We start from the raw sequence: 61,703 nt of genomic DNA, 5'->3' as shown, positions 1-61,703 counted from the left end.
AAAATTTTTCAAAATTTTGTATGGACAATTGTCTACGCAGGGGGAGGGGGGGGGGTTAATAATCATAAAAACTGTCTACGTAGTTTATGAACAGCCCCTTATGTGTGATCACATGGAAATCATGTGGAATTTAACATGGAAATTCGTCAATAAAAATGTGTGGAATTCTATTAGTGTGCGCATGCGCTTAAATGACCCGAGTGAACAATCAACAAAAATCAGAAAAAACTGCGCAAATTTGGATCGAACAGCTTCGCTTCAATGCGAAAGCAAGTTCGTTTGACAATGAAAGACGAAATGAACACGAATCAAGCCAAAAAACAAACAGCATGAAAACTGATCCAAAGCGGTTCTGTTGATGTTGAAGAGGATCTGCTCGAAGTGAAGACAGAATGACTTTCAATTGAAAGTGATGGTTGACACCTTTGTCGTCGCTTGACGATTTTCGATTGAAAGTGACTTTGTTGGGCCCTGCGTCACGTTTTCCTGTGGAAAACCTAAAAAATCCGCCGGAAAATGAGGAAAATTGACCAAAATTTGACTCATTCTAGGAGTAGTACCAATACACTAAGAGAATCCAATCTTTACTTTTCTCATATTCGGGAATTTTTTCCTGGAAAAACATTAGGCAAATTTACCCATCGCTGAGTTCCTACGCTTTTGGCGATTTATGAATAAACTGAACTCAAATTTGGGTTGATCTCATTGACCGTGTGTGGCTTCCGAACTTCTCCCAAGATTTGGGAATAATTTGAGAAAATCGTCGGAATTAAAGAGCCTGAATTTATAAAGAGGTGAAATCTTATCCATTTGACAGGTCTTCTGCTCGATTGGAATGACTTTTCCTATGACTTTGACAGATAACCGATTGTTCCAATTTTGACATGTCGTCTCTTTATAAATTCAGGCTCTTTAGTCGGAATGTGATGATAAACTAAATCATCATTCTGAAGTTATTAGTAGCTTGTAGAAATGAAGGGCCTCAGATAGCTTACTCAGCGAAGGCACGGCATCACCAAGCGCAGGAGGCGGCGGGTTCGATTCTCGGTCCGGTCAAGGAAATCTTTCGGATTGGAAATTTTCTCGACTACCTTGGACAGAGAGTATCATTGTGCTTGCCACACAATGCTCTCCATTAATAACTGTGAAAGTGCATCTAGAAAATTAAGTTGAGAATCAGCAAAACGCTCGCTACAGAGTGTAAAAGCCTAGAAGAATAAAATGCGAAGAACAAAACTTGAACAATGTAAAACAAGCAGCAACCACCACCGATTGATGACTATGATGAGTTGTAAACCAGTTTCTCGAACAGCGCACCATTCAAGAAGTCAAAGGAATCGTTCGTCACAAATCACCACCACCCCAACCCAATCAGTGCTAATTAATTCAATTACTTAGCCCTGCCCTCTGTTGATAATAATGGCAAACGTATTCATATGGGACAATACCGCTCACGACGACGGACGCTGGCTGAAAGTTCACTCGCTAAGGAACTGGGCTGACAGCAAACAGTAATAATTCACTATCACCTGCTTTTGGGAACTTTCCTCTTGTTAAATGTTTATTTGTTTTTAAGTAGATTTGTGACTTTGTATTGTTCCCCCGGAAATGGCGGTTGTAAAACAATATCAATTTGTATTAATCCTTCCGCTTTTACGGGTTAAAAATTTAGAACTAAGCCAAGGCTTCACTGAAGCGTGAATTCATAAAAAAAAGAACAGACTATTACTAATTGAAGTTTTACTACCCCGTGCATAATTAAGAACGAAACCCCCGCACCGTCGTCAAGGAGATAAGAAACCCGTTCGTACAAATTTAGGCTAAGGTAGAATCTGGAGCAACCAATTTTTTCGTGTTTCAAATTTCCCTAAACTGTTGGTACTTACCCTCTACTGAGAAGCTGATCCGAAGCACCTTCAACAGTCACTCACCTCCTGTAAGAAGAAAAAGAAAGGTTATCAGTTAGTAGTACCAGTAGTAGTACAACAACCAGATTCGACCTCCTTCTGTGCGAACCGCGAGTACGAGGTTAACAATCAATCATAAAGCTATTACTGATAAGGATGTGCGAAAATTTCGAGCAGCTTTCATTACTACCGTTTTACAACCGGTTAACAGCGCCGTCGCCGAGGTTCAAGTTTAAGCACTTCCCGAAATTGTAGAACCCAACCTTTCTTTGATTTAGGTTTTTTTTTCTTTATTAGAATGTTGGACACGACAAAATCGGGACTGTTTACACCATGTCTCTGTTTGTCACTGTGGATCACCGCGGTAGGCTTTGGATTTTGAATTGTATTTCCCCAATTTGTGGTAACATTTCATCGTGAACTGCTGGAAACCGACGGCGTAGTCGCGTCTTATCGGTCAATGAAAAGAACACATCGTAGTATTTTTTGTTGTTGCTTGCACTCTTTAGAACAAGAACGGCGGCGATCCTTAGTAGGCCCAAAGCGGGCGGTTCTTGGAACTGCGTTCTTGAACGACGATCGTAACGACTTGGGTGGGTGACAACAAGTTGAAGGGAAAAAGAATCTACGCTTGCGTTGTTGTCTTGTTTTTCTTTTTCAGTATATCAAATTAATAGGGAGAAATGGAAAAGTGAATTCATTTCATTTTCACTTCCATATAAATAGGTAGCCGGGTCGCTGAGTTAGTAATCAGTTCCCACCTGGTGTTCGCTCAGTGACGATCAAGTTCAGTCAATACTGTTACTAAATACGTCAAGTAAAAGTAGCAAAGTGAAAATAGTGATGTCGCGAAACGCATTGTTGGTGCTAGTGGCCACGTGGCTGGTGCTGGCGGTGGAATCGAATGTGATCCTACGGGATGAGAACGCGGTGGACGGTGATGACGGTGAAATCGATCTGTCCCATCTGGGGCTGGAGATTTACGGTGAACCGAATGAGGAAGTTGGAAAGTTGGTCAACAGTTACGATCCGGACAAGGATGGAGTGAATCCGGAGGAGCTGGGTTCGTACGTCGGCGGTGATATGCTGATCAATAGGCCGGCCGGCCGGAATGGATTGGCGGACAAGAGTTCGCGCTGGCCCGGTGGTGTAGTGCCTTTCGAGATCAATGGAAACTTCCGTGAGTGTTGAGTTTTGTATAGATCAAATGTTAATATGGGAACTTAACTGTTCGTTTATCAAACCATAGCCGTCCAGATTTTTACTAGTCTTAACGCATTTTAGAGAATAATTCTAGATAGAGCTGGAATTAGGACCTAACAGCACACAATGACTTCTGTAGAAGATTTATAAGAATTCAAGGCGTTCCCACGCAAACCAACATAACCAACGGGTAGGGCAAGACTTCCCCTACCTAATGGTGATATTGATTTGCGTGGGCGCGCCTTGAGTTTCTAGAAATCATTGTTTACAAAAGCTGTTACGCCCTAATTCCAACTCTATTTAGAATTGTTATGTGCATCTAAACCGATTTTCTATTGTTGTTTGGGATTCGTTGTTCAGAGATGTATTCTTCTTCTTATTTGGTTGTTACGTTTCAACTAGAGCTTCACGCATGTCCTCAACAGTTTTTAATTGAATTGTCATTTTTGCATTGGCAAAATTCTGTAGGAAATCAAAACATTTCCAATCTGAAAAATTGCTCCTAGTCTTGTTTTAAAGCTCTGCATCTTTACTACCTGAGGTAAGGGAAGTCTCAGATCAAAGCAGTTTAGTCCTATTCTGCGCGACGTGTGAGTTGAGGTGACAGTGAAGTGATGGTGTAGTGACAATTGCCACCTCGGGTGAAGTGATTCTCCATCTGATTTGCACGGAGAGTCGCCTCTAAAGGGCGAACACGAAATTATTGCGACACCGAAAATATCATGCCAATTTTCTTATAATGTTTAGAATCAAACCAAAATTTTAGGGTAGTTTTATACATATATTTACTTCAAAAATCAAAAGAAAAGTTAATCGATGGAACCTTGAGTGTAAAATTGAACGCATTTTCGCTTGATGCCCTCCATCAAAGTCTTTACAGTGTCATCCGGTACCAGTTTCACAGTTTTTTTTCCATTTTCTTAACATGTCCTTCTCGTCTTTGACTGTCTTCTTGCTCTTCCGAAGTTCCCGCTTCATTATTGCCCAGTACTGCTCCACCGGGCGCAGCTCCGGACAGTTTGGCGGATTCATGTCCTTTGGAACAAAATGGACAGAATTGGCCTCATACCACTCCAGGACACTTTTAGAATAGTGGCATGATGCCAAATCTGGCCAAAATAGCGGAGCTTCGTCGTGCTGCTGCAAGAACGGCAAAAGGCGCTTCTCGAGGCACTCAGATTTGTAGATCTCGCCATTTACTGTGCCCTTTGTCACGAAAGGCTCACTCCTCAGTCCGCAAGAGCAGATGGCCTGCCAAATGAGATATTTGGAGGCGAACTTCGACATTTTCTTCTTCTTAAATTTGTCGTCCACATCGAACTTGCTCTTGCCGGTGAAAAACTCCAACCCCGGAATTTGCTTAAAATCGGCTTTTATATACGTTTCGTCGTCCATCACACAGCAGCCATATTTTGTCAGCATCTTCTCGTAGAGCTTCCGTGCCCGAGTTTTAGCCGTCGATTGTTGCCGCTCATCGCGGTTTGGGAAGTTCTGTACCTTGTATGTATGTAGTCCAGCTCTCTTCTTTGCATTCTGGACGTAGCTCTGCGACATGCCGATCTTTTTAGTCAAATCACGGCTTGAGACGTTGGGATTTTCTTTAATCATCCGCTTCACCTTTCCCTCCGTCTTTTTGTTTCTCAGGTCCCGGTTTTCTTCCAGCTCCTTTGCCGTGGTCCAACGTCAACCGCTCCTGGAACCGCTTCAATGACGGTTGAATGGTGAATGTTCAATATTTTTCCCAACTGCCGGTGTGACAGGTCAGGAAATTCCAGGTTTTTGGAAAGAATTTGTTCTCTCAACTCGCGTTGGTTCACCTCCATTTTCGTTGAATCGAAAAACACGACTTCGAGTTTGACAGCATGTACACAATACACATCAATGAGAAAGTGTGCAAAATTTGGTTGATTTTTACCCAATGGTAAAAAAGTTATGCCCTGTTGAATGTGTCGCAATAATTTCGTGTTCGCCCTTTATGTCAATCATACAAGGAACAATAGGCAGCTTGCTGGTGCTAGAAGCAAAAATGTTGTAAACATTGCTGAACAAGCGAATGACGATGTCACGGCAGCACAACATTCCATACTGCGAATGGCAGACGTGTCGTCACAGAAAACAGCTGTTACGTGTAAAAAGATAAACATTGCGATGAAATACAAACACCACTAAACATTTCCACATTTCACTAATACCAATAAGCCGGTTGGGCCAGACCTTGTATAGAGCTTTTTGACGTTTAATCGGCGCACACTACTGCACCGTTTAAATCGAACGAGTGCGAGCAAGAGGGAAACAGATTAGTGGGAAAACAAACTGTGCATTCATCCATGTGTGCTAGATAGAGAAAGACGATTAAACGTCAAAAAGGTCTATAATTGACATCGGAGTCGCCTCACCCTAGGTGACAATTTTCACTGCACAAGTGACGATGGAAATGGTTTCAGCGCTTATGGTGACATCTGTCGGAAATTACGCATTAACTGCTTTCCATCATTAGTTATTAACAGAGGATAGTGATGATGATGGTGATAGTGGTCTACACTCATTGTAGCACGGAAACTAATCGGATAGCTGTGGGCTCTCCTCACTATTGAACTTTTTTTTAACTAGTTCGTTTATTTACTAGGCTCAGTCGTGTGTGACACTTTGTAGAGCCAAAATCAGTAATGCTTGAATTTACATTTTAAACAGCAGTAGTTCTAGGTTAGTATTGGGTACCAATTACTCGTGGCGGGCTCGAGGTTAATGGATAACAATTTCGATTTCGGCAAATCGCTGTATGAAGGGCCAAAAACGAATGGATGGATTGATCGGCAATTCGCCTACTCATCTCTTTGGGAATTAAGAATCTCCTTCTAACAACTTGATCAGTCAATTGGTCGGAAAACGAGCCCCAATGAATGGGAAGAAGATCCCGCCCTTTATCCACGAAATGTTAGCAACAGCGAGTTGATATTTTCACTCTCCCCATCCAAATCGCTTCAATTGGGTGCCCTGGTGGTCCCTCCTCAGTTGTTTTCACAGACTACACAAAGGCCTCCCTTAGCTCAGTCGGTAAAAGCGCAACTACAAAGCAAGATCATGCTGGGGGTGGCTGTGTTTGATTCCCGGTCCGATCTAGGCATTTTTCGGGTTGGAAAATTTCGCGACTTCCCCTGGGCATAGAGTATGACTGTACATGCCACACAATTATGCTAATGCAGAAATGGTACAGACCTAACAGCCGGTGTCAATACCATCAAAATCTGTCAGGCAAACCAGCTCCTGTCATTTCGTAAAACGGACTATTCCACTGAACAAAGAAGTAAAATTTCATCCTGTGTCAGGATTTTTCAATCATGAACCAGCAATCAGAGGTAATGGCCTAGTAATGTGAAGCTTCAGTGTATTTTCCAGGTGATGTAATTTAGGCAACTCTCCCTGAAATGGCGAAAAAAAAAATACAACTGAAAACAGGCTGCCGCTCAACCGCACCACGTTTTTCCAAAATATGGAAAAAAAACGCGTTTTAGTACAATGCCGCAACGCGTTTATTGTGGGTTGTCAAACGGATTTCAGTGTAAAGAGATTAGTGACGTTTAACGCATGCACCCTAGCGGGTGTTGTTTATTATTTTCCTCTGGCTAAACTAAACATTGAATGAAATTAGATCTGTCACAATGAGTTTGACAGCGATTTGTTATGTATTTTCCTTTATTTCACTAACACGCTCTCACATATCGTACCAATACAACCGAACGTTTAAATCTCTAATGGAAAATTTGCGCTTACCGCTATGCCGCTATGCTGCTAACATTGTGTTCAGTCCTTAACAAGGACTATATGCAAGGGGTAATCAACTCTGCACACTGTGCCGAAACACAGCATGGCGCAGCTATTCGGCTCTTTAGGACAAACGTTGATAAGTGGGATACAATCGACATAATATAAAACGACATCACTGACTTCTTTGTTTACTCCATTGGGGTTCACATTGGGTTCGGATTCCAGAAAAATGCTTGAGTTTTGCCTGAACCTGTCTGCACTAAGTGTTTATCTCATCCGATTCGTCGCGAAAATCCCAGCGGCTTGAGGTTTCGTCCAGAATAGCTTTCCAACCGACAGAGTTCTTCCACACCATGATCGGTCGAGAGGGTCGATACGACAGTCGAGATGGTCAAAATGGGTGTCCTCCAGCAACGGTTGGTCAAATGCCTCTGAACGACGACAATATTGTGCCAGTTGCGGAGGATTTTCGTTTTGTTTTACAAGGTTGTTATGCAGAACGAACGATAAAAAAAAAACCACATCATAGGGCCTGTGGGTGATGGGTTTTGTATTTCGGCCAAGTTGGAATCCCGGTCTTGCCAAGGGTCTTCCGGCATGAAAATTGTATCGTTTTCTCCTAAGTTTTTCCTTAGGTATCCTTGCCAGTCATTGGTTTCAATTGGTATGGACTTCGATACGGAAATCCACAGGACTTTATAGGGATGTCCAAACAAGTCCCAGTTGGGTGATGTCGATACGTATTAACCCCAAATATTCCATCAGATCTGTATAGGACAGAATAGGATTGATAGGAACAGATCAATGCAATCAGAAATTACATTTTATTCCGTGAGTACACCCCATCATCACCGATCTCTTCTGATGCGCTAGTTCGTCTCAAAAGGATCCGGTGCGAGGGGTGGCCTACCAATCAATCAATTATAAGGCCTTGCTCAATCTGGAAAGTGCATGACGCATGACGACACTTAGTAAATTGCTGTTCAGCAAGATCCCATGGGAGTGCAGATGAACAACAACAACCACAGGGTATAGTTGAACTGCAGATGCGAAGTTTATCTGGATCGTGCACCATTTCCGAGGTACGACAGATATGAAGTGGGTGGACATTTGATGGCTTTCACTGGTGGTTGGCCATTGGTTTTGATTTGTGGTACCTAGTGGAAAGTGAACTTGATAGGCTTGAACGTGTGTAATTGGGTGACATTATAATCTACGATACGACAGGCTTGGGTGGGAGTAAACTTCCGTCCGTTCGAGTTCTGGGTTTGATTTTGTCGGGGATCATTTTACTGGCAGCTGGTGAAAATTTCGTCCACCGTTCCGTTTCCGTAAAGGTTGTATTGCTTCCAGTTTCTCTTCCACTGCCCAATCCGCTCTCATTCTAATGAGAATGAAGCTTAATATTTGCCATGATCATGAATTAGATAACTGGAAAATGTAAACATAATCACAACAGTCTAACTTCAGAGTTGCCAAACTCATGGGATATTGACACCTTGATTGATACACTTCGGCCTACTTCGGAATGATCGGCACAACGGTTGGCACAGCTTTCGGCACTGCCAAAACTCTTGACACAGATTAAGGTGTGCGGAGTTGAATACCCCTGTATGTGTTTTTTTTTAAAGTGATTAGTGAAAAATCCTGTTCAAGTTGTTAGGACTAGGGTCCTGTGGTAGATCTTATACCAATAACGCACCACGAAAAGGTGATCTACCAGCGTTACTGGTTTTTCCGTACAGCAGATAACATACCGTTACGTACCTCTTTTTAGTAGGTCTAGTTCAGAAGACTTGTGGGCAATGAATCCAAACACATAAAGCAACCAGCGATAAAGACAAAACGCTTGCTTGCTACTACCACCGACAAACCGACATGAAACTTAAACTTAAACTGAGGATATAGCTTGATCGGAATCGAGAAAAGACATAACTAAAAGTTCCCATTCAAAGTGTTTTTATGTTACTTCATACGCGATGTTTGCTATCTCCAGAGTTGGTTGGAAATGCTATCTAACGTCAAGCTTTAGTGTGATAATGGTCTTAAAAGAGGGTAGGTAGATAGTTCCGGATTACACCCCGTTCACATTACAGCCTATATCACGTAATATAAGCTGTCTTGTAATGAGCACTCATACATAGGATTTCCAGTGAAAACTAGATGTATGAGTGCTCATTGCAAGACAGCGTATATCACGTGATATACGCTGTAATGTGAACGGGGTATTAGGCAAAGAAGTGTGCGTTGGACTTGCACTGTCGCATTAATGGACCTTCGCTCATTTTCAACTTCTATTCAATTTTCATACTGTCGTACTCTATCGGAACTATCTACCTACCCTCTTCTAAGACCATTCTCTAGCTAATAAACGGTGTGAATTATCACACTAATACCAACAATCAATACGAAAATATCGATTTGAAATTGGCTCACTACTTGACTAGCCTATTGGTCCCAAGTAAATGATTAACGTATCCCATTCTAGTCGGAATTCTAGTACTACACTATATTTGTTTTGATTCTCTATGAAAGTTTGACAGATAATATGAGGGGTTCGTTGTTTTTCCCATGTTTCGAGGGGTGCATCGATTAGCTTGGGACCGAAGATAGTACCAGAGCTGAGCCAAAAAGTTGAGCAAGTTTCTTCGGGACGTTCTGGTCTTAGAGTTACCTCTATGCTAATACCAACAATCAATACGAAACTAACGATTTTAAATTGGCTCACCACTTTAGTAGCCTATTGGTCCCAAGCAAACGATTAACGTACCCTATTCTAGTTGAAATTTTATTACTACACTATGTTTGTTTTGATTCGCTATGAAAGTTTGACAGATAACATCAGGGGTGTGTGGATTCATGCAGAACATGCAGGGGTGAGTGAAATAGCTTGGGACTGCTTGGGACCGTTGTTCTGGTACTGAGTGAGCCAAAAATAATAATGATTTTCTTCGGGACCCAGTGGTCTTAGAGTTACCTCTATGCTAATACCCTGGACAGACTATGGCTTTATCATGTAATATAGGCTGTCTTGCAATGAGCACTTATACATTGGATTTCTAGTGAAAACTAGATGTATGAGTGTTCATTGCAAGACAGCTATATTACATGATATAAGTCATAGTCTGTCCGGGGTATAAAGCTTCATGTTAGATAGCATTTCCAACCATCTCCAAAAAATTCCCATTAACACACGGGTATCATCTTCGGCGTTACTTCGTGAAACAGCTTGTCAATTTGGTCGTTTCCTTCTACAGGTCCGAGCGAGCTATATTTCAAAATCAGTTTTTCATGACAAAAGGGAAGAAGATTATATCATTATTTTGAGATAGTTTTGATTCCTTGCTTGTGGGTCATGTTCACAGGACTTTTACGACAATTCAACGAACTTGAGGCCATAGGTCTCCTGGATTAATTCTAGAGGTATTGTGGGTTAGCTCCCAGGAGTTGAAGGTGAACTGTAGAAAACCTGTGAATTAATGCAATAGAACCCTTGGGACAACTCCAAGACACTGATGCAAGGGGAAGGCATTCAACAGCAGACGATCTATAGCATAGGTCTAGTTTGCATGACTTTAACCACAAAATCCTTTGACGTCGACTAGAGAAGGCATGAAGGGCGAACGACCAAGTTTGACGTTCAACTTAGGGGCGATCCATTTATTATGTCACGCTAAATTGAGGAAAAATTAAAGCCACTCTCCCCCCTTTCGTCACATTTTTCCTTTACCTAATGCATTGCTTGTCACAAAATCATAATCAATATATGCATTACCTCTTAAAAGACTAGGTAATCACCTCCAGTGACCCCTTGGGTCAAGTCCAGGGACTAAATATATGCACAAATATGTCGCCTGAAAACTTTCGATAAGGACTGTTGTTCTAAAATACTGACTTAAAAACGGGTGTGCACCCCACCCCACCCCCTTCTCCTTCCAACAGGGGCCAACGAGATGCAGATGATCGAGGCCGCCATCAATGAATATCACAAGAACACCTGCATCAAATTCGTTGCGCACATGGGCGAGCGGGATTACATTTCGATTGAGAGCAGCAGTACCGGATGTTGGTCCAGCGTGGGACGAATCGGCGGCAAACAGGAAGTCAACCTGCAGATGCCCGGTTGCACCACCAAGGTCGGTACGATCGTCCACGAGCTGATGCACGCACTCGGCTTCCTGCACGAACAGAACCGATCCGAGCGGGACGATTGGGTGCGCATCCAGTCGCAGAACATCCAGCGGGGAACGGAAAACAACTTCTCCAAGGCCAAGACCGGCACTACGGACGGATTTGGGGTGCAGTACGACTACGGAAGCGTGATGCACTACTCGGAAAAGGCGTTCTCGTCCAACGGGCAGCCTACTATTGTGGCGAAGGTGAGCAGGAAGGGGGTTTTGTTTGTTTGGTTTGGAGGTTATGAAGTGGTTTCGTTTGTGTTCGTGTGTACTAAACTATAAAAGCGCGTGTATGTGTGAATGTTTACGGTTTTGGTGTTACTCTCTCTTGTCTCTACAGAAATCCTTCTCCGGTGTGATGGGACAGCGGGACGGTTTTAGCAAGTTTGACCTGCGCAAGATCAATCTCATGTACAACTGCAAGTAACATCGGGGACACTCTCTTTGGTGGCAGACAGTATTAGACACCCTGGTACAGGAAGATCAAACGGACACATCAACTACCTCAACATTTACACTGTGTTTTTTAAAGTTTCATGTAGTAGAATAAATTCCATTTGGTATTGAGTGCAAATAAGAGTTTTGGGTAGCCCCTGGCGTTGTGTCAATGTTGTACTATAACCTCAATTTGTGTGTATGTTACACTGTTCACTATTCACTTCACAGAAATCCGGTGGCAACAAGATGGGTCAGCGGAATGGGTTCTCCAAGGGGGACATAAATAAGCTCAACGGAATGTACGGCTGTAAGGGAGGTGGCAGTAGCTCCAGTATATCGGTAGCACCGAAGCCACAGCGACCGGTCAGACCGGCTAGACCGAACAAACGTCCTGGAAACGGCCCAACCGGAGCTCAGGTTGTTGGATTCATCGGAAACCTTATTGGGGCTGCCTTCGGTGACAACGAAAACAATGCCACATCCAATGCAGCCGCAGAAGAATAGAACACTCATCACGAATAATTCACTCGAAAGCCGTTGTGAACAAAATGGAACCTGTTGCCTCATTTACTTCATCCTAGCCCATTAAGAACCCGAACAAAACAAAATTAATAAACTCACTGCCGTTGCTAAACCCACTGTTTTATTGTTCTTCCGACTTCTTGCAGCGTTCCACCAATGGTGCAAAAATGGGTCAGCGAGAGGGTTTCTCGCCTAGCGACATCGAGAAGCTTAAGCGGATGTATCGTTGTTCGGATGGATCCACCGCCGGTACGAGCCCTCCGATAGCGCTACCGTTTCCGATTCCGACTTTCGGAAATGCCGGGGGACTGCCTGGTGGTCCGGTCGTCTATCCAAGTGGAGCGTACTATCCCACCGGTTATTATCCGAATGGGATGATCGGAGGATATCCCGTCTATGGCGGCTATGGAGGACCGCAAACCTATCCGGGAGGGTATCCGTATGGGCCGGTAGGATATCCGGGACCTGGATATCCTGGCCCGTATGGATATGGACACGATGAGAAGAAGCAAAATGAGGATTGAATAAAGGGAATTCTGTGAAGAAAGTATTGACGGCTGTTTCATTTATTCGAATAGCCATAAAACAAGCGTTCCATAACGAGTGCTCTAGATTACGAATACCGAAGGTCACTCTACTCAGACGATGTTTTTGAGAAGAAAAATACGGATCTTTGCACATTGTTGATTAAAGTGGGATCCCTGGTGATTCAAATTCAATTGTAAAATTTGACGTTTGCAAACGAGTCACCACATCGGCGCCGGTGGTGTAGTGGTCTGGGTTCAATCTCAGTCGGCGCCGCCGGGGTGTTCTGAGGCATAACATCTCTGAGCACGGCTTCCTTAGGAATGGTTAGGTTAGGTTATCTTTATTAGCGAGACTTTCAGGCAGAGGTTGGTTCATATCTTGACGAATATTTGGGAATCCAGAAGGGGTCCCCCCTAGTGACAGAGTTTGAAATTGCGGTGGGGAGCCAGAAGGGTCCCCCTAGTTATAGTGTTAATGAGGTGGGGACCCACTAATTAAGACAGTCCAGAAGAGACCTCCCTGGTAACAGAATATTTGTTTATCAGAGTTGGCTGTCGAGGTGCTGTCGTAGTTAGTAGATGTTCCTGGTTTGGTGCATTTGGTCGGCTCATTGTTATGGTGGTTTATTCAGAGTCCACACTGGAGGAAGCATTGCAGACGTTTTTGCAAGTTTACAGGTCAACACCAACGGCTGACCTAGGTGAAAAGTCTCCTGCAGAAATAATGTTCGGACGACCGGTCCGCACAGTTTCGTCAATGCTACTACCGCAGCACAACCGAAAGCAGATGAGCAAAACCAGCGTTTCAACAAGAAGCATGGAGCGATTTCGAGGCAGTTCGTTCCGGGTGATGCTGTATATGCTCAAGTCCATCAAGCAAATTCCTGGAAATGGCAGGCTGCCACAGTAATCGAGCGTGCCAGAAAAGTCAACTACAACGTTTTCCTGGAGGATAATCAGCGGCTCATCCGTTCTCATGCCAAGCAACGTGCGGTCGAATCTGGTCCAGATCCTAGTCCAAGCCAAGGTCCTAGTCTGTTATCGGTATTCTTCGACGGTACTATCCGTTCCAGCAACGACGTACCATCCGTTCCAGCAACTATACCGGCTGCAGTGCCCGACGAACTTGGTCCAGTTGATGAAGAGCTTGGAAGTGATGAGACGGAGTATTTTTCGGATGATAGTGAGGCAGACAATCCACCACAGTAAGATCCAGTACCAGTTCCGCCAGCAACAAGGGAACGCCGGCAGACTCGTTTACCAGCTAGATTCGAGGAGTACTGGATGAATTAAGAAGGGAGATGTTCCATCCAAGTAATCACGATGTTCCATTCAAGTAATCGCAGCAACCTACAGCTGCGACCGAGATGGAAAAATTAGTCATTCGAAGTGTAGATGTCAACCTGAATAAACGTATAGTTAGAAGCACTCAAACTTTCGCACACTCAAGAATAAAGAAAGTTTTCCTCGGTTCGATTCTGGAATTTCATGAACTTGTGAGCTTCCAGAAAAATCCTCGTCGCCAGCTGAAGTGTTCTTCTCAAAGAATAAAGAAGGTTTGAGTGCTTCTAACTATACGTTTATTCAGGTTGACATCTACACTTCGAATGACTAATTTTTCCACCTCGGTCGCAGCTGTAGGTTGCTGCGATTACTTGAATGGAACATCGTGATTACTTGGATGGAACAGTTATAGAGGTTGGTCCTGGTTCGATGCAGTGGGTCGTTTATGGTTGGTTCTTGCCAGTGAGTTAGGTCAGATGTTCTTATACATGTTGGCGTCCTTGATGAAACATATAACAGTTGCTTCGGTTGAAGGGTCATTGGCCAAAGCGTTTCTAATGTTCGTCGGGATCCCATAAAGATCCCTAATTCCCTGGAAACCTGGGAAATTCACTAAGAGGTGCTCTACCGTCATCGTTGTGTTGCAAATATCACAGTGTTTTCGGAACGAAGTCGCACTTCCCATATTGTGGGTTGTCCGAATATGTCCTGAGCGGAGACTAGAAAGAATCAGTTGGTCAAGACGGTTTGGGGAATCTTGCCACTTGGTGGTGGTTTTGATTTTACGGAGGAACGGTTCCCCTTTGGTGGCCCACTCCTGGGCTCAAGCATTCCGAAGTTTGAACTTCATCCAAGTCTTGATATCAGGTCCTGGAACGGTTTTAGTAGCGAGCCTTCCAGATCGGCCCGTAGCCGCAAGATGGTCTGCTTCACAATTCCCCCGGGTGTCGCAATGCCCGAGGATCCATAGGAAGGTAGTGTTCGACGGAGCTTCCAGTTGGATCCCTTGGATCCAACGATGTCTGGGATTCCAACACTTGCAGAGTCCGAAAGGATACAGAGCGGTTTGCTGGCGTGGAAGATTGCCGCACTTTCCGCATAGAACACAGAGCACTGGTCCAGGAGTCAGCGGGATCTGCAATTCCAAGGCCGACTCCTCCCAAGGTCTTAGAGCCATCCGTATATCTGTGCTCGGAGTATTTCCTACGAAGCAGTTCAGTCACGTATGCGTGCATTTCTCGCGAGTTGTTACCAGCCTGGAATCGTCTAGCAACCGGGAGGTCAACGTGAAGGCTTGGTTCTGCCCATCCTCTGGTTCCGGTCTAATGTAGTCTCGACACTGGGGGGAGCTCCTGATGGGCCAGGTTTCTTAGAGCTCTGTTCCCCTCTCTGAGGAGAGAGACTTCTTCGTTTCCGACAGTCTTCTCCAAATAGCTTATTGTTCTGCTTACCAGGGCAACTTGATACCGGAAAGGCAAAACACCGAATTCAACACATGCCGAGTCCGCAGGAGTGGACGGTAGGAGCCCAGCTGCAATACGGATGGCTTGAATATATATGTGGGACCTAGCCGCGCAATGAAAAGGTCACTAGCCGTACAGAAAATCTCAATTCCGTGGAAGATTTTACTGTTGACGATGGCTTTTGCTACCCTAAGCATAATGTTCCCGTTGTTACTACGATGAGGGCTGGAAAGTTTCCGCAACAAGCTAAGTCTTATGCGGCCGCTGTTCCGTACATTGTTAAAATGAGGAGCGAAGCTTAACGTCCGGTCCAAGAGCACCCCAAGTATTGTGACCGTCTTCCGGAAAGGTATTGTGGTCCCATTACACTTAATGGCTGATTGTAATGGACGGTGTGAGGGTCGGTAGATGTGAGAGCACGAATCCCACCTGGGACGCCGATCTTTGTGTGGCCGATACAGCTGCCTGAAGTTTCCTATGTAGGGATTTGAAGGTACGGCCAATTGCCAAAAGAATTACGTCGTCTGCATAAGCGAAACCTTAGGAAGGGAAGTAAAGCCGTTGGTCCCCGGTTCATGAGTTGATGGGTTGATAGGTAGGGTCCAGGTGTGGGAGCTGCCTCCCTGGCGTCGGTAGCATTGGTGCTTAGTACGGAAAACAAGATCGACGGACAACAAATCAAGGAACATAGGTGAACCCAAAAATTAGAAGCGTATTTTCCTAGCACAGACATCAACATCAAAGTCCAGAACCCAAATTTCCTCTTCTCATTGCACTCACAAAATCAGTAATTAAAACCGTAAAAAAGGTCATTTTCGGATGATTGAACCTGAGTCCTTCATATTAGATTTTTTTTTAAACATCATAAAACAAAATGGATTCCCTTCCACAACGCCTCACCGAGTTCGGTCGCAAATTGCCACGAAGGCGGTAATCCGCAACTTCCAGCGTGTCACACAAGACAGGCACAAATAAAATAAACGTGAATCTAAAATCCTACTTCGATCGATATAAATACTTTGATGAAATCCGTCGTTTTTCCTTTATGTAAAAAAAAAATATCGCACCAATATGAATCAACGGGAAAATGTGTGACTTGCGGCAGTGCCTTCGACGCTTCGCGTTGGCAACCCCGCCATTTCCAGGGAATCCATCTTTGATTTACAATTCTACTGTTTTACTTTTATTCTGATCGACATTTGTTGCTGTTGTTGTTGTTGATACTTTTTTTTCTGTTTACAATAATATTTCTGCTTCTATTTTATAATCACTTACATTTTAACTACACCGTTCTCACTCAAACGTGATTGATTCACGTGTACCACGTTCTCTCGTTCTCAAACGCTCCTCTAGCACAGACGGCGATGACGATTTCTATAAAACTAAATATAAACACGAACTGCAAATTAAGCTCTAGAATAGTACTCTGATTTTTTGTGTGTGTGTGTGTTTACTCGCAGTAGAGATCAGCTGCTTCCACCCTCCACTGCTGATTTGTATAAAAAAAAATGAAAAAAATATCCTAGCGAGGGGAGGGGGCGAGCGAACTCACTCAATCCTAACAACGCTCATTCGAAAAAAAAATGCTTCGCTCACTCGTCTCGATCGATCTAGCTTTCTATCATTGAATAATATTACACTACAAAGAACATTCACTTGATTTGTTTATACTGCTCATTTTTTTTCATTGTTTACTAGGATCGTGTTCTGATGCCTTTCGCTTCTTTTTCTCGGCTGAAAAGAAGGCGTGTGGAACGTCTTCTCAATCCGAATTTCTCATTTTCTATCTCATGTTTGTGTGGCCTACCATCTAGTAATAATCATACATACATATATATAAGCAATTATATCTAGTAAAAATAGAAATAAAGAAAAAAAAAAACTTATCACAAAAGCTTCACAAATAATTATTTTAACTAAGGAAAAATAAAATAAAGTTTGTTTCTTGCTTTCTTCCGTTCTGTGGAGCTCTACCTCTTTTTTTTTTTGTTTGTCCACTATTCGCATTTTGCCTGGGAAAAAGCTTTTCGCTTTCCGCACCGCAGTTCTCAACATTTGTTTTTGTTTTGTATTTTTAAGTAGATTTAAGTTTCGCTTACCTTTTCCGCAACCGGAATCAACCGGATGCATCCGGGAGCGGATCTTGATCTTGCGTAGTTCTTAACTTGTTTGTTTGGGGGAAATCTGCGGGTCACTGTTTTTTTTTTTCTTTACATCAGCCTACTTGGATGATGTGCTTGGCTTGTGTTAAAGTGATAGAGTGAGAGAGAGAGGTTGACTCGATTGTTGTTTTGAAATGAACTGTCAGCTTGTCGCGTCGTAAGGCACACTGAGCTTCATCCACTGTGCTGCTGCTGCTGCTGCACTCTCTGTCTACTATGATTTTGGATTTTATCGTTTTTTTGTTTTCCTTTTTTGGTAGATTGTAAAAGTACGATCTTTGTTTTGTTTTGTTTTTTTTTTTGGGAAGAAACACAGATTTAAGGTAGAATGTGGGTAACACGATTGGGTTTTCGTTTCTTTAGCCGTTCGATGGAAGCACGATTCACACGAAAAGGGTGAAATTTTGTAAGTATAAGGAGGTTTTGGGTTTCGCTCCCGCTTATTGGTTAGGTTTTCTTTGAGCAAGAAGCATGCTTTGGGCTACACTTTTTGACGGGAGGGTAGAGTGTGCATTTTGGCATTTTACTCGTCGTCCTTTTTGTCCGGTTTGAGGTCAACCATTTCGTGCACTTGTTTGGCTGAGTATCTGTTGATCGAGAGGAGGAAAATGGTTAAGCTGAGCTTGAGGTGAAACATGAACTAACTTACCCTAACAGAGTTTGAAGATCACATACAAAACGATAGACGTAACGCTTGCCGGCAGTTTTGTGGATAATATTCTTATCGTAGTAGTACCGGAGGCCTCGGCTTAGCTTCTCGTAGTTCATTTTTGGCTTGTTTTTCCGGACGCCCCACCGGCGTGCCACCTGTTGATGCGAACAACATTGGTTAGAGGTTCCGTTTTTATGAGTAAGGCAACGGCTTGAGTAACTTACCTCATCCGGATCGGTCAGCTTGAACTCCCACTCATCGCCGGTCCAGGAGATGAAGTTCTGGCAGGTCTTGTCGGTTAGGAGTTCCAGCAGGAACTGCCACAGCTGAATGGGTCCGGAACCGGTGAAACATGGCGCGCCACCTTGCGCTCCGTAGCTTCCGAGCATCGTCTTATCGAAGCCCATCGTGGTTCCCATGTAGGCCGGATGTTGGAAGTCCAACAGCGACGGATGTCCTCCCGGGTGACCCGGATGTTGACCGGGGTGGTGCAGCTGGCTCCAGGGGTCCATGTGACCTCCGAGACCGGTGCTGTCGTTGTTGTTGTTTCCCGATCCCTGTGGCGAGGTCGTATTGCTCGGTACGGTCTGGAACGGTGGCGTGTCGTAGGGCGAACTGTACTCCGGGTATGCGTCGTGGTGCGGGTGGTGGTGCTGGTGGTGATGATGGTGGTGGCTGTTTTGGGATCCGGCGCCAGCGCCAGGCCCAGCTCCACCTCCACCGCCACCGTGAGCATGTGGCTGGTGGTACCGGCCGCCTCGACTCGTATACGGGCCGGTTTTGTAGTGCGGGGCCATGTACTTCTGCTCCATCTGGATGGCGGAATAGAACTCCGGACTGTTCTCCAGATAGCCGTGGGAGGGCGTTTGGGTTTCCGGCTGCGGTAGCGAGTGGTACTGGTCCTGATCGTCGTAGTGACCCGGGACGACGCCGAAGTTCTGCGAGGGGCGGTAAGAAGAAAGCATGGTTAGTCAATGTAATGGATTTAAGGCATGGTTGATTTTTGCCACAGATGTCGCTAGCAGGGATGCCAGATATACAGACATGTCTGTTTTTATACAGACATTTGATGATGCATACAGATTTCATACAGAGGACTTATATTATACAGACATTGGTAAAAAGTTACAGATTTATACAGGCATTAATATCGATCAACATCAATAAAGGATTTCAGTACAGAATTTACTTGCTTAAAACATGCTTTTTTTCAGCAAATATTTGCCAAAAATTCAGGACTGTTCCGACTACTCGGATGTCCCGAGTGAGACTTCGCAGATTTAACTCGAATTTGAATTTCAGATTTAGGGTCTGATGTGAATTTGGTACGGCTTAGTTCCAATAAGCCTGAATTCAACAAAGTTTCAGTTTTAATCATTTGAAGACTTCATTGCAATCATTTCAACTACACATTTTCAAATTGTAAATCTCCACTAACCTCGAGACAACCGCGAGTACTCGGTCCAGTTCATTTAACTTTAAATTTAAGACAGTAATAATGTATAACGCAAAGGATAACTCGGCACTGTAAAGTTTATTCGATTGAGCCTGTACAAATAAATGAATTATAAAAAAAAAAAACTACGCATTTTCAAATAGACATACCTAAGTGCTTTTGTAAAAAAATATATCTGTCATCAATTTCTCATGAGTCATAGATTCTTCTTCAACCATTTTTCTCAGTACTACTTTTATGCAGTTCAATGGTCTTATGATCTACACATAAATTTATCGATCTTATTTACGAAGATAACATGATTCCCAAGTAACCACCAAGTCCGTTAATAACCCGATGAGGGCCCATTTTTGCAATATAAAGCTGATATACGGCTTTCATTTTGTTTTATGGACGCCTGTTTTTTAGAATGAGAGCACAGAAGCAATATTTTGTAGCTCCCAGAACAAATTTGAGTATTTGTAACCCTTCATAACTCTGAAACCTCAACGACCTCTCAGAACTTCCACGACCTTATCAGTTCCCTGAATACACTCCGAAGATCTATGAACCTCTCTGAAGTTCACTGAACCAATCAGAAGTTCTTCAAGTTTAGCAGCTTCTTCATTTCATTAGATTCCTGAATCTCTCTGAGAAGTTCAGCGAATTTCATAACAGTTCAGAGAGCTTCATAGAAGTTTAGGGAAATCTAGCATAGTTATTAATTGAGAGGTTTCGATACCTTACCATTTTTGTATTAGTATAATTGTATGACAAGTACAATCATACTCCATGCTCAGGGAAGGTCGAGCAATTTTCCAATTTGTGTATAATTCCTAAAACGGACCGGAAATTGAACCCAGCCACCTCCAGCATGGTTTTGATTTGTAGCTGCGCCTTTACCGACTGAGTTAAGGGACGATTATTAGTTTAGGAAATCTAAAAAAGACTCAGTGGTCACCTTTAAGATATTTGGTTGAATTTCAGATGAGATTAGTGAACTCTACAGAAGTCTGCCAGCCAAATAATGGAGAAACTTCTTAAATTTCAAGTACGATCAATGGACTTACGAGACATTCAGAGAAATTCGAACGCATACTCATTGCAATGAAGGAAGTATCAAGAATACTCAGGGAACACCTCAGACAAGTTTGGGAGGAATTCAGAGAAGCTTAACAACCTTAGAAAGGCTATTCGGAGAGGTTCAAAGAAACTTCAAGGATGCTTATGGTAATATTAGAGAAGTTCAAGTAGTTCTGAGTTTTTCAAAAAAGTTTAGAGAATTTCAAAAAAAGTTTAGAAAATCTTGAAATTTGTTTAGAAACCTTTATTAAGATCTAAACAAATTAAGGAAATTTAGGGAACTACAGTACTTTAAAGACGTCCAGGCAACCTATAAAAATCATGGAACTTCAAAAATTCTTTAAAATAATAAAAGAAGTTAAGGGAATCAGATGGAGGTATGGGACAATTTATGAAAGCCCAGAAATTTTTTAAAAGGTTCAAGATAGGCTCACAAAACATCCAATACCCTTTGACATATTTCTGGTTGAACATTTCTAGTAACCAAATTTGCTGCAAACCTATGAATTATTGTTCGAGTGGATTTGGAGAGGATTGGTTTCATGTAACAACCCTGAAAATGACAGCAATTGACCAACGCAGGTTTCAGTTTATAGTGCCTCTCTCATTGGATGTGAACGTAATGTAATTATCACGAAATTACGAAAAACATGTTACGCGAAATATGCATTTGAAACCTTGCTCAGAAATGACTTTCACATATTCCACACAACTCCCTCTCTTATCGCTACTCTCGGTATTCAAAATTTATGAGAATGCAGACATTTTATTAGCATTCATACAGACAATTTGCAAAACCATCTGGCATCCCTGGTCGCTAGTAAAAAAAAAAACTACCACGATTTATTTTCTATGCAGAAAACCGGAAAATGTTTTAACGAAATATGAACCTTTTTTTGAAAAAAAAAAAATTGTACATGTGCTGGGTCAATTTCTTACGCAACACCCCTACCAAATGTTTTCGCTCCCAGAATCGATATTTTTGGCGAAGGTGGCGCCATGCCTGACTGACTGCACCATTGGTTGATTAAAATTTAAGATCAAGCACTCACCGGCAGCTCGTCGATGTTGATAAAACTGTTCGGTTCGTGCTCTTCCTTCATTTGCGGGTGACTTCCGCCGCTTCCGGAGGACGCCGTCGATGGGGTATTCGCACTATTGCTGCTAGGATAGTTGGAACTATTCGCACTACTGCTGTTGTTGTTGTTGCCACTATTGTTACTGTTGGCATTCCTCACGGCCGCCGCCATCGATGACAGATAGGAGGACATACTGCTGCTGTTGTTGTTGTTGTTGTTGTTACTATTGCTACTACTATTACCACTAGAGGAGGTTGAGTTTGTGCTGCTACTATTGTTGTTACTGCCACCGGAGCCTCCTCCGCCTCCGCCTCCTCCTCCCCCGCCTCCCGCTCCGCTTCCGGATTGGTTGGAGGATTGGATCAGCGGAGGTGGGGAACTATTACTACGATCGTGGAGGGATGTGTAACCTGTAAAAAAAAGAGAGAGAGAGAGAAAGGAGAAAGTGAGTATGAATCTCTAAACATTCGGCATCGTGACTTCCTTCCGGACACGTGCCCGTCGTGCTGCACTGCAGCACGGGTGTAAACATTGCTTGTTTAAGACATATTTTGAGGTTATGATCTATGTTTATTTGTGCTGTGCACCAGCGCTCTGTGGCGAGAGGAAATGCAGGAAAATATGACCACGTACGTAGTCATATACGACGACGGTTTCAATTAAAGCCATTAAAAGAATGGGAAGGGAATGCATCTATTTCCGTTTCCGATCCGACACTTCTTCGTCGCACGAGCCGCGAGCATCACTCATTTTCATATTCTTCTTCTGCTGATCCAAGAAGGCGCGCGTGCACGCGTTTTGTCTTCGGGATTGTTTACAGCATAGGAGCCGTTGCACCGCTGCACGACGGGGGACTGCTCCATCACGTAGAATTATGCCGTTGGCCACGGACTCTGCCGAAGATGATGATGATTGGTGTTTATGTTTATGCACACACTTGTCTACACACGAACTAAGGTGTGTTGTAGCAAAAAGCGCGTGTGTTGTACCAGCGAGCGGAAAGAAAAGGAAAACGCTAATGATCGCTTGGACGGACGGGAAGAACAATAACATGTTAAATTATCATATTTTGAATGACGTCAATCGAAGCTGGTGTGCGCTGCCACCGTAGACAGGTCTATGGCTAGATGTGGAAGTGACGAGCAGCATAGGTGCTACGGCGGGATCATCGTAGCAGGCATGCAGCAGCTGTCACGTCACATAATTGTTGCCATTGCTGCTTCTTTCCAAGGCGCCCTACTTGAGAGTTCGTTCATTCATAAAATGTTTTCATTGTTTACTTTCGATGAATGAAAACGTCAAATGGGAAGAGTGAGTGATGAACTAATATTTGATGTTTTTTTTTTCTTTTCCACTCAAGATTGATGTGTGCATAAAAAAGGCTTTTCTAAAGCATAGGATTAGGGTTTCCAGTACAAGTTTTGCTTGCTCACTCACAACCTACGCGAAGTCAAAATTTTAGCTCCCCAGAGGTCTTAAATCTTGACATACACTCGTTCAAAATTGCGAGGTGACCGAATGAAATGACAACCCTAGAGAGATCGAAGGTTTTCCCGGACATTTTCTGAGCACAACAGGTACAACGGGGCACTCTTGAAGATCCATTCATTCATAAAATAACTGTTTACTCTCGGCCCTTCCCCGCTCTCAAGCAACAAAGCCACGCGGGAAAAGAGCGCATAACCTACAAACAGGAAGACACCAAAAGCGATGGACCAATATTTGACAATTTCTTCCTGGTTTGTTTATCTGTGTCAAACACGACTCGGGCCGGAGCATGACGGCATACAAAAGAACGCCAAACGCCGCGCTTTGATTTCGGTTTGTTTTGGGATCGAAAAGTCATTCTTCCTCTAAGACTATCTACCACCACTTCTTGGATAAACATCGTAAAATAATGGACCTTGCCCGGCCGACCGACCGGTTGTCGTTGCCGTCATTGGGGTCGTCTCGTACCGGACACGAACGGATGAATGAATGAATGAATGGATGCGGGAAATCGGAGCAAAACTTTAAACGATACCTACATAGAGGGTGGGTTGGTCGGCGGCATCAACAAAGCACGCTGGCCGCAACAAAGGAACCATCAAGGCATACACGATTTTTGATCTTTTTATAGCATACATTTTATGTACGGTTAGGTACACGGTTCGATCAAAGGAGGCTTCCGGGGATTCGCGCATCGAGAAAATTTCGGGGGCTGAAATGGAGAAATGCGTGGCACTGGCAGAGGATTCATCTCCCTCGGCACAGCATCACCATCGTCGGTCGGACGGGAATTCGGGGGGAGACCAAAGTAGGCGTGGTGTATGAGCCTTCTAATCTCTCCTCGGTCGGTCGGTCGGTCGGTTCGTGAGTATATTTTCCCATACATTTGAAGAGGGAGAAACGCGCGTGCGAGAAACATTAGAAAGGGACGGTTCGAGATCTCTCGCGCATACTCAGATCGTGTGTGTGTGGTGTACATTCGCCGCTCACTCACTTGCTCGCTCGCTTGCTCGCGAGCCATTGAAGGTGCGATTTGATGATTCGATTTTAGATTTTCGACCAATCAGGCGGCGCACCGCCGGATTATTAACGATTCGGGCGAGAGGGGCGCCAGCAAATCTCTTTGTCTTACTCGCTCTCGGGTGCCGGCGGAGACGAAAAAGAAAAAGTAGAAATAAATCAAGGCACACTGAGATCGGCTTGATTGAGCACTCGCGCGCGCGCGATGTTTTTTCAACCCTGGCATACTAGATTTCGGCGTGAAATAGCAAAGGTTTGAATTTTTTATTTTCGCCTAAAAAGATCCTGAGAAAGGAAGCCCAGATGGCAAGCGGTGGCGTCTTCTTTTTCTTTACCCGTTTATTAATGACCATTGACTGCTTGACTGGCTACCAACAGCGATAAAACTTCTAGAGACCGCGACAATGTTGCCTGCCCACTCAGATCATTCAAGTCATCATAATTAGTGTTAATCTACACGCTTTGACATACTCGCAGCACTTGCAGAAAAACTCGTCTAGCCGGCAACACTCGCACACTCACATCGCAGCCTACTACGTACTGGGGCAGGGTTTCGTTACTCAACGTTGCTAGAATTGCACAGCAGCGTGCGTTGATTCGAAAGAAAGTCACTGGACTGTAAACTCACACGCACCTTCTTCCTCTCGTCACCCACCTCACCACAGCAACCGGTGTGTGCTCAACAACAACTTAACAAGTGCTCTAGTTTTCCGAGTTTTCCCCTTCGTTCTCATTCATTCGAACGGACGCAACAAACGGCGCGGTGGCCGGCCAGATGTTTATAGAAGAGCCTTCTTTTGGGCCTTATGTCGAGTATAGCTATCGTAAATTATATCGAGCAAAAGACGGCGCATTTTCGCTCTACTCTTCCTTTGAGCCAGGGCCCAGAGGAGGCATTTCACCATTCTCGTGTGGGCACTCACTGTGCGATCGCAGTAGCTGGTCGGCGGAATGCTTCAGGACGAGATAAGCTGCCATCAACGCTGAGTTGCGCATAATGACACTGCACAGCAATTGATAATCATTTGCATTTGCGGTGGGTGTTTGTGTGTGTGTGTGTGTAACCGAGGGGTGCGACGATTGGGTTGTTTATGTTGATTGTTGGCGTGGGAATAACATTTTATGCGGGAAGGAATTTGCAAAATTTGTACGAGCATAAATTGGTTAGGATTGCTTTTATTTGGTTCATCAAAATAACTCGCAGTGGGGTTCTTTAATTTTGAAAAACATACCGCATTTTTAAACATCATCTGAAAATATCGCGTGAGATCTGTCATTGAAAATTGCATTTTTTAGCCCTGGTACTAAATGTAATTGAAAACTGAATTTGAAGTAAAATTGAAAAGAATTTAAAATATATCCTTAAGGAAAACTCGAAAAAATTCAGAAGTTAATTCCAAGCGAATTCCGGAAGATTTCTGGTGAGAGCTTTCAATAAAGAAAAATTTGGAATTTTAATAAAGATTCCAATGAAATGCTTAGGAGAGTTTCAAGGGAATTCCAAGGAACTACGAGTAGGGAAATTGCTGGTAAGTTTACGGAGAATTCCGTCATGTGACGAGGCTTGGTAGCTCAGTGGTTACCGTTTCTGCTTACTGAGCAGAAGGTCGGGAGTTCAATCCCAGGCCCATCCCGCTCTTTTCAATTTTTCGCTCTGCCTTATTCGATCCCCACTAGATTTTAATTAAAACAAATTCCGCTTTAACCGATCGCATCATTTACCACAGTGAATCCTAGTCTAAACACCTCGACCTCACATCTAAACCCACCTCACTAACACAACTATATTCCTCCCGTGAAAGCCGTGGAGATGCAGAGGTGTGATGTATTCGGTCTCTAGTAACAACGGACATCACACTAAGCATCCTTCCATCCCCAAAAAGACCGCGAGGACTTGGCCGGCGCTGTGATTGATCTATAAATAGATTAAATTAGTGGCCTTGTACATTGAAGAAGCACGAAAGCTAATCATGCAAACCATCTTTGTGGTTCTCTGTGCAGGTGCATTAGTTCTGATCAATCACGAGGATTAAGAGGTTGTATCCAAGTCGTGATGGTTCAGTAATGCTGAGCTATTAGGGTGTTCAACACGGATGAGGCTGGCGAGAGCTGTATGTTGTTTGGAACGAGGGTAACGCGCTTGGCATAGATGGCCTACAGCAACTAGCGAAGAGCTACTGAATTCGATCAGTAGCGGTGCGGCTTCTTCCTCCTTCTTCGCTGAATGCTGCAGTTCGCTGCTTGCGGGCAGCCTTTCGTTGTGTACTGGAGAACAATGTTCAACGCCACGCGCCGGAAGTACTGCTGCTGCTGTTAATGACGACCGACCGCACACCATCACACACGGTGATTGAATAAGAACCGTTTGGCGAGACTGGTTGGAATTCGATTTTGAAATCTGTGTTAGGGAAAGCGCTTTTTGCAGGCAATCGGTGATTATTTTGGTCACCATCGCAACAGTGTTCCTTTTAGCAGATTCGTGGAAAAATTTCCAATCGATTGGCTCGTTTAGAATTGAAATTCGTCCGCTATTGACAGAGTTATAAGTGGTCAAAACCTGACCACTTTTCGTAACGCGGTCAATTTAGTGTTTTTTTTTAATTGCACCCCCCAATATGTTGTCGAAAGACGTAATTCTACGTCAAAAAAACTAATACATGTAAGTGATGGAGCTTTTTGTACTGAACAATGTTTGTTCTACGGATACTTTTGTTATTAAGTTAAGTTAAGTCAAGCAAATGAAAATATCAAAAAATATGTCGATATATTCAGAAAAGGTGGCTGCCTCCTGAAAAACAACAAACAATTAGTCAGCTTACAAATTAAGTATAGCATATTGAGGAATTTACAGATTCGTTATCTGCATTAAAAATGGAACCATCATCAATTTTGGTGCACTGGAACGGTTCGGTTCCATTTGCCGAAATAACCATCTCAGCGCCCCTTGGCGATACTTTAGAGTGACTAGTTTATCAAGTTGAAAGTCTATGGGATTGAAAAAAAAAATATCATTGTCTTCAGAAAACGAAACTTTTTCAGACGATGTACGATAAACGATTTTTTTAAAGGGCCCAATTCGGGTTATTCTAGTCTAGTCTAGTCTAGTCTAGTCTACACATACACAGCCAGTACTTGAAAGAATCCTGGAAAATGATACATCTATCATTTTTCTTGTCATTATTAATGCCTGCTGCACATCAAGGATGTGAAACAAACAATAAAGCGGCCAGGCCTACTGTGTAGCGTTTAGTTAATTTTTGTGGAAGTGAATGTTTACCATGTCTACTTAATAAGTATAGACAGTGGTTAACATTTAATCCACAGGTAATCAAAGAGCGGGGACATACCGTACCAACCGCTCCGTATGCAGGATTTGAAAATAGGCTATATAAATCGTTGGGAGTGACAGAGCTAAGAAAGTTAATGTACACTCCTTGGTTGTCCGATCTCCTGGGATGGAACACAGGTATTTACCCCTTGTGTTCGAGCGTACAGTCCTCCCTCCGTACAAGCGTGGACGGCACCGCCAACCCACTGCCATCCCTCAATCGATCCAGCCGACCTCAGTCGAAGGATAACAGAGAGCGGTGTGCGGACGTAACCTATACGGAGGGAATGCTGTATTCGCCTAGGTTATAGCGCCCTTGCTCGCTACCATTTTCTTCTAGCGGTTGGGACCTGAGCACTAACTCTTGTCCTAGCCCTATATGGCATATGGTTATAGCGCCATTACTCGCTTTCTGAAAAGAGAAGAAGGGAAGGGAAGGAGAGGAAAAGGACTTGGGAAAAGGAAATGCGGAATTCCTTTCCTCATTAGTATTTGTATCGTCAACTTTTATGAAAACTATATAAATCATTTTTCCTTGGTCAGAGGTATTATTACGACATTTGAATAAGATTGGGACTAGCAATCATCCTCAATGTGTAAAAACTGGTGATCTTAAATTAGGCAGTACCAGCGCCGGCCGCGCCCGAACACAGGTCAAGAAAGGAATGGGAAGGATTGTGTTGACATGACACTCGCTTTGATGGAAGCCGAGAACACCTCTGCACTTCCACGAGGAATCACTGGGATGTTGGATAAGAGGGTTAGGTTTGCAGCAGAGTTCGTTTTGGTAAACGATAAGCTGAATTGATGTCCTAACGATCATATAACGCGAAGGAGCTTGGGACTAAACCCACGGTCTTCTGCTCAGTAAGCAAAAGCGTTTGCCACTAGGCAGACGAGCACCTTTTTAATCACCGAGTTGCTGTTATTACCATGTAGTCATATTAACAAATAAAACGATTGACGAATCTTGAATGTGGATGGGCCTGAGATTAGACTCATGATGTTCTGCTCAGTAAGCAAAAACGGTTGCTCTAAGGCCACCGAGCCCCTCATATCACATAATACCGTTGCTCAAATTTATGTATCCATTCAAACCCGGAACCAACGACAACAACGAGTTTCGCAAAATACACGATACACAAGCGATTTTACCATAAATCTCTTTGATATGTAAGGGCCTGGGACCGCGTTTTTCTGCTCAGTAAGCAGGCCACTGTAACCGACGATCTTTCAAATCCGAAAACTAAAAACTACGAAAAAGTACTTAGGCCTTCATTAAGTTCCACTTTCACGCGACGTTTAATGACAGGGTCCTATCCAGGATTACATCTGAAAAATCCAAATCTGGCCAACGCCCACCTAAACCTGTTCTAATCCACCTGAAATGACTAACGAATGGAAGACTTTGACTACCCAGCCATGCAATAGTCTCATTCCGTGCCTTATGGCATCTTGATGATTCTATTGCGCTCATCTTTTGGCACCACCCAGGGGAGACTTGGTCCTGTACCCAATGCTTAACTTATCTCCATTCCACTCAGCTACTCGCAATTTCTTGTGATATAGTGGGCGGAATATTATTATATGAGACAATTCAATGCAGACGTCTTTCCAAATTTGGCAGATCGACAGGTAATCAGTGAGTTACCACGATAGTTGCTATTCAACAACTCGACAACGTCCCATCGTCAACGCCTGCTATGAGAATTTTCCATTGCAGACGCCAACGAAATGATGTCATCGAGCTATCGATCAACTACCCTGGTTATCGCCTGGTACCTTATAGCACGATGCTAGGAGGCGAACCGGAAGAATCGATGAGCTACCTCTCCCCCTTAAAGGGCCCAATTCGGGTTATTATACATAATCTGAAAAAGCTTCGTTTTCTGAGAACGACGATATTTTTTCCGATCCCATACACTGAGAATCAAAATTTAAAGCAAAATAATAACTTCACTGTTTGACACTAAACTAACAGGTTGACAGCTCGCTCCCATACAAAGTACCACCAAGGGAAATTTGAACTGTAAATGACTACAGCTATACAAAAGACAACTAGTGCCTGTGTTTCGAATGGACCTTCTAATGATAATCCAGGATCAATTAGTGATGTGTGAAGGGAAGACTTTGAACAGTAGCCGCTGTAAAAGTAGCATCTATGAGCAAGAGTAGGAGGAGGACGATGGTGAGATGGTTTGGGATTGAGAAGGACGATCAGGGCACCCAATTGAAGCGATTTGGATGGGGAGAGTGAAATTGTTTGCTCCCTGTTGTTAACGTTTCGTGGATATAGGGCGAGCTCTTCTCCACACTAATTGAGACAACCTTCTGAAATTCGAATCAAGCTTCAGTCAAGTTTGTATGAAGTTTAACACTAGAACGTCGGAGATTTTTCATCCCCCCAGATATTCCATATAAACCGGATCATCCAACAGTTACAGAAATTAAAAAAAAACTACAAGGGACTATGGGGTTGTTCGCAATGGGGACGTAGGAAATACGTGTTCTTATATAATAAATCTTATTTGTTAACTTCAGCAGGAGCTTGTGTTTTGTGTAGAAATAGGAATTTGAGCGGGTTCGCTCTGATTGTACTCTTTAGTATGACACGCTCGACAGAGATGGCCCACAGCGACTCACGAAGAGCTACTGATTCCGATCAATAGCTGTGCGGCTTCTTCCATCTTCTATGGATGCTCATGTGGGCTGCATCTCGCTGCTTGCAGGCAGCCTTTCGTTGTGTACTGGAGAACACCGTTTGGTGAGACCGGATGGAATTCAACTTTGAAAACTGTGTTAGGGAAATCGCTTTTCGCAGTCAATCGGTGATAATTTGAACTATCATAGCAACAGTTGCACATTCGTGCAATTTTCAATAGCGACATTTTGAAAAATGATAAAACCTTAAATTTAACAGATGCGTAGAAATATTTCTGATCGATTGGTGATAAAATTATTGAAATTGGTCCAGGGGCAGCTAAGTTATTGACGTTTGAAATCTATCGTAATTTGGTTACATGTTCCATGTTCGGTTTTCACAAAGTGTATCCCCATATAGAAATCACAGACTTAGTCCTACGTCAAAAGGTTCCGGAACCCAAAAACTTCTGAACCATCATAAACTCTTAAAATTTCTGCCAACACCCCAAATTCTTGAAACTCCAGGGACTCTAATCAATCCAGAAGTTGTTATTTCCGGATGTTTTTCAACAGCAAAGTTTGACCAGTCACCCTGACTGAAATTCATTTTGAAATTCCCGTTTTTTTTCCGGCGCAAATGTTAAAAAATTCCCGGTTGCTCATACTCAGCCAGAAACGAAAGTGTTCAATAAATTTGGGATTTAAGAAGATTGGATCACCTAGATTCAGAAAAAATCTGGTTAGGTTAGGAAAATATTTAAAACCTTGGGCCTTTGAAAAAAAAAATCAAGGTTACAAATTTCAGCTTGATAAAATTGGAAATTTTGGGTAAATTTAAAAGGTATTTTTAACTCAAAGGAAATGCCTCGGGCAGGCATGGAAAATCATTTGCATTCATTTAGTGCATTCATTTACATTCATTTGCCCCTAACTTTTTTCATCAACAGAATTCCGCAAAATGATGTATGGAGCTTTTGTAGGTTTTGTTATTAGGTACAACTTTTGTTAAAAACCCAAATCCGTATCTCCTATGCATGACGAGCCAGAGCAGACAGAATTCACTACTGTTTTTCAGTGAATGTATTTTACATTCACTGAAAAACAGTAACGAGTTCTGCCCACTCTAATTCGTGATGCATAAGAGATACAGATTTGAGTTACTGGCAAAAGTTTTAGTTAATAACAAAACTACAAAGGTCCATAGATCATTTTGCGGAATTCTGTTGATGAATAAAGTTAGGGGCAAATGAATGTAAATGAATGCATGAAATGAATGTAAATGATTTTCCATGCCTGGCCTAGGGAGATTCGGACGGAGGCGAACCAGCCCAAGGCTGAAAACCTCCTTAATAAAGAAAACCTAACTTAACCTAACCTAGGGAGATTCCCTAAAAATCATGGGAGAAATTCTAAGGAAGCTATAGCCAGAATTCCACATTCTGAGATATAATTTTGAGATAAGAAATTCTAAGATGAATTCCAAGGTATTTCTGGGAAGAAGCAATGAAGTTCTGAAATGAATTCATAGGTGATTCTGAAGCGACCGGTATTTGAATTGTGAGGATAATAAGTACCAGGTTTCAAGAAGAATCAAAAGAAAATTATAAACAGAATTTCGAGGATGTTTTGACGATAATTTCAAACGAATATAGATTTTGGCAAAAAGAAAACTTAAATTTTGGGTTATTTAGCATTTTTTTTTAAGTTGTTCAACAAGATTCACTTAAGGAGGATTAATTCGTATTGTAAAGCTATTCTAGATTTTGGCAAAAAAGATGTAGCTGTTAAGTTGCAGAGGAATTTTAAGAAGGATTCCATTAAATTCTTAGGGAATTTAAAAACAACTTCAAGAGCTCCTGGTAAAGCTAGGAAACGTCTAGATCTGTCAAGAATTTTTGCCTAAGCATCATAACAAGTTGTATAGAGTGTTTACAGCATGCTCAAATCTAAATCAAGGCCTACAAGACCTGAATAAAAACTAAACTTTGACTGAGTCTCTCCGACACCAAGGTACTCGAAGTTTCGGAAGTATTTGTCGTTGAAGATTTCGAGAATATCTGAAAATCACAGTTGTTAGAAGCCTACCCGAGAGCCCTAGGAATCCTAGGTGTGACCTGAAGTTATGCACGATCTGTTCTGAACATTCGAGAATTTTGTAGAGTTCGGAAGTTTTTATAAAACACTAGCTGAGAGTGCCTTGCTCGGGATTCAATATTAGCTTGAGTTTATGCGCCAATTAAAAAAAGCATGCTATATTGTACGTAGCCCCCTCCCCTTTATCTAAGGGGCTACCCCCTATGACCTCCACATGCCAGATTTGGTTCCATTTGCTTGATTAGTTCTCGAGTTATGCAGAAATTTCTGTTTCATTTGTATGGGAGCCCCTCTTTACAGAGGAGGGAGGCGTCTCGAACCATCATAAGAACCTTTCCCTGCCCCAAAAACCCCTGCATACAAATTTTCACGCCGATCTGTTCAGTAGCTTCCGAGTCTATAAGGGTCAGACAGACAGACAGACAGACAGACAGACAGACAGACAGACAGACAGACAGACAGACAGACAGACAGACAGACAGACAGACAGACAGACAGACAGACAGACAGACAGACAGACAGACAGACAGACAGACAGACAGACAGACAGACAGACAGACAGACAGACAGACAGACAGACAGACAGACAGACAGACAGACAGACAGACAGACAGACAGACAGACAGACAGACAGACAGACAGACAGACAGACAGACAGACAGACAGACAGACAGACAGACAGACAGACAGACAGACAGACAGACAGACAGACAGACAGACAGACAGACAGACAGACAGACAGACAGACAGACAGACAGACAGACAGACAGACAGACAGACAGACAGACAGACAGACAGACAGACAGACAGACAGACAGACAGACAGACAGACAGACAGACAGACAGACAGACAGACAGACAGACAGACAGACAGACAGACAGACAGACAGACAGACAGACAGACAGACAGACAGACAGACAGACAGACAGACAGACAGACAGACAGACAGACAGACAGACAGACAGACAGACAGACAGACAGACAGACAGACAGACAGACTCGAAAAACTTTCGGAACTGGTAGAACTAGACGAATTCCAAACACATTTGGTACTCCCTGAACTGCAGCAACTCACGACCCTCTCCACAAACTTTCTGGAAACGGATATTTTCCGGAATTTGAAACCCACAAAACTCGTGAAACGTTCCTAATATGATTCTTCGGTACCTTCAGAACTTTGAATTTTAAGTTCGCATTCAAAAAACTCCAGGGGACAGCCCTATGGAGTTGTACGCAATGGTGACGTAGGACTACGAGGACTTATATAATAAATCTTATTTGTTAACTGCAGCAGGAGCTTGTGTTTTGTGTAGGAATAGGAATTTGAGCGGGGTTCTCTCTGTTTGTACTCTTTAGTATCACGCGCTCGACAGAGATGGCCCACAGCGGCTCACGAAGAGCTACTGATTCCGATCAATAGCGGTGCGGTTTCTTCCTCCTTCTATGGATGCTCAAGTGGGCTGCAGCTCGCTGGAGAGAACAACAGGACACCACCACGCACGGTGATTGGAACTGAATCCAATCAGCGGTTGAGGGGAGCCTTGATAGCTAACTGCTTGCGGGGAGCCTTTCGTTGTGTACTGAATTTTTTTGTCTTTATTAGAGAGATTTTCCGCCGTTGGCTAGTTCATCTCTATGAGTTGTGTACTGGAGAACAACCCCACTCACCACGCGGTGATTGAATAAGCACCGTTTGGTGAGACCGGATGGAATTCAACTTTGACATTTGTGTTAGGGAGATCGCTTTTCGCAGGCAATTGGTGATAATTTTAACGATCATAGCAACAGTTGCACATTCGTGCAATTTTCAATAGTGACATCTTGAAAAATGATAATGTCTTAAATTTAACAGATGCGTAGAAATATTTCTGATCGATTGGTGATAAAATTATTGAAATTGATCCAGGGGCAGCTGAGTTATTAACGTTCAAAATCTTTCATAATTTTGTTACATGTTCCATTTTTGGTTTTCACAAAGTGTACCCCCATATAGAAATCACAGACGTAGTCCTACGTCAAAAAGGAAACTCCAGGGTCTAGACTAAGGGGATCCAGCATTTCCGGCAGTTCTTGGAGTGTGCAAAGGCTTTGAAGACTCCATGATTCCAAAAAATCTGAAAATCGTAGCTCCCGGAAAAAAAAAAATAAAGTTTTGGAGTCCCGGGAATTCCAAGAGTTGGGGCTATGAGACGAAGTTTTAAAAACTCACTGGATTTTTGAATGTTTTTGGAATCAGGAAAGTTCTTGAAAATTCATTTTTGCATCCTGCAATTCTGTCGATTTCCAGAATTTTCGGAGTTCTGGGTGATAGGGAAGTTGCATAGTGGGTCAAATGGACAATTTTTACGAGCATCTGCAATCGCATGAAATCACCGATCTCATACAATTTATTGGAGATCATTTCTACTGGAACTCGGGAAACAGTCATTTATGATAGTTACCGTGGCGTGCATATTAAAAACGGCCTAAACGTCCCTCAGCTAGTGGAATGGAGGGAAGCGAAGTGGAACATTGTGAAACCGGAACGCAGAATCAAAACAAAACAGCAAACAAGGCTAACAGATACACGCTTTTTGGTAACTTCCGAAGTTCAAATTAAAAATGATCCCCGTTAATGAATGAAGTTCAAAATGTTTAAGTGTGTCTTTTGATACAATTCTGAAGGAACTTCCGGAAGAAGTTGGAGAAATCTTCTAAAAGCTGCTGGAAGAAACTTTCGCGAGTAACCCCCCCCCCCCCTCCTAAGGAAATTGCAACCAGCTTTCGCGGAAAGCCAAAAGAAACTTCCAGGAGAAGTTGAAGTCAGAGGACAAATCAGAAGAAACCGGAAGAAGATGAAGATCAAAAAAGCATCCTGGAGAAGTAAAAAAAATCTTGCAGAAAACGGAAAATAATCCAGAGAAGTCAAAAGACCATTCAATGTTTCACGGATCATTCTCCAGAAAAACTTAAACAAATATGCTCGTAGTATAATAAGTTTTTCTGGAGAACGATCCGTGAAACATTGAATGGTTTTTTGACTTCTCTGGATTATTTTCCGTTTTCTCCAAGATTTTTTGACTTCTCCAGGATGCATTTTTGATCTTCAATTTCCTCCGGTTTCTTATGATAAAGATCAAAAAAGCATCCTGGAGAAGTCAAAAATTTTTGGAGGTGACGGAAAATAATCCAGAGAAGTCAAAAGACTATTCAATGTTTCACGGATCGTTCTCCAGAAAAGCTTATACAAATATGCTCGTAGTATAATAAGTTTTTCTGGAGAACGATCCGTGAAACATTGAATGGTCTTTTGACTTTTCTGAATTATTTTCCGTTTTCTACAAGATTTTTTGACTTCTCCAGGATGCTTTTTTGATCTATATCTTATTCCGGTTTCTTCTGATGAAGATCAAAAGAGCATCCTGGAGAAGTCAAAAAATCTTGGAGAAAACGGAAAATAATCCAGAGAACTCAAAAGACCATTCAATGTTTCACGGATCGTTCTCCAGAAAAACTTAAAAAAAAATGCTCGTAGCATAATAAGTTTTTCTGGAGAACGATCCGTGAAACATTGAATGGTCTTTAGACTTCTCTGGATTATTTTCCGTTTTTTCCAAGATTTTTTGACTTTTACAGGATGCATTTTTGATCTTCAATTTCCTCCGGTTTCTTCTGATTTTTTCCCCTGAAGTTTCTTTCAACTTCTCCTGGAAGTTTCTTTTGGCTTTATGCGAAAGCTGGTTGCAATTTCCTTAGGAGGGGGGTACTCGCGAAAGTTTCTTCTAGCAGCTTTTAGAAGATTTCTCCAACTTCTTCCGGAAGTTCCTTCAAAATTGTATCAAAAGATGCTGCTGAATTCTGATAGCAGGTTCCCTCGAATTCTATCAGGAGTCCTTCATACTTCCCCCGAAAGTTTATTCCGATTTCCTGTCAGTTTTCTCTTGAAGATTTATCAGTATTCATCCGGAACTTTCTTCGGACTACTCTGGAATTATTAAGGAACTTCCCGGTCTGTAATAGAGAGACGTGATTTTTTTTTTATAATTTTAGGAATGATTTCTGGAATGTCCCGGATAGACAACACTAGGTGGGAATCTAGATTATTTCTGAATCCGGGAACTTTCCATCGTTCAAAAGCTTCCAATACTCCAGGAACTGATGGGATTCCGGAAACACACAAAACTTCTTCGATGAGATTCTGACTTTTTGGCAAGTTCAATGAGCTGTTGATGCTTTACTAGCATCACCGGAAGTATCCAGAATTACTCCAGACTTTCAAAAGCGTTCAATACTTTCGGGAGATTTTGTAGAGTTACTTGAGTTTCTGGAGCCAAGTTTCCAAAAAGTTCCAGTAATTGCTGAAGTAATGAAAGCTTTGAGAGTTTCTAGAGTTTTCACGATGCTAAAATATCACCCAGTTTTTAACATTCGGTGTTGCAGTAGGTTTGGAATTTGGATTTCCGACCAATTTTGTTGTGTTCGATGTTGGAAGTACGGACATTTCTAACAAAACAAATTTCCCGTAATTTCGAACCAGAATTCTTTAGGAACTATTCTCAGATTCAGATTATCATTGACTTTTTACCAGAATTCACTTGTAGTTTGTTTCAGGACGTCTTTGCAGTTTATGTAAGAATTTCCTTGGAAATTTATCAGAATTTCTATGGAATACTCATCGTACTCTGTCGCCAAATTTTCTCAAATTCTGTTGAGATTCTCGTTAACATTCTCATTGAAATCCCCATAGAATTCTCCTCAGAAGGTCTACTACTATTATCCATTAGTAATTATCCTCTGCACTTCGTAAGTAATCTTACCCTCCTCGAAGTGCTGCCAAAAAATATGATAATCTCGATAGAATTCCTTTGGAAGTATCCTCAGATTGAGATCTCATTGCAGATCTTGACAAAATTATCTTGGAGTTGTGGTCAGTATTAGTTGTCGTTAAATGTCTCTTTACAATCATCTTGGAATTCTCCTTAGAACAGTTTCCAAGTAGTTTTGCTCATAACTGTCACTTATTTAAAATAGTTCCAGTGTAGCATCCACTAGCCCCCCCATCCTCACCATATCCAAGTAATGCCACACCCCGGAATCCTCGCTCGCTATCACACGCACGATTAATCGATCAATTTCGATCGTCGTCGACTTGTCGCCATCTGCCTCGAATCAGGAACCAAATCCACCGCACTAAACTAAACTACCACGCTCAACTAAGCACATAATTACACATAATGCACACCTTTTCCCCTAGCAGTTCCTTGCCTACTAATATCACCGACCATTACGCACACTGCTGATGACAGTTGACAATCTATCATCACGAAGATTGGACTCCTCGGACGACAACCGGACTGATCCCCGACTAGACTCCGACTACCCAGGCCCCCAGCAGCCGAGGAGAGAAGTGACAACGCCAGGAATCCCTCGAACGGGCAATTTGGTATTAATTTTAATTTTAATATAATAATAACTGTTTATGCGCGCACGACTTCGATCTCGATGCGTCGCCGTCGTCTTGGCGACCAACGTTGGCACGGCCAACTGCGACGCGTCTTGCTGCTGCTGCTGCTGCTGCTGCAGAAGTAGTTGCAAGGGTTGAGTAATCTGTAATTATCGATTTTATCGGGTCGTTTTTTTCCCGCTCTCCTCTTGAGCCTACTCGGATGCAAGTGGAGGACCCACGGACGGTAATTAAATGAGGCACACTCGCTCGCTTTTATTTATAGAGCCATACCCGGAGCCACTTAGCAGTAGGCTAAAGTGACATTTTAACTGTGCCGCTTGATCGGTTTCACGGCAAGCAAAACGACGAAGGATGATTAACGATCGCCGGGCGTGGAATCGAGGAAGTGACCAAAGTGGTTCAAATTCCTGCCCTCTCTCCGGGGCGGTAGGTTTTTGAATGGAAATATTTGTCCGAATACGAAAGATGCGGCGCAGAAACTGCAATGCAACAGGTGTTCAACTGACGAAAATGAAAACGGAATGAGTGAGCGAAAAACACAAGTGCAAAAGGCTCAATGAACTTGCGGTTCTCGCTTCGGAAGCGAGCCTACTCCTATATCCTCTCCGGATGACGATGATGATGATGATGACGACGGTGGAGACATTGATGGAGAAAAAAGGGGGCAGCGCAAACATCCGATAGTCTCACGGTCTGCATCCTAATGGCAAGTTCATTCACAGGTTGTGCAACTTGCCCGGCTGGACTACTGCGATTCAAGGGAAGTAGAGGAAAAGGTAGCGATTTCCTATCGCGGGCGCTAACGACACTAGGAAAGCGATTTATTTACAGTTCTTCCTGGCACTCGTGTTGTAGTGTGGTGAAGAAAAAGTCCCTTCGCAACGGGACGGTAATCAAGTTATCAACAGTGCGAAAAAACCGGTGCCGTTTTTTATTTCCGTTCTGTGCTACCCCTCCCCCCCCCCCCCCCTCTGGACGACGACGACGACGAAGAAAGGCGAAGACTGAAGTTGCACGATTCATTTCCGTTCTGATTTCAAGCGATTTAAAGGTCGATGAAAAGTGAACTGGAACTGGAATTATGGAGATTTGCGTAAACATAAGGACGGTGAGTAAAAGGATCTTTGTCTCCGGAGATGAAGATGGAATCGCAGCTGGCGGCGGCGAAACAGATGGTGGATGGGGTAAGGAAATTTAGTAAATTTGTCTCCGGAGAGGAAATTGTTTTTATGCCAGGGAAGAGCAGGGGAGAGAACTGGCGTTACTGCGGTTCGTTTTGAAGGGGTAGACGTGCTAGGGTGACAATCGATAAGTGCTTGAAAATAATTGCGTTGCATATTTTATTGAAGTTGGCATTGTGGCATTTACCATCAAGGTCATGTTACTAAAAATTACACAGTTACGCCCTAATTCCAGCTCTATCTAGAGTTCTTTTAATTGTTTAAATATGAAACAAAGGCGAAGAACCAGGTAGGCTAATCAATTGAAGTGTTAAATCAATGTACAATCATAATCAACCAAAATAAACGTAATTTTACTACTACTACGTTTCGCAGTATCATCAGGTGCTCTATTTTTAAATATGAGATTTCTAGGATTTTTGATTGCACGACATTCCCATACTGTCACAAATTCTAGGACCCCCTCCCCTCAAAAGTGGACGTCATATTTGAATCGGGTCCTGCTCGTTACCCACAGCATCGTTCATCGTTCAGGATCACGGAAAAAAACGCTGTAGAAAATTACCCATTGGGTATGTTCTCTTGAAAATGTGGGTAGACGTAGTTTAGAGTGTATTGTTTGCACTGTATTTTTATCGCTGTCAGTTTTCGAAATTTGGAAAAATTGCATAACCCGAAAAGCAACGTAGCGAATTGATTTTGCGCAAGCACCTGGAAAATCCTCAACTCTCTCATCGGGACATCGGAAAACAACTCGGAATCGTGCAGTCAACGGTGAGTCGTGTGACGTTACGTTACTACGAAACTCTGAGCATCGAACGGAAGGAGAAATGCGGTCAGAATGGATATTCTTTTAGTGATCAGGATCACAAGCGTGTCGTGAAAGCGTTTAAGCGGAATCCCAATGCTACGGCCAGGGATGTGGCCAAAAAGTTGAATCTGCCTAAGTCTTTCGTTCAGAGAGCCAAGGACCGGGAGGGACTGCATACGTACAAATTGCAGAAGGCTCCAAATCGTGACGAACGGCAAAATACGGTGGGAAAAGTCACGGGTCCGAAAACTGTACACCCAGATGCTGACGAAGCCTCATTGTCTCATCATGGATGATGAGACTTACGTTAAGGTGGACTTCCGGTAGCTTCCGGGGCTACTGTTCTTCACCGCCCAGCACAAGGTTGATGTTCCGGAGTAAGTGAGGAAGCAGAAACTTTCAAAGCTTGCCAAGAAATACACTACCGGGACTGTAAACGGGGTGATCTACCTCAAAGAGTGTCTACAGATTCGTCTGCTTCCTCTGTTGAAGCAACACGAGGACCCTACAATATTCTGGCCGGATCTAGCTTCGTGCCACTATTCAAATGTTGTCCTGGAGTGGGTACGAAGCCAATTGACATGAACCCCCCCAACGCACTGGAACTAAGGCCCATCGAAAAATACTGGGCTATTATGAAGCAGGCACTACGGAAGCATCCCAAGGAGGTCAAATCTGAGACATGAAGAAAAAGTGGGTTTCCGTACAGAAGAAGCTGCAGCCAGATGTTGTACAGAACCTACTGAGTGGAGCTAAGCGTAAGGTACGAGCGTTTGAAAAGGATCGGTCAACAAGGTAATTTTCAACAGCGTTTTTTTTCCATGATGCAATTTGATGTGGGACACCCTTTAAATTTTCGTTCCAGTCTTTTCAGAATTGGATGGGCTTGGGGTATCCGCTGCTCTTCTTCCGTTCAGGTTTATGTGGTGTTTACATCTGTGCTGATTTGCTAGCGCTAGTGTACTAGAACTGTACTAAAGGGTGATACGGACAAAATTTGGTCAATATCAACTTGACGTATTTCTTTCAATTTTGCATTTAAAAAACCTGAACACCCCTCATTTTGAAGGTGTGTGTGTGTAGAATGTTGCTCCTATTTTGATTTTGGAATTCACTCTTCAGTTGTCAAAATGCCGTCCAAGCAAGAAGAGCAGCGTATCAAAATTTTGCTCGCGCATCGCGAAAATCCGAGCTACTCGCACGCAAAGTTGGCAAAATCGCTAAAAGTTGCCAAATCAACCGTTACAAATGTAATTAAAGTGTTTGGGGAACGTTTGTCGACAGCCAGGAAGTCTGGATCGGGGGGAAATCGAAAACCGGAAGCCGCTGAGACGACAAAGAGAGTTGCCGGTAGTTTCAAGCGAAACCCTAACCTCTCTCTCCGAGATGCCGCAAATAAGCTGGGTGTATCGTCTACAACCGTGCATCGAGCCAAAAAACGAGCCGGACTATCGACTTACAAGAAGGTAGTGACTCCAAATCGCGATGATAAACAAAATACGACGGCCAAAGCGCGATCCCGGAGGCTGTACACGACGATGCTGACGAAGTTTGACTGCGTGGTAATGGACGACGAAACCTACGTCAAAGCCGACTACAAGCAGCTTCCGGGACAGGAGTTTTATACGGCAAAAGGAAGGGGAAAGGTAGCAGATGTTTTCAAGCACATGAAACTGTCAAAGTTCGCAAAGAAATATCTGGTTTGGCAAGCCATCTGTACCTATGGCTTGAAAAGCAGCATTTTCATAGCTTCCGGGACTGTCAACCAAGAAATTTACGTGAAAGAGTGTTTGAATAAACGTCTGCTGCCTTTCCTGAAGAAACACGGTTGTTCCGTACTGTTTTGGCCGGATTTGGCATCTTGCCATTACGGTAAAAAGGCCATGGAGTGGTACGCCGCCAACAACGTGCAGGTGGTTCCCAAGGACAAGAACCCTCCCAACACGCCAGAGCTCCGCCCAATTGAGAAATACTGGGCTATTGTCAAGCGGAACCTAAAGAAGACCAAAAAACCGCTAAGGGCGAGCAGCAGTTCAAGGCAAGAAGGTGGACAAGGTGGCTGTACAAAATCTGATGGCAGGGGTCAAGCGTAAGGCCCGGCAATTCGGATTTGGAAAAGCGGAAGCCTAACTGAATATTTTTCCTGAATTTTATACTAATTGAACTTGAAAAAGAAATTTAATTTGATTTTTTAAATAAACGATTTCACCGATTTACACGCGTTTTCCCTTGACCAAATTTTGACCGTATCACCCTTTAGGTTTATTCCGATGCGTTAGTTCATAAGCTACAACATAAATCCTATTAGAGTGCATTGTATGAATATTTTCGCTCATTGTTCTCAAAACAAAAGAAGCGCTCCTAGCGAAACCTCCGTTTTCAACGTTTATCCGTAGGACGAAGAAAATCTAATGGCGTTCCAATGCGTTAGGACGGAATTGAAACTCGTAGGACGAATTTAAAATCAAGAAGCAGTGTTATATTTTGAACAATAACTCAGTAACTTGTGATTCTTTATCAAATCCAAAAGGTGAATAAATGTAGAAGTCGTCTTTGACAGGAATATTCCATTTTTTGTTCGAACCCGTTCAAAAAAGGGAGGTAAAGCGCGGGTTGTGCTTTGTTGGGGGCGAACTACGCCACTCTCGTCCGGCTTCATCCATCCTGCGCACGGAACAGTGTCATTTCTTGTCAAATAAACCAAACTTGAAGCCAGACGGTCGCTGGTTCAGAGGACCGGAGTTCTTAAGATGTTCGGAGGAACTGTGGCCTCAACAAGCAGATCCAGAATTTACCGAAGAGGAACTTAGACCATGCCTCATCCACTTGAATGATCTGCAAGAGGAGATCATAGATTTGGGCCGATTTTCCAAGTTCGAGAGACTCTGGCAGACAGTTGCTTACCTTTTTCGCTTTGTGGATAACTGTCGTCGAAAGCGACTGAAACAACAGCTGCTGACCTCCCATTTTAGCAGCGAAGAACTTACTCGGGCCGAGAATGCTCTTTGGCGACTGGCTCAACAATCCGCGTTTCCTGAAGAGGTGGTAGTACTGAAGAAAGCGAAGAAAGGACATCAGTCAAGGCTTGACCGTACCAGCCGAATCTACAAGCTATCACCATTCATCGACGAATGCGGAGTGATCCGAATGGATACGCGAATCATCGGGGCAATCCTCGTGCCATACGATACCAAATTTCCCATAGTTCTTCCAAAGCGACACCGCTTAACCAACCTGATTGTCGACTGGTACCATCGACGTTACCTTCATGCAAACCGTGAAACGGTCATCAATGAAGTCCGGCAGCGGTTCTATGTGCCCTGTCTTCGTGCACACGTGCAGAATATCGCAAAACTTTGTATTTGGTGCAGAGTGTCAAATGCCAAACCATCATATCCACGCGAAGCACCGCTCCCGCAGGCAAGACTCAGTCCCTTCATCCGACCGTTTACGTTCGTCGGCCTTGACTATTTCGGCCCTATCATGGTCAAAGTTGGACGATCGCTAGTCAAACGATGGGTGGCACTGTTTACGTGCCTTACCATTTGAGCAGTCCATCTGGAGGTAGTGCACTCCCTGTCCGCAGAAGCATGCAAGATGGCTATTCGTCGATTCCTGGTACGGCGTGGATCACCTTTGGAGATAAGGAGCGATAACGGTACTAACTTCGTCGGAGCTAGCCGTGAGCTGCAGCAACAGATAGCGGAAATGAACCATCAGCTATCATCGATTTTTACCAACGCCATCACCAAGTGGATCTTCAATCCGCCATCCGCTCCGCACATGGGAGGATCGTGGGAGCGGCTAGTTAGATCGGTTAAGGTCGCCTTCGCCTCATTAAACACAAGCAGGAACCCCGACGATGAAACTCTTGTCACACTGATGATCGAGGCAGAAGGTATCGTCAATTCGCGTCCTTTGACGTTTGTTCCGGTTGAGTCAGAAGTCCAAGAAGCCCTGACGCCAAATCATTTTCTGCTTCTGAGCTAACAAGAAGCCTGGTTGATCAGTTTTGGCATCGTTGGGTACGGGAATACCTCCCGACGATCTGCAAGCGCACCAAATGGTTCGAGGAAGCAAAGGAACCGAAGGACGGAGACCCAGTCATTATCGTTGACGAATCGATCCGGAACGGGTGGCTACGAGGACGGATCGTCTCAGTTGTGAAAGGACGCGATGGACGGGCCAGGCAAGTCCTGATGAAGACGACAGGAGGAGTTCTACGCCGACCGGTGACGAAGGTCACCGTTCTAGATATCCAGACACCAGTCAATGACGGAGCTGAGGAGTAACGCCGGGTCACCGGAAGCGCTGCACCAGCATTACGGGTCGGGGGATGTTGGGGGCGAACTACGCCACTCTCGTCCGGCTTCATCCATCCTCCGCACGGAACAGTGTCATTTCTTGTCAGACCCTTTGACAACCATTGACACTGCGCTGTCACTATAATTTCAATGTGTCACTTCTCTCAAACACATTCGTTGCTAACCAAAAAAAAGGAGGAATTCAGACGCTAGAGCTAATTGAATTAAGTTTTGTGAAATATTGTCATCCTGTTATGCTTTGCTGAACTACTGAACTAGGAGACAAAATGTAAGCATTATATACTGTCAAAAATCTATAAACTAATAATTTCTCCCTTAATAAATCTAGCTTTGAGCTCGTTATACAAATAAAACCTTGCGTGCTGCAAAGAGTTTCCGAAATCGTCCCAACATGCTTAGTAGGACGGAAATTAGATCAAAAACCCTATTCTTGGCATTGCTAGATGCAGTGAGCGTATGAGTACGATACAGATCGAGCGAGAACGCGAGAGTGAGAGAGAGAGAGCAAGAGAAGAGAGTGAGAGAGAGAGAGCGAGAGAAGAGAGTGAGAGAGAGAGAGAATGATTAATTAAATGTGTTCAATATTTTTGTTTGAAAATGTATTAATCCATAAAATCCAATTCTCGAACATGACCTCACTATGACGAATACTTAGTGGCGTCGCGTAACCTCACTTTTTACCTGTTCAACAACTTTGGAAACGTTATTTAGAGTAAATTTTACAAGCTAATCAGTTTCAAAAGGCACAGGGTCTTCTAGTTTCATTGATTTGTATTGATTGATACCAATATTGTTTTATTTGTTTACGTTTTGAGAATTGTTGAACTGGTAGATTGAGGTTAGGGATACGCCACTGCGAATACTTATCAAAAATAGTACTTTTCTTCAAGTCAGTTAGTTTTTTTTTCTTGTGGAAGTTAACGTTTACAATAAGATTCTGGAAACTTTCTTCGTTTTGAGTTACATTACGATTATAATCATGAATTTGCCGGTCGTTTACGACTTTCAAATTATTGACAATGTTCATACCATGCACATAGACTTCATTCTTGATCCAGGACGATACAGGGACAGTGAGGAAACTGCTGTTCATACCTAGTGTATCAAACAATTTTGCTGTATTTGCTGTTGCTAAACGTGAAAAAGTTGCATTCAACAAGTCTTTGAATGGTAGATCCCGCTTTCTCTGTGGTTTCTTACCTACTGGTTTCAATCGAATCGACAGTGCGAGATTCTGTCGCTCCGAGTCGGGAAGACTTTCATCGAATACAGCATGCCCAACTAGTTCCTCGCTTAGATACCAACCGAAGTAACATTGCAAGTTTTATGGAGGTTTTAAAGCATGCTACAAGTCTAAATCGTGGGGCCTCATAGCCTAGTGAGTAAAGGCACGGTATTACCAAGCCGGAGGCGGCGGGTTCGATTCCCGGTCCGGTCGAGGGAATCTTTCGGGTTGGAAATTTTCTCGACTTCCCTGGGCATAGAGTATCATTGTGCTTGCCACACAATGTACAAATTCATGCATTGGTATTGGCATCGAAAGCTCTCAATTAATAACTGTGGAAGTGCATTTAGAACACTAAGTTGAGAGCACACAATAAGCTAATATGAGCTAAGCAATAAGCTTGAAATGCGAACAAGAAGAAGAAGAAGAAGAAGAAGTCTATATCATGGTCTACAGAATCCTTATAAAATCGAAATTGTTACTTGGGAAGTGTGCAACAAAATTTTCTTTTGGGCCTTAGGTCCCTGGCGCCACCTCTGAATCTTAACGAAAACGCTCATTTTTGGATATGTCCCTCATTTGGCCCTAGTAATCATTTTCCACATGAGAAAACGTGTCCCCGAAAGAGTTTGAAAAATTAGCCCCACCCTATTGAAAGGGCTATCCGTCAAATTCATGATTGTAATCGTAATGTAACTCAAAACGAAAATTTCCAGAATCTTATTGTAAACGTGAACTTCCACAAGAAAAACCTAACTGACTTGAAGAAAAGTACTATTTTTGATAGGTATTCGTCAGTATTCATTAAGTATCGAGATTTAAGATACCGTAAATTAGAAAATTTCAGGAGGTCATGCCTTGGCAACATTTTTGGATGCTGACACTGAAAAATTGTATGCTGAATTTTAAAGAAAATTCCGAATGAGTTATGAGAAGAACTGTCGAGGAATTGAAGGGTAATTATAAAGAGACTTCTCAATGAAGTCCACTAGGAGTTTTAGGTAATTTTGAGAAGTGTTTCAAGAGAATTGTTAGGAGAACTAAAGGTGAATTTACAGGTAGTTCTGAGGAGACTATTATGGGAATTGAGAGGAGAATTCCAGGGAAATCTAGGGCAAATTTGAAGGAATTTGAAGGGAGTATTCTATAAGGGACTTCGGAGGAAGATTCAAAGTTAATTAACCTTGTGACAAACTTAATGATGATATCGCTACAACCCTGGTATTGTCCCTAATAATAATACTCAGCCATGGAGAGTTTCTTTTGATACTTAATAATTCTGATCCAGAAACGAACCAGCATGCGGTGAAAAATCTCTAAATTCTAGACGAACATTTGAAAAGCGCCCATAAGCCAAGTGTAAAGAATGACTTGACTTCTCACCAATCATAGGACTCTCACGCAATCCAACTATACCATATGATAGAGCAAACCTACTTTCCAGGTTCTGTTGTTAGTTTGCGTGAGTATTTTGTGATTCGTGAGAAATCGACGTTTGAAGTCATTGTTTACACATGACTCATGGGCCATATTTAAATGTTCGTCGAGAATTGTCAATCAATCAATCAATCAAAGAAAATTGTGAGGAAAAGATCCATGGTAATACAATACTCTAAAGCTGGGTTTAGACAGGGCAAGTCAATTGATCAAGTCAGTTGAATTCAACTGACTTGAACGCGAATTGAACGTGTAAACCATGACATTCAACTGACTTGATCAACTCACTTGAATTGAAAAAAGTTGATCATTTGACTTGCCTTGTCTAAACCCTGCTTAAGGGAATCTAATTCTGGCGAAAGGTCAAAAAACAAATATTTGCTGAATTTCAAGTTAGTTTGAAGATAGGTTCAAAGGAAATGCTAGGAGATTTCTTTAAAAGTTTGAGGAGTTTACGAGGATTCGGAGGAAAGTTCCGAGAATAGTTTCGAAAGAATTCCGAAGAGAATTCCATATGAATATCAAAAGATTCTCTCAAGGGCATTTTAAGATGAACTTCAATAGAAATAGTTCCATGGAAATCTGGCGTGAATTCCAAGATAATTTCAGGACAATACTATGGGGAACCTGGGTGGATTCCAACAGCAAGGGAATCCTAAGGATAATTCCTAGATCATTCTGAACACTGAAAAGGTAAACTTCAGAAATTAGTTCTTGATACCCATTAAGTCTAGCGATTTCAAAAATAAGAGTTATTTCCTTTGATTTGCCTGTATCGCTAAGAGGAAAAGTTTGCATCCTGTGAACTATGTGGTGAAAAGCGGCCATTTTGTGTTGATGGGAATGGTTTGAAGTGCTTGGTATTAGTCTCTTTGTATTTGTTGGTTTCCTTTAGATTTCGAAATTGAACGAAGACGTTTCCCTGATGATGAGAAGATCTAAGAAGGGGAGTTTGCCACCTCTCTCTTCTTCGTGAGTAAAAATTTTATGTCCTTGTGAACGTTGCTTATAGCCTCCAAAATTTTAGATAAATCTTCCCTTTTGACAATGCTGAAAATGTCATCCACGTACCTATACCAACACTTGCGCAACAAATTCTTATCCTCCAGAGTATTTTCTAGGTTAGTCATGAACAATTCACTTGAAAATGAAGAAAGCGGATTGACCATAGAATATAGAATAGTCCCTGAAATTCCTGGAATTCTCCTGATCCTGATTTTCCTGGAATTCTCCTCTCAATTCCCATAATAGTCTCTTCAGAACTACCTGTAAATTCACCTTTAGTTCTCCTAACAATTCTCTTGAAACACTTCTCAAAATTACTTAAAACTCATAGTCGAACTCCTTCAGAAGACTCTTAATAATTACCCTTCAATTCCTCGACAATTCTCCTGACAACTCAAAATTCAGCACACAATTCTTCAGTGTCAGAATCAAAAAGTGTTGCCCAAGCATGATTTTTTTTTAAATCTGAGATCTTGAAATTTTGAATTTATCGGTATTTTAAATCTCGAAAAGTTCAACAATGGTACAAACAGATCTAATCTGAGATCCCAATATTATTTCGTGGATCTCATTGTTTTCAAAAAAAAAAAAAAAAAGAAATAATTTTCCTCCATACAAAGACGAGTAGGCTTGAGATATGACCGAACTTTGTTTTTCCAAGTAGAATCCTCACGTTGCTTCAGAAGCCAGTCCTCTAAAAGACTGATGGCTTCCTTTACTGGTGCACTCGGAAAAAGTGCTGTGACATCAAATGAAACCATGACTTCATCTTCCCGAATCTCTCCTGATGCCTGAAGTTGGTTTGCGAATTCCTGTGTGCTGTTAACTGAGCGGGTGGTAAAGGGTTTAGGCATATTTTGAAATTCCTTTACTATCCATTTGGCAAGCTTATGAGTGGGGGATCCTTCAGCCGAGATAATATCCCTCATTTCGTTTCCTGGTTTGTGAATCTTAGGTAAACCTTTGATCCTAGGTAGAATAGGGTTTGAAACTTTCAATTGTTGCCAATGAACGCCTTGCAGTCTTTCAACGTTTTATCCACATGTTTAACCATAGATGGGAGGGGGTCAATCCTCAACTGTCTGTATGGGCAATTAGTATTTTTTCCGTCATCCGATCGTCACAGTCCTCTTTGTCCAAAATCACTACTGCATTACTCTTGTCCGCTTTTGTATAGCATACCGACTTTGTTTTTAGTTCTTTAGGAATTCGAATTGCCTCTTTTTCGGTTTTACTAAGTGAATGTCCCTTTCCGTTTTGTATTGTCTCGGAAATAATATTCCTGGCAGTGTCGTGTAATTGAGCTCCCCAGGTTGAAAGTCTTTCACGATGGCCCTTTGTACCACTGGAGCTGCTCAAGATACCTGGCAGAAAGATTGTCTGCTGTTATAAATCCTAAGGATGTTATTTATTTTTATTTTAAGGATATTGCTTTTGTAAACAAAAATTCACCCTGCTAAAAGAAAGATTACAATTAAGTCTGATAATAATTACGGGGGAACTTAGAACACCAGGTGAATTCAACGAAAATTCTGAATACAATTCCAATGGATTTCTTAGAAGTATTTCAAAATAATTCCATAGAAAATTTTAAGATAGCTCCAAGGAAAAGTCCAAAGGAGGATAGCTTCAAAAAAATTTTGACGAAAATTTCAAAGGAATTCCGAGGAGCATTCCAAGGATATTACGGTGATAATTTTTATACACTTCAGAAGGGAGTTCCAAGGAAATTATGACGAGCATTTCAAAGAGTTAATGGAATTTCTGAACAGACCTAAAATGGAATTCCTATGATAATTGCATGGGAATTTCAGGATCATATTAAGTGAATGCTGGGGAGCACTCCAAATGATTTTTTACAGCAGTATTTTTTGGGAAATTGTTCAAACGATTCACGATTTAACATAACCTAAATTAGGCCCCCTTCCACTCTGTTTATCAATTGTAGTCATTAACCTCAAGCAACTGCCAAATTTGCTACGGAGTCGATAACCTCGTCCGGGTTCTACTGAAGTATTTTATTTTTTTCATGTCCTAACAATTTATTTTTACAAACAAATAATATTTTTATTTGTGTCAAATCAGTTGTTAACGACTTCGGTAATTTTCTACAGCTTAACTAACGTTCGACAATATGAACCAAGCAGACGTCGTTCGTCGTAGCAAATTTCCCCAGCATTACAACAGAAATGAAATCTGATTTACCATAGAAAACCGACGAGGAAAACTTCGAAAGGCATTCACAAGGTGATAATCAATGAATTTCAACATTCTCGAACCCCACTCAAAGAACGCAACAAGAACCTCCCATTTCCAACATCTACCTAACAACTTTCCCCAAAATTCCTTGTTCCTCTCTCCTCGTGTCTTAAAATTACCTTGCAAATCATCTAATTCAAATCACCCTATTCGAAAATTAGTTTTCCTAAACACACCCCCCTCGCCAAATTGGCACCAGCAATTTCGCACAAAACGCACCTTAATTCGGACCTCACACACAAACACACCCACGGCCCAGCGCCCAGCACACACTTTTCTTCTTTAAATTCACTTAAGCACCGCAACAACAACCACAACGGGCACCAGGCGGGAAAAGCTAAATCGGAGGCAAACAATTATCACATTAGAAGAAAATCGTAGGAAATTCCAATTACACCCGTTTACGTTTAACCATTTTTCCAATTCCAGCCAGTTAGACGGGGCGGGGTGCGGGAGCGCAGACACAGACAGACGGATGGACGGACGCACGAATGGCCAAGTAATTGGGCGCGCCCCGCTACTGCATCCAAATTTCAAAATTTATTTCGTTGATCGATCCAATTGATCAATCAGTCGATCGATTTTCCAACCACCCACCCACTCGGCGTCGTGGTCGTCGCCGTAGCCGCCGTAACGGATATTGGAAGATGATTGCGAGTTCGCGAAAAACTCTTCTCCCCCAGCTGGAAAATTAATTCGGCTTAAGCCAGTTGATAGCGGCCAGCATTGAGAAACATTGTGAATGGTCGTCACCTTCAACTTTGATTTTTCGTGCGTTTCGAACCTTTGGAACTCAGCGCTTCTAATTACGGCGGCGACAGGCCGACAGAGCAAAGCAGGCGAAGATTTTCGCGGTGTGATGCACCCGTACAGCGCTCGTATGGCCTACTACGACGACGACGACGACGAAGACGACGACACTCGTCGCCAATTCGCGCTTTGTGCGGAGGGGTATGACTCTGCAAGTGAACGAATAGCGTGAAGAAGCAGCAGCGGCTATTGTTTGATTGCAAAAACATCCGCTGACATTGAACGTTGAAAGGAGCAGCAGTAGCATGCCCAGCTGAAAAATGGCTCTTTTCGAAAAAATGCTAGGCACGGGACGGGCGGGCAGTCACCGCGGTACACGCGATCAGCGGCGTGTTTTTGGTTTTGATTTTTTTTTTTTTTTTTTTCGTAATCGGGCGTCATGACGCGCGACCAAGCGGTCACACATTGTGGCTTGGTGGGTTTGACATGGATTCTAACCTTGCTGTTGCTGCTGAAGTTGACTATGGTGCTGATGATGATGGTGCTGCTGCTGCTGTTGCTGGTGATGGTGGTGGTGATGATGGTAGAGGTTTGTGGCGTCCAATTCCGAATAGTAGTTGGCGTTGGCTAGCAGGGATGAAGGGGCGTAGTCGCCGGCGTACGGCGACACGTTGTCCCCATCGTTGAGCGATACGTCGTAACTCTGGAGTACCATGGCTGGAAGTTGATGGCTATTGCTAGCGCTCAGGTAGTTGTTGTTGTGGGTAATACTGGACAACAGCGTGGACGGCGTTTGCAGCTGATGGTGCGCGGTGGTTCCGGCGGTGGACAGAATTTTGAAATGATCCGGTTCCAGGGTGCAGCCAGGAGGGCCTGCGACCTGGAGCTGCGGTGAAAGTAAACTACACACTTTGCCGGATTTCCTGTCAGCACTTCTACACTGAACTCAAACACTCGTTCGATTTCTTCGAACAACGCAAGCGTTGTTCTAATCCAAGTATGCTGCAACTTCGATTCACTCTCGGTATTTGGCAACTTCTTTGGTTATCATTTTGGAACAAAAGACTTCCACTCTTAAGTACAGTTACACTAGCTCGCGATTTCTTCCTTTAATCACACACAGTTAGAACTTCAAGGGACATCTTCCTGCTGCCCCCAGGTCACACGCATTGACAGTACGCCGTGGAAGTAAACTTGATTGAGATCTTCTTGAGAGGACGGAACTTCCTGTTTCCCGGCTCGTACGCGATTGATCGAATAACTCAGAACAACTGGACAAGATTATGCAAAGACGACCGCACGACAAACGGCGATCAGACGAGACACACGGTGACAACGCACGACGACGACGTCACTCATTCAACTTCGCTATCCGTTTCGAGACTACTGGACCGACCGATTCCGCCTGGCGAGCAGAGCAGAGAATGCGTACGCACACACATTCACTCCGCGATTCTCGTTGAAAACATCGCACTCGCGAGTAGCGCGCAGTAGGCCATGCTTCGGGACGAGTGAAAGAGCACCCCACAGGGACGGAGCGGGCCCAGTAGCCATCTCACTCTACGGAGCCGATCACCGGTCGCGCCGAGAGAGAGACTCGCCTACTGCGATGTTTTTTTTTGCTCGCTCACCCTCTTTCTCTTTCACTGGTCGTCGGTCGTTGCAGCGCAGCGGCGGAAGCGAACGGAAATAAGCGAGCATAAAATCTGGAGAATGATCGTATACTTTTTTTCTGTTGTTGATATGCGCAACAAGCAGCATGTTAGACAAGGCTCATAAGTACCTACCCTGCTCGGTGTGGTAGGGATCCGTGCGCCTGACAGGATGTTATGTACATTTTGGAGAGTGGTCCTGTTGGAAATTCCTGCAGATGCACGCATACGAGCATGGGATTTTAGACGCACACACACCCAAGGAAGGTGCGGTGCAGTGCAAGGATGCTAGCCACCTGTCTTCTTCCGATTTTTTTTGTTTTGTGTTTTGAATTTTTCTGCTTTCGGGGCTCGCCGCCTGCTTGCTGTTTTCTCACGAAATTGAAGGAACCCTCGCTTTTTTTTTTTAAATTTCATTTTGACGCAAGGGAACTTACTGCTGCACATGTGAGAGCCTGCATGGATCTGCGAGGGAATTTTCAGGTTTTCGGGGTGCATTTGTGTGTGGGAGATTTTTGTTTCCTGAATGAAATTTGATGTCATTATTTGATTAGGTTGCGGAGCTGCTGGTTGTTTTTTCGCATGTAGGTGTGTGGAGGTTTTTGGTCTCTCATGGGAAGGGCAACTGCGTCGAGTGCACTGTTTGAGAGTGATATTCGAAACCCTCCGGCGAGGGTGGATTTGATTGTTTTTTTTAAAGATTTAGTGAGGGAATCTCCGATTCCCAAGCGAAATTGAGAGTATATTTTTGGAAAAGAAAAACCTAAGGCTGTGTCCCAATTGGGTTCTTTAAGGGTATTGAGGTAAATGCATATTCGTAATCTGCATTAAAAATGGAAGCCAAACCCAAAATTTCATCAATTTTGGTACACTGGGACTATTTTATATAAGTACGATTACATTTGCAAAAATCACCTTATTAGCGCCCCTCAGTGTCACTTTGTATGGGAGCGAGCAGTCAGTTTGTTAGTTTAGTGTCAAACAGTGAAGTTATTATTTTGCTTTAAATCTTGATTTAAAAATCAAGATGAAAGTGTGTGGGTTCGAAAAAATATCGCTGTGCTCAGAAAACGAAGCTCTTTAAGATGATGTATAAAAACGAATACATTTTTCAAAATTAAAGAACCCAATTGCCGAGTTAAAGTTAGCTCGTAGTGACAGATGAAAAGTTATCGATTAACCCTGATATCCGAGGCTGCGTTCCATTTGGTGAATCTTCAATTAAATTTGACAGATGGAAAATTTTCAAATAAACCTGCTATTGTACCAGACTTATTTCTGACAGATCAGGGATCAATTTTGACAGACACCTTCTCGAAAATCGAACGAACAACATTGTCAAATGTCAAATTTAAGTGAAAATTCACCAAATGGAACACAGTCCGAACGTGGTTATTTCTGATAGATAAGAACTTAAATTTTGACAACCGTGGCTGAGTTCTGGCCGAAAACCAGTGGATCGACAACACAGGGATTTTCGAACATCGAAAAAAAACTTTCGGAATGTCATTTTTAACTCCGGGTTGAATTTAACTCGGCATATAGGGCACAGCCTTAGACTTATTTTACATGGTTGGAGTGAGAGAAAGCAACTTAGGCTGTGAACCATTTGCCGAGTTAAATTTAACTCGTGGTTAAAAAGTGACATCTCGAAAGTTATTTTCTATGTTCGAAAATCCCTGTGCTGTCGATCGATCGGTTTTCGAGAAGAACTTAGCCAAGGTTGTCAAAATTTAACTTCTTGTCTGTCAGAAGTAACCACGCTTGGATAGCAGGGTTAATCTATAACTTTCCATCTGTCAAATTTTAACCAAAACTAAAATAATCCACCTTAGACTTTGACGGATTTTGTTAAAATTTGACAGATGGAAAGTTATCTATTAATGCTGCCATCCGAGCGTGGTTATTTCTGACAGACAAGAAGTTAAATTTAGGCAACCGTGGCTGAGATCTTCTCGAAGACCGGTCAATCGACAGCACAGGGATTTTCGAACATAGAGAATAACTTTCGTAATGTCACTTTTAACCACGAGTTAAATTTAACTCGGCAAATGGTTCAATGCACACTTAGATTATTTTACCAAAATCTGTGAAATTTTACCGAAATCTCAACAGCTGAACGTTCCGTAAACATTCGAATATCTGTGAAAAATAACAGGAAATCTGTGAAAAATCACCGAACTGTTTACCGAACGTTCAGCTGTTGAGATTTTGGTAAAATTTCACAGATTTCGGTAAGATAATCTTAGTGTGTGTGTTCCAATTGATGAGTTAAATTTAACTCGTGATTAAAAGTGACAGATGGAAAGTTATTGAATAACCCTGCTATCCAAGCTTGGTTATTTCGGACAGACTGACGGACTGTCGGACTGAGATCTGTTTGAAAACCGTTCGATTGAAAACACCGGGATTTTCGAACATTCAAACTCAAAAAATATTACCAACTTCGGTAATTCATTACCGAATTTTCAACAACTGAACGTTCGGTGAAACGTTGACGCTCGTTTCGAAAGCTGTTTCATTAAATTTTAATTTAAAAACACTGTCAGCTTTGGTTAAATAATCTTGCAAATGCGGTGAAGTTTTTCTAGTTTTGAAGCTTATGATGAATTAAAATGTCTGATTTTTACCGAACAGCTGAAAATTACCGAAGTAGGTAATCATTTCTTAGGCTCTGAACCATTTGGTGGGTTATTTCAACTTCTGGTTAAAATTTTACAGATGGAAAGTTATTTCTGACAAACTACAAGTTAAATTTTGGCAACCGTGGCTGAGTTCTGATCGATCTAAAACACCGTGATTTTCGAACATTGAAAATAACTTTCGAAATGTCACTTTTAACCACGAGTTAAATTTAACTCGGCAATTGGTGAATTTTCACTTAAATTTGATAGATGGAATATTTTCAAATTAACCTGCTATAGACCATTTTTACATTTAATCGCCTTTCTCTATCTAGAACCCATGGATGAATAGAAGTTTGTTTCCCCGCTAATTTGTTTTCCTCTTGCTCGCACACGTTCGATTTAAATGGTGCAGTAGTGTGCGCCGATGAAACGTCAATTGTACCAGACTTATTTCAAACACACAAAGACTCAATTTTGACAAAAACCTTCTCGAAAATCTGCCGATCAACAACAGAGGGATTTTCGAACATTTCAAATTATTTTCGAAGTGTCAAATATAAGTGAAAATTCATCAAATGGCCTAAATCTGACATTGCAAGATGACTTCCTCGTGCATTTTAGTTTTTTTTTAATTAATTTATTGGATAAGGCTCAACTTAATTAACATTACAGAGCCAAGGATTCTTGTTCATTATTAAAAACACCGTAAAACAATAATCAAACAGTACAGCACAATAAACACTTTATCTTCCGCTATGCAATAAGTCTTCTACATCAGAACGGGATCCGCTTCCAGCGCTTCCATTGCAGCAATGGACGCAAAACTTGGTCATCACTCACACACTCATCACGAAACAGTTGCTTTCCAAAGTCGACGACGCATCGACCGAGGGAATTGCTATTTAAGAACAATGAGGAGGACCACACAGTGGTTGCTGCCGAGTAAACAGACAATCGAGTGACACACACCGAGTTGTCAGATTTAGTTTAGGTTTGATGATCTTGCGCTTAAAAAGTTTAATTACGGAACAAGGTTCCTATAAAGGTGGGAATAAATCAAGCTGAACGTTGCATTAGGTTCTACGCATTGGCGTAGCTAATGGGGGTTCCAGGGGGGCCATGCCCCCTCCAGAATTATCTAGGCCCCCTCAAGAATTATCTAGGCCCCCTCCAGATAAATTGTCTAGCTACGCCAATGGTTCTAAGTAACATTTATCTATTCTCTTCGTCGACTTTCTCTTTCGTTAATAACTTGAACACATAACCGTTTCTTGCTGTGATTGTCGTATTAGATGCTAGCTTATTTTATCGATCTGTGCGCTTACCTGGGAATGTCTTTACGTGGCCGTGGGGATACAAAGAGGAAGTCGACGAAGAGAATCTGTCAATGTTACTTAGGACCTAATGCAATGTTCAGAACTTAATTTGGCTCTAACAGCTGATTCAAATGCGAGGGAGCCGTCTCTACACACTTAGAAATACCTAAACACGTGACGGAATCCATCTTTGACATAAAAGATGAGACGTAAACAAACATGTCATATACAATTAAGTACTCCGAGACTGAAAGATTCGAAAGTACGTTTGATTAAGTTGAATTAAGACTCAATTTTATGTCAAAATTTACGCTCGTATATGTCAGTCTCAGAGCACCTAAATTTACATCAATTCGACAGTGAGCATGCATAAGGGCGAATACGCGATGATCGATTCTCTTCATCGATTTTCTCTTTGCATTGCTACAGCTAAGTGAAACAATTTTCTAGAATTTGTTCAATGCTGAGTAGTAACAGGTTGTATTGGCTATCAAAAGCAACAGCAAACGCACCGAGAAACGTTAAATCTAACGAGTTATTAACAAAAGAGAAAATCGACGAAGAGAATCGATCGTCGCGTATAGGTCCTTATGCATGCTCACCGTCGAATTGTTCTAAGTGTTTATCTACGATGCCGGGAAAAAATGTGTTTTGCTGTGGTGAGTAGATAGAGAGAAGATTGATGACGATTCTGAAGATTTCCGGAAAAAAGATGATGCGCGATGCTCGTAGATGCGAGATATGAAAGAAGATTTTTCGAAGATTGATTCGCTAGTGTGAGATTTGTTGAGATTTAGATGTTAGCCCTTCTCGTTCAAATGTGCAGCGATCCGATCTGTCAAAACCAACGATTTTGTTATCTAGATCAAATAAATTGTCCAGAATAGATCAGACACGAACCAGTTCGTGACCAGTTCCACGCCAATATTGCAGGCTGTGATGAATATTGCAAGCTGTGATGTCGCAGCTCAGAATATCAAACTAACAAAACTCACCAACTGCAAATCGCTCCAAACTGTGGTGAGATTGAGTTTCATGATTTTTGCTTTAAGCTGGGTTTGGACAGGGCAAGAAAATTGATCAAATCAGTTGAATTCAACTGACTTGAACGCGAATTGAACGTGTAAACCATGCTATTCAACTGAATTGATCAACTCACTTGAATTGAAAAAAGTTGAACCAGGCGCAACTTTTCAAGCCAATTGAATTCAACTGACTTGATCAACCTTGCCTAGTCTAAACCCAGCATTACACCCGATCGCAACCGAAACTGCCATAACGGATGGCAGCAGTCACTTCGTGTCTGCCGTGGGTGAAGATAAAAAAGAGATAGCATTATTACACCATCTCTTTTTAAGAAACGAGGTGCAACGGAATCGTTTTTGCGTCGATTCAACTCTCTGCTTCAGCTTTACACGTTGTGAATAGTCTCGCAATATCAAAGGAGCTTGTAAAATCAATATCAAGCATGATATTTTGCTCAAATATCACGCGTGATGTTGAGAGCGTATGAGAGCGGTGAAATATCAATTTTCTAATGATCATGCCATCACTGGCCGTGAGAGGTATGGATCTTAACCACTACGCTGGGGTCGCCCCCCTAGAGGTGCATAATTGTTTGTTATGGGTAATTATTCACATTTTTTGCAGATAATTTGGCAGGGAAAATTGCATGTTTTCCAAAATGGCGTCTTTGACATTTTCCAATACATTTTAGCACGAAAATGTCACTTTTGATCGAATTTACGTTTGAGACAAAGTTGTTGAGAAAAGTAAAGCCTTTCTAGGAAAAATATACACGGTAATATTTGAGTAACAATTCCAAATGAGTTATAAAACTCAAATACCTCAAACAGTTTATCTTAATCTTTAAAGTTTTATTTTAAAAAAACTCATGTAAAATTTAAGAGTGACGTTTATTTTTTTTCCTAAAATCAGTCGCTGATCTGGTCAAAGCCAGCCCCAGAATACGATTTCTAGTTCTTCAATGAGTTTACTAAGACAGCAGAAGTCCTGCAAGAGCTGTTCTACGTCCCTGTTATTTTAGAAGCTGTTCCGAAGCCAAGTAAAACCAACATCGGGCCCTCGAAGTCCCATCATTTGTCTCATCGTTGAGTCGCAGTGCTGAACCTGACTATTGAACACGAAAAGGCTTGCCAATGCACATAAAAAAAAAATCAACTACATCCGAACAGCTTTTACCTCAACTCGAGGGAAGACATTCCGTGCAAGCTCCACAACAAACCGGACTAGTTCAAGTTGGTCTTCTTCAAGCGGACCGTCTACAATTTGGACTTCTACAACAACACATGTCAAGCTGCCTTTCGGTTCCAGAGGCTAAACTTGGTGAGTTCGTTTTTTTTTTTTACAGTGCGTTTATTTTTCCAGGCTCATTTGCTGTAGCTTTGCGGAGCCGATATTAATTGTTTACTTAAAACTAACGTTAGTGAAGCGGGGGCCGATTACTCGCGGCGATCTCGAGGTTAGGGGTAACAAATTGTAACAAATGGATGGCAGAGTATGGGTTGTGAACACAAGGTTTGGAGAGCAATGTGCTCTTGATCTCGCACTAAGCGACACTCTAATGAAAAAGACAAACATGGGGGTACACCGATGGGCAGCTAACAACTTGGGAGAACACAAGATGACACTAACTACTAAATCCTCAGATCTATCCGTTTTAAAAACACATAAATTAAATTCAAATAGTCGAGGAAATACGAGGAGTGCTTCATCGGCCTCATTGAACGAATAGCCTCCAATGAGCTAATACCCCGTTCACATTACAGCCTATATCACGTAATATAGGCTGTCTTGCAATGAGCACTCATACATAGGATTTCCAGTGAAAACTAGATGTATGAGTGCTCATTGCAAGACAGCGTATATCACATGATATACGCTGTAATGTGAACGGGGTATAAGACTATCCGTAAAAATGAAATAATGGTAGTGAGGCAATTCGCTCTACTGCGTAAAATATAGCTGCGAGTTCCGCAACGTATACGGAGCATGGTTTCTGCAGTTTATAGGAGGCGCTATGAAATTGATTAAATACACCAAATCCAGTGGAAGCATTCATTGTTGACCCATCTGTGAAAAATCTTTTATCGTTACTTGGTGAGTTCGTTCCTTTTTGTTCGTTTTTATCTTTTCAACCCAGTAACGCTGGTAGATATGCTTTCCGTGGTGCGTTACTGTTATAAGATCTACTCGGAACGTACGGTAAGCGATGTCCACGTTTCATCCATTTATTGGATTCTAAAGCATCGTGTTTGAATCTTCGATCTGAATCATCTTGCCCCTTAAATGCTGCACAGTAGGCCTGGCTGTTTTGGTATGTGTGACGCATAATCGATGTGAAACATATATCGAATAGACAAGGAAAATGAGGAAGGCACATCCATCATTTTCCATAACTGGCTGTGTTGTTGTTAGATTAGATTAGATTAGAAAAAAGTTCATGGGAAATGTAAACTTTTGAAATATTTCAAAAGGATGGACACTTGAAAATTGTGTTATTGAAAGACGCTAATCTGTAGAAAATTATAACAATCAAAATGGCCGATTTTTTGCAAATATGTGAATGATTGCTCATAACACAATTATGCAAAGTGTTAGGCAAATTGGGGAAGGTCGAGTTTTTCCGATTTGTCATGCGTGCTTTGAGCAATCATTTCATGGCATTGGTTTATTACGACCCAACAGAAACTACGCCTGCTCTCAACTGTTCAGGTGTTCTTTAGAGCACTTTCACAGTTATTAATTGAGAGCTTTCCAAGCCTGTTTCTGAATTCGTATATTGTGTGACAAGTACAACCCAACAAACAACCAGAGCTGGGTAATAGCTAAATCTCGATGAACATTTCAAATGGTTCTATCTGCTTTGATCGATTCTCTTCATCGACTTTCTCTTTTCATAACTACTGCTATGCAAAAAGATTTCGCGCTAATTCGACCACATAGTTTGATAAAGGAGGTTCTTATCTAGCGTCCAAAACGTCAAATACATCAGGGAAAGGTTTTGCAGCTGAGTTATTGACGAAAGAGAAAGTCGATGAAGAGAATCGATCAATGCAGATAGGAATTTTCGAAATGTTTATCTAGAAATAAGCCTGTTTTTAGCTGCATAGCCTAACTTTTGGCTGTATAGGCTGTCCTACAGCTAAAAGAGAAGTCGAGAAACTTCCCAACCCGACAAAAAATCTCCAGATCAGACCGGGAAACGAACCCAGCCGTCTTATGTTGGATCTTGTGTTATACCGACTAAGTTAAGAAAGGTAAAGTGGGAATTCATGAAAAGACTTAAAGCTTATAAGCTTCAGCTTATCGATTAACAAGCACCCATTCCAATCGCACACTTATTCAACAGTACTGAACTTTGAATGTTCAGAATCAATTACCTTCGCCGGGTAGGCCGTATCTTGCAATCTTACCCTGAAGCCAGATGAGTGTGAATATGGAAACTTATTCGTTTAATCAAAGGTTCAAATGTCTTTTTTTTTCCTTCTAAACAAATACAAACGCCCGTCACTCTGCTACGCAACCTAGAACTCACCGGCTTTGACTTGAGTGATGATGATTAGCATAAAAATAAATTATCAAAAAACAATAAAATCTGATCGTGAGAACATCTATGCCGCTCTCTCTCTCTCTCGCCCTCTCTTTTCGACCACCCGAGCCAAGCTCCGTGTGTCAGTATTTGGATGAGAGGAAAACAACTTGAAACAATGATGATAAACGCAGTAAAACGAACTAAACACAAAGAAGCGAAACCCGCATCACTCTTTCCGAGCAAACACAAACTCTCGTTAATGGGGAGCTAAAATGAGAATGTAGATCGACGCACGATCAAGTATTCCGTTTTTCAAGCGCCCACTTCTTTTTCTCTTTCTCGTCTGACACCTGTGCAGGGCTGCTTCGGTGAAAACTGTCATCCCTTCCCTAATTAATCGCATGCAAATGTATGCGCAGAAAAGTGATTGCTTCAATTTAATTAATTGCCTCTTATAATTTATGGGTCCCAAAAATGGTTCCGTCCGCCGGGTGCCGGGCCCGGGAGGTCCCTCCGCGAGACGTCACTCTGTCACACACACACACACCCAATCGAAAACCGATGAAAAACAAAGATATTAAAATTAGTACCGTGGGAAATTGGCTGAAAAATACGAATTCAGACGCAGCCAGATGCCAAGATGGATAATTTGGGGTGCGCACTTTTTCACCTTGACTGCACATTTCCCACAGCCAGGCCTTGGCGATGGTGACGCGACGCGGAAATCTAGCATGTGACATTCGCTCCCTCTGGCGTTTGGTCGTTTTCCCGCAAAATGCAGAGGGGGCACCCTGTTTTTTAATGACTTTTAGGTCGTAACATTTTTTTAAAGTTCACTGAAA

At 42.5% G+C, this 61,703-nt stretch overlaps 2 protein-coding genes across 3 annotated transcripts; one reads left to right on the top strand and one right to left on the bottom strand.

The window, feature by feature from the left end:
• The first annotated feature begins 2,741 nt into the window (after positions 1-2,741).
• Positions 2,742-12,089, top strand: LOC135713816 (zinc metalloproteinase nas-4-like). Of its 2 annotated transcripts, none has more exons than XM_065237050.1 (3): positions 2,742-3,087; positions 10,818-11,254; positions 11,720-12,089. In XM_065237050.1, exons 1-3 carry the CDS (start codon positions 2,751-2,753, stop codon positions 11,993-11,995), a joined length of 1,050 nt encoding a protein of 349 aa, XP_065093122.1. In that variant the 5' UTR covers positions 2,742-2,750; the 3' UTR covers positions 11,996-12,089. The 2 variants fall into 2 exon arrangements, with proteins under 2 accessions (XP_065093122.1, XP_065093123.1); XM_065237051.1 differs by lacking the exon at positions 11,720-12,089 and adding an exon at positions 11,394-11,599.
• Positions 12,090-16,493: 4,404 nt separating this feature from the next.
• LOC135713815 (ETS-like protein pointed) lies at positions 16,494-51,764 on the bottom strand. The gene is made up of 5 exons (XM_065237049.1): positions 51,210-51,764; positions 21,672-22,108; positions 18,326-19,039; positions 18,099-18,256; positions 16,494-18,036 (listed from the first exon to the last, which is right to left on the bottom strand). The coding sequence occupies exons 1-5, from the start codon at positions 51,424-51,426 to the stop codon at positions 17,973-17,975; spliced, it is 1,590 nt and encodes a 529-aa protein (XP_065093121.1). The 5' UTR covers positions 51,427-51,764; the 3' UTR covers positions 16,494-17,972.
• Positions 51,765-61,703: the final 9,939 nt, after the last annotated feature.

Source organism: Ochlerotatus camptorhynchus, unplaced genomic scaffold (genome assembly GCF_037179485.1).
Source record: "Ochlerotatus camptorhynchus isolate MF236.1 unplaced genomic scaffold, CSIRO-AGI_Acam_v1.1 ptg000583l, whole genome shotgun sequence".
NCBI classification, from domain to species: domain Eukaryota; kingdom Metazoa; phylum Arthropoda; class Insecta; order Diptera; family Culicidae; genus Ochlerotatus; species Ochlerotatus camptorhynchus.
Note: the sequence above shows the minus strand (reverse complement) of the source record. Positions and strands in the feature narration are given on the sequence as shown.

Excerpts from the sequence above, each read along its gene's own strand:
- LOC135713816 (XM_065237050.1), top strand. The coding sequence starts at position 2,751 with ATGTCGCGAAACGCATTGTTGGTGCTAGTGGCCACGTGGCTGGTGCTG. Across the intron at positions 3,088-10,817 it reads CGAGATCAATGGAAACTTCC|GGGCCAACGAGATGCAGATG; the intron begins GTGAGTGTTGAG and ends TCCTTCCAACAG. Across the intron at positions 11,255-11,719 it reads AGCCTACTATTGTGGCGAAG|AAATCCGGTGGCAACAAGAT; the intron begins GTGAGCAGGAAG and ends TTCACTTCACAG.
- LOC135713815 (XM_065237049.1), bottom strand. The coding sequence starts at position 51,426 with ATGGTACTCCAGAGTTACGACGTATCGCTCAACGATGGGGACAACGTG. Across the intron at positions 18,257-18,325 it reads AGCTGACCGATCCGGATGAG|GTGGCACGCCGGTGGGGCGT; the intron begins GTAAGTTACTCA and ends TCGCATCAACAG. Across the intron at positions 18,037-18,098 it reads GATCTTCAAACTCTGTTAGG|ATACTCAGCCAAACAAGTGC; the intron begins GTAAGTTAGTTC and ends CTCGATCAACAG.